The sequence below is a fragment of the Eleginops maclovinus genome, chromosome 5 (genome assembly GCF_036324505.1).
Source record: "Eleginops maclovinus isolate JMC-PN-2008 ecotype Puerto Natales chromosome 5, JC_Emac_rtc_rv5, whole genome shotgun sequence".
NCBI classification, from domain to species: Eukaryota; Metazoa; Chordata; class Actinopteri; order Perciformes; family Eleginopidae; genus Eleginops; species Eleginops maclovinus.
Genome location: NC_086353.1, coordinates 2,227,801 through 2,283,431, shown reverse-complemented (window position 1 = coordinate 2,283,431; position 55,631 = coordinate 2,227,801). Strand labels below are relative to the sequence as shown.

Here is a 55,631-nt window from a genome sequence, read left to right as displayed (position 1 = left end):
TGAGGACAATGAGCGCTGCTGCAGTCAGTTACACACACACACACACACACACACACACACACACACACACACACACACACACACACACACACACACACACACACACACACACACACACACACACACACACACACACACACACACACACACACTATTGATCTCAGAAATGTTGGATGCACTCTATGATGTTGACGATAAAAGACTAAAGCTGTCATTTGCATTCTTAAATTGGTTTTGGAATTCTAATAATATCACAAGTGACAGAAGGGAGATGAGTTATTTTATCCTGCATTTTGAGATAAACAGTCAAAAACAAGACACTGAAGAACAATACAAAGTGTATAACAGTCAAATGCAAGCACATTAAGTCGAATACAAGTCTATATAATCAAATACAAGTCACTAGGGTTAAATACAAGTCACTGCAGTCCAATACAAGTCTATAAAGTTTAATAGAAGTCACTGAGGTCTGAAACATCTCATAACACCTCAATATCAAAGTCTTGTATTCCCTATTTTGTACGAAAAGTGCAAATAAACACACCTAAAGTTTAATAACTGCAGGTCAATCTGTCAGATAAAAGACCTAAACCATGATTTACTGTATATTCCTGCAAGTTTAAAAGTACCAGGTCACCTGAAAAAGTATGTCAGCTTTCTGTCAAACCTTTGCATTGACACTAGTGAACATAGTTAAACATGTCAGCAGTAGATGTGCATATTGACAGTGTTTACTGCTGGACTGATCCGTAGTGGTGTGTTTATTTTGTCATTACTGACCAGCAGAAGTACAAACCGAGTCCTGGAGGTTGTGAAAATACAGGCAGGGTGCTGGATGAGGGGGACCCGCTGCTATCAGGACTGAAATCTACACGGTTGAATGAATGATGGCGCCAAATGTCTAAAACAGTGAGAGGGGAAGACTTCATGCAGGCTGCAGGGTCAGTCCAGCACACAGATTTGATCGAAGCCCTTAAAAACTGATCTAAATTAGGCTTACCACCAACCAAGACCTCTTACACATGATGAGACGGCCAAACAAGACTCATACATTCAAACCATTGCTTCAATCTTCAATAATGTTCTTTTAATTCATAGATTTTAATCCGAAAAAGTAACTTAAGGTGTCAGATAGATGACGTTTGGTTAAAGGGATCATTTCTGGCTCTGAATAAAGTGAATAAGAAGTAAAGAGTTGCAGAACATGGGAATATGCATGCAGAAATACCTCACATTTGTTTGTACTGTATCATTCTTTGAGTTAAATCCCTCTGGTTGTTTATGAGCACTCACACAGCTGTATCACTCCTGCCTGCTGCCTGCAGAGAGCGCTGCATGCATGAGGAATAGCTTTAAGAAAGAAGCTGCTCTCTGGGGATACAAAGGTTTGTGTCAACCAAAAGCTTACCAAAGCAAAAATGTTTCTCAAATTGAGTCCTACAGCTTAGTGACATTCCTCTGGTGGAGAACCGCTTTTATGTTTAGACTCAAACTTATTTTAACATAAAGAGGAAAGGCCCAAGCAGCTTCGCATAGACTAAAATATGATTTAGTTTGACTTTTCTTTATTAATCTAAAGGGAAATTGCTGTGCAGAAATTGCCATACACCAAATGCTTATATACACCTTTCATTGAAACAACTGTGATTGTAAAACATCAATGTGTAGAATACAACTTATTGATATATGTAGTGTAACAAGTACAAAACGCAATAACCAGCTGCAACATTAAGAAGGAAAAAAACCTTAAAATGTATAATCTAATAACCAGTATATTATTCTGCAGCATATCTTCTATAGCTTTTGCTTCTTTAAATACACTGCCCGGACAAAGAAAAGGTCACCAGCCTGTGGGGGCAGGGCTATGATCTGGGGTTGCTGCAGTTGGTCTCGTCTAGGTTCAGCAACGTGCCCAAAGAATGAGGTCAGCTGACTACCTGACAGTGTTGTGCCAGTTCACAGCTTTTCTGAACTAGTTCAAGTTCAGTTCATACATGCTCAAAGTGAACAGTTCACGTTCAAAGTTCACAATTTTAATTCTGAACTAGTTCAAAGTTCAGTTCATTTCACTTTTTTCGTGAGATATTCAAATAAATACTTTTTTTCACACTACGAGCTAGAAATCACTATACGTTCTTTGAAACTGTTCATTGTAGACATTTGCTCATAACACTGCTATTGTGGGTTTCTTAACAGGTGCTGAAACTTGTAGCAATACAGACAAGATAGACCAGTTCTATACTTAGTGCAATGAAATCTACTAGCATTCAATTAAATAAAGAATATATAATATGAAATATGAATATATTATTTGATATATATGATATTATATATACCTATGTGTGTGTATGAAATGAGCAAAACTCTTGAATTGCATTCACACTGGATGGATGTTTTAATTCAATGTGCCGTTTCAAATTCGAGAAGGACGTTGTCGATGTCCTAACTTGTTTTTGCTGCGCAGGTGGACACATCTTACACAGGAAGGAAAGAGTTTTGCCGTCGGGGTCTTGGTTTGCAAGAGTGTAAAATTGTTTTAAATGTTCGTGAGGAGAATCGGAGTCCGCCTCCGTGCCATCACTTCCACTAGCCATCTTGTTTTGTTTTGTTTTTTTAATCGCAGCGCTTTCTCTCACTCTCGTCATTGGTCTCTCTCTCTCTCTCTCTCTCTCTCTCTCTCTCTCTCTCTCCCTCCCTCTCTCTCTCTCTCTCTCTCTCTCTCTCTCTCTCTCTCTCTCTCTCTCTCTCTCTCTCTCTCTCTCTCTCTCTCTCTCTCTCTCTCTCTCTCTCTCTCTCTCGAGCCTCCAGCCCTCCGCGATCTCGGCGTTGCTATGCCTAAGCCGCTCTGCTGCAATTCATCATGGGTAACGTCGTGCGGAAGCCAGTACGTTTCAACTATTCAACTCAACTATTCTCAGCCGGACACTACGTTGCCCGCAATGCATTGCGCATACAGTGCCAAAACTATTTCTGCGTTGATACATGATTTAAGCGGCACCTACAGGAGGGAGGAACTTTCTCTCTCGTTGCACAGTTTTCAATGGAAAACAAATGCCAACGTTCATTTACAGTGATGTCTGCCGTTCATGACACATAATGTGAACTAATTCACGTTCAAGTTCTTTATTGAAAAATGTGTTGCGTTCAGTTCAACGTTCACGAAAAAATGAGCGTGTTCAATGAACGCGTTCTTTTGAACTCGTTCACGCACAACACTGCTACCTGAACATACAGAATGACCAGGTTGTTCCATCAATGGGTTTTTTCTTGCCTGATGGCACGGACATGTTCCAAGAGGACAATGCCAGGATCCATCGGGCTCAAATTGTGAAAGAGTGGTTCAGGGAGCACGAGACATCAGTTTCACACATGGATTGGCCACCACAGAGTCCAGACCTGAACCCGATTGAGAATCTTTGGGCTGTGCTGGAGAAGACTTTGCGCAGTGGTTCGAATCTCCCGTCATCAATACAAGATCTTGGTGAAAAATTAATCCAAGACAGAAATAAAGGTTGAGACGTTGCAGAAGCTCGTGGAAACGATGCCACAGCGAATGCGTGCCGTGATCAAAGCTAAAGGCGGTCCAACGGATATTAGAGAGTGTGACCTTTTTTTTGGCCAGGCAGTGTGTATTTAGATGTTAATGCTTTTGTACTCCCCCCTGCCTGAAATGCCCCTGTTTGTTTACTTCAGGAACATAGTGACATCACTACATTACACTTGAGCTTCTATTGGCTGGCGCTCCCACACATTGTACGTGATAGGCTAAGGGGCGGGACATCTATAAGCGGCTGACCGATCACAACAGAGCCGGCCAGCGAACCAATCAGAGCAGACTGGGCTCTGGTTTCAGACAGAGGGTGAAAAGAGGTGCTGCAGCACAGGCAGTATGAGAAACATAAAGAGCTTGTAGCATGGAGACATGTAGACGCTCAAAATATAAAGATGAAACTGAAAATTAGCAATAGAACAATCAAAAGTTGCTTCAAAGTAAACTCAAAAGCTCTGAAACCAGTCTTGTTGCTGGAGGACTTGATGATGGTCTGATGAAACCTGCAGGATTCCTCCAACGTAGGTGGTCTGAGCTGGAATCGAACCCTGCCATGTGACCGCGCCAGGCTGCACCACTTTAACTCCTCAGCTCTGATCAGTTAGTCGAGCACCGTGTATACAGACCTGCGAGTAAAACAAGGAGCCCCACAGCGCTCGTGACGACCGAGACGAGGTTCAGGGGAAGTGTGACTGCAGCCGCCCTGACCCTGACCGGGCGGCCTGTCGCTGCTTGAATCCCCGAGGCCCGGCGGTGACTCCCCCTGACCGTGAGGTGAAGTTTGGCATTCCTTCACGCAGTCATCACCGGCACACACAATGCATGATTAGGCAGCCCTGAGTGATTCTCACAGCAGGCCCTAACCCGCCACATAACAGCCACTCAGCCACTCGGTCAATTAGAGTCTACGCATCCTGCACCGTGGAAATCAAACACACACACACACACACACACACACACACACACACACACACACACACACACACACACACACACACACACACACACACACACACACACACACACACACACACACACACACACACACACTGTTGCACAATGTTTTTTCCTGATTTCTTTTTGTTAATAAGTATTTTCAGTTTAAGCTACTCTTTACTTTTCCTTACTACAATTTGTGAAGCCAATATTATTTCCGATACTTGTTCCCTTTTAGATTATAATCTAAATATAAATCAATTATTAAATAAATTTGACCTATCATTATAGGTTAAAATATCCAGCAGCAGGATTTATGAACTCTTCATCTATATCAATAATTATCCATCCATCCATCCATCCTTCCATCTTCTCCCGCTTTTCCGTCAGGGTCGCGGAGGTAACAGCTCCAGCAGAGAGCCCCAAACTTTCCTTTCCCTGGCCACATCAACCAGCTCTGACTGGGGGATTCCAAGGCGCTCCCAGGCCAGCGAAGAGATATAATCCCTCCACCTGGTCCTAGGTCTACCCCTCGGTCTCTTCCCAGCTGGACGTGCCTGGAACACCTCCCTAGGGAGGCGCCCAGGTGGCATCCTCACTAGGTGCCCGAACCACCTCAACTGGCTCCTTTCAACGCGAAGGAGCAGCGGTTCTACTCCGAGTCCCTCCCGGATGACTGAACTTCTCACCTTATCCCTAAGAGAGATGCCAGCCACCCTGCGGAGAAATCCCATTTCGGCCGCTTGTATCCGTGATCTCGTTCTTTAGGTCATGACCCATCCTTCATGACCATAGGTGAGGGTAGGAACGAAGATGGCCCGGTAGACTTTGCCTTCTGGCTCAGCTCTCTTTTCGTCACAACGGTGCGGTAAAGCGACTGCAGTACCGCTCCCGCTGCTCCGATTCTCCGGCCCATCTCACGCTCCATTGTTCCCGCACTCGAGAACAAGACCCTGAGATACTTGAACTCCTTCACTTGGGGTAAGGCTTCATTCCCTACCTGGAGTGGACAGTCCATCGGTTTCCTGCTGAGAACCATGGCCTCAGATTTGGAGGTGCTGATCCTCATCCCAGCCGCTTCAACCTCGGCCGCGAACCGATCCAGTGAGTGCTGAAAGTCACAGACCGATGAAGCCATTAGGACCACATCATCTGCAAAAAGCAGTGGTGCAATTAGCCCACCGAACTGCAAACCCCCTCCCCCACGACTACGCCTCGAAATCCTGTCCATGAATATCACCAACAGGATTTGTGACAAAGTGCATCCCTGGCGGAGGCCAACCCTCACCGGAAATTGGTCCGACGTGCTGCCGAGCACCGAGCAGCTGAAATGGGTTAATGAGCTTAACGAGCAGTTTTACTTTTGGTACGTGAACTTTAATCTGTGTTGATATTTGCATTTTTACTTGAGTTAGATTTTGAATGCAGGACTTTTTATTATATATATCATTTTTTGCTGTATGTTGAATTGTTGGAGGAGCTTGGAAATGACGTTTCTCTCCCACACACTCTCTCCATGCCTGAAAAGCCTCCATTGGACTCTTTATTTACTTCCTGAACATAGTGACATCACTATGTAACACTCAAGTTTCTATTGGCTAGTGCCCTGACACATTAAGGCCAAGGGGGCGGGACATGTCAGAGCTGTTTCCCATTTGATGTGTGTCTCGTACACGACGTCCTACCTCACAAATCACTCAGCTGCATGTTGGAAATATTAATCATCAGCTGGTATTAATGAGAGCCTCTTTCCACTTCAGTCCCTCTCCAGGTTTGACAGCTGACACGTAAACAAAGCCCGGGGGTGTGAAGCTGACATGTCACGTTAGCTGCACGGCGGCGGCGGTGGTGGCGGCGCGGTGAGGGAGGCATGGCCGAGCCTGCTCTCCTTACTCTGTATTGTCTGTCCTCCCTTCCCTCCGCTTTAGCTGTCACTCACTGACAAACGCCTGAGGAAGGGGATGACTGCTGCACTCACCTGCCCACACACACAAACACACATACCTGACACAAACATGTACACACACACACACACACACACACACACACACGTAGAGGAGGTTATGATTACTTCCTCCTCCGACAGACTCTCTCTAATGCAGAGACTGTAACAGGATAAGAATCTCCTCTGACAGGAAACCAAACCCAGCCTGTGTGTCTAAGTTTTGCAATTGTCTTAAGTGAGCGTCCACAATCTAAGACATGAATTTAAATTAATAAATGATATCTTAAAATGTCAAATACAGACTCTGAACAGCCCTAGAAAATTGGGGCGTCTGCCAAATACAATAGTGAGCAGGCAGTGATACATCCAGTCATACACACCTTTAATCCAGCCAATAATTACAAATGCTTCTGACTTGTTGATGTTTCCCACAATTCCTGAGTCCAAAGCCTAATTGTGATTGTAGCCAGGAGGAGTAAGGGAGTGATGAGTGAGTAGCGTTAGTTGCTAATGATAGCATTAACTGATTTCTGTTGAGGGACATTTCTTACTCAGTCTGATCACCTGAAGGTGTGCTGCAAAATAATACAAATGTACTAAACTTGATAACCACTTGTTTCTCCAACTTAGCCAACATAACTTCAGAGTTAAACAACTTGGATTACAGTTATTTTTTTCCATGCAGGCAAAAAAAAGAGACATGTTTAGCAGCTGCAGACACAGTTTACCTAAGTTGAGATGGCTGTTGTTTGTTTCTCACCAACATAACGAGTCCACAATCCTTCTAGAGTGAAGGATAACTTTCAAATCATGTCTTGTTGCATACAAGTTCTTATAAAGTTAACCTGCAGATGATTGCAAACGCATGATATCACATTTAAAAAATAAATAAAATAACTGACTTATGCAGATTTCTTTATATAATCTTTTGCACAATTTAAAACAAATTCCAAACCATTAATCATTCCTGCAATCACTCTTGCAACGGAAATGGACAAAGCAGAAAGTAAACAAATTTATAGCGAAATAATCTAAATGGTTCCAACTTTTCAAAATCATGTTGCGTTTATGTCGGACCTCTTTGCTCAGAGTAAGAAGATAATGAGGAAGAAAGGTTTTCAATCACCAAACTGTAACACACGTGGGAAATCCTGAAAGGTGGTAGCCTGTTTTACTTCTCCTAGCGCCCATGACACTTTTAAAGATTTGCTGCATGTCAAAAGGGAACAAGGACACACATATCAAATATCCCAAATCACACTCATAAATTCTCTCAGATATGACTCACACACACACGCACGCACGCACGCACGCACGCACGCACGCACGCACGCACGCACGCACGCACGCACGCACGCACACACACACACACACACACACACACACACACACACATGCTTGACAGAGAAAGGTTTGATGGTAATATTTCCCATGAGTGTGCATTGGCAGTAATTACAGCCGTCTCTCAGCAGCTCAGGTAGTTGACGGAGGAGGAATGTGGGGAATGCAGTTTCCTGACCCCTGCGCTGGATATGAGCTGCAGCTTTCATCGCTGCTCCGTTGAACTTATAGGGACAAACAAATCCATTCGCCAATATGAGCCGACTGTGACCATTGGCGCCGCAGCCCGTTGTTGTGTGTTATGACTGGCCGACCAACAATGTGGGGATTATGAATATTTTCGTTGCCTTGTTGCGCCACAACAACAACACTGGCGGAGCGAACGCGATTGCATCGAAACGTCTGTTTGTCTCGGTGGCGTGGTGTGTTCTGTGGAAACAAGGGGCATTGTGAGAGCTTCTCTTGACCTCCAGTTCAACCTGGTGTCGGTGATCTCACCTGAGATGGCCGTTTATCTCGTCCTCCTTGCGTGACTCCGATAGCATGAGGGACGTGAGGCCTGGCCTTCGCCCGTATGAACCCAACACCCACCCGCCATTTTGGTTCCTCTGCAGGCAGTTACGCTGCACCTGCGGTACCTTGACCCAGAGGGCGATTGGCTTTGTCCCTGTGCTGCACGAGGCCGCTCTGCAGGCCGCATCAGCCGATCTGTACCTCGGTGAAGGCGACATGCGCGAGGCTGCATTCCAGCGGGGATTTGCAGACTGGATCGGGGAAACTCATCCAAACCAAGGATTAAAAACTCGGAGCCTGTTCAGATGCTCTGATAGCAACCGCTGGCTACTTCGCTTTGTTTCTGTGCGTCATGGGAACGACTGTCAGATCTGCTGATGACAACAAACACAAGCGGGCTGTTTGCAGAAACACATTCGTCACCTTGGTTTCAGAACCCCTCCCAAAAAACTCATCTATGAGCTCCTGTGAAACCTTGTCAGAGTGCCAACACTTGGAAACCTTTTGGGATAATTAAGACCGGTCACACCCCCCTCCCCTGTTCACCGTACCCTCTTATCCCCCCACCCCTCTTTTCCTGGCAACACTATCCTCTCCGTCGCCGCTTCTTCCACTTCTCCTGCCAATCACACTTACTCCACCATCTGCCTGGAATGGCACTGATAGAAAACGCCCTAAAGTGCTGGTCCGGGGCCAGAGTTGTCTGTCTGTGCGCTGATTAATGGTTAGTGGTGAAGACGCAGGAGCGAGAGTCCTCCTGCGTCTGGAGGTGCTTCCTTTCCTCGGAGACATGAAAGCTGCTCGGCCTCAGAGGAACACACCATGAATGTGAGGAATTCTTCGTCTGTCACCTCAGATCACATCGCTGTGTCAGTCTGGGTCACAGCGCTGCAGCTCAACGCCTTCCCTCCAATCCGACTGATTAGAATAAAATGCACCTACGATAAGGGCTCCCTACATAAGACCGTGTAGGAGAAGTGGACATAGTCACTCTGACGGCACCCATTGGTTTGTGCTGGTTAAACTATAAGTTTGGCACTTGGTATGATGCCATGTTAGTATTTGACAGACAGGCAGGGGAGCTAAGTGTAACCAAACACTGAATTTAAGCGACCAGATTATTGCTATATATTTATTTACACGAAATAGATCAGGGAAAACTGAGGCAATAAATCAAGTGAGCAGTAGGGACATTTTCTCATAGACTTCTATGTAATTGACTTCAGTTTTCAGACGTGTACCATTTCATTCAGTACATGAAGATCACAGTACCACTCATTCTGGACACGTTGTCTTCATGAATTGTAATTAAGAAAGCCACTATCCAGATGTGGACCTTCTTTTTTTCCCAACATTTATTCAACAAGACGTTTTTCTACAAGAACGATGTGAAAGTAAAACTCCCTGTCAGTCCAAAGTATTTTTTAGATAGAGTCATATTACCTTAAATAATCTAAATCTAAATTCAGATGGCCGTTTTGTTATCAGAAATAAGACTTCAAGAGCTCTTTTAGTTTGTCATGTTGTGCCTTCTCTTCTACACAGCGACATAAACGGCTAACTTTTGACCAGACAATGGATGTCCAGGAAACTTCCCTACTCTTTGGCAGCCGTGGTTTGATGCTTTTGTTTGCATCTTCAAGGTTTCAAGGTTTCAAGGTTTTATTTGTCATATGCACAGCAGATACAGCGTATATGTTGGCAATGAAAATCTTATGTCGCGTGCTCCTCCAACAACTCAACATACATGGTGCAAAAGATAAATAAAGTAGTGCAAAAAGAGAGAAGAATATTTACAATATTAACAATACAGATTTGAGGATGTGAAATATATACATATGTGGAATACATTGAAAGTATTTAAATACTTTACACTGTTGAATGAGGAGGTATGGACAGATGCATATATTATGTATAACAGATGTATATGGCAGATATGTACAATATATAGATATGTGTACTATAAACAGATATGTATGGCAGATGTGTATAATATATATGTATGTGTGTACTATAAACAGATGTGAGTAGACACCCACACAGCTCAGGAGTTCAGTAGTCTTATAGCCTGTGGTATAAAACTGTCTCTGAGTCTGGTGGTCTTGGTCCGGATGCTGCGGTACCGTCTGCCAGACGGCAGCAGACAGAACAGATTGTTGCTGGGGTGATGGGGGTCCTTTAATATCCTACCGGCCTTCTTCCTACACCGCTGGGTGTAGAGGTCCTCCATGGATGGCAACTCCGTCCTGGTGATGTGCTGAGCAGTTTTCACCACCCTCTGTAGAGTCTTACGGTTGAGGGCGGTGCAACTGCCATACCAGGCGGTGATGCAGCCAGTCAGGATACTCTCGATGGTGTAATCTGTTTCATATTTTCTGATAGGCAGCAAACAAGGTGTACATTGGGCTTAAGACGTACACTTAAACCCTTTGTGACTTGCCTACAGCTACAAAAAGCGCTTTGTTGAATGAAAATAACCGACCACAACTTGAGCCCTGGGACAATTTCACCCCAAAAAAAAGAGAACATCTTTGGTGTACAATATGTCAACTTAAAAATCGTTCATAAACGCTGAAGACTCAGCAGCTGGAAGCGATTACTCAACCCGAATGAAACATAAACCTTCTCAGTTTACGCTGTGAAAACACTCACTTCTGTTCCGCCTATTATTTGTCCTCTGTCACTTTAGCCCGGGCTAATCCTACCCTCATCTCCCGTCCTGTCCACATGTCAGATTTTTGCATGACTGCCTCGCCCACCTTTCTTTTCTGGCGCTGATGAACTTTTACACCCTTCAACTCTGCCCTCGTCCTCGGGGACAGGAGGCCCGAAGCGCGTCTAGTCTGTCTGTGTGACCTTTTTTTTTTCGTCATCTCACATGCGTCCCGACACGCCCACGCCCGTCGTGTCACCTCTTGCCCGGCTGCGAGTCCTGCGGCCATGTTGGATTTACCTCTTGGTCCTGACGAGGGCATCGACAGATGTGCTCTCGTCCTCCGTCATCGACGAGTCTGCACACACAAGACGAAGAAGAAGCAGAGAGAGTTCAACCATCTGTCAGCTGGAAATACACATTCCAGGCACGTGCACCGACAAGACATCTGTCATCCACAACACCAGTGTGGACTGGACTGGGAGAATCAGATTTAATAAAGTCAATCAAGGAAAACCAGTTGTTTTTACATAGAGCATCACGTGGATTTTCCCCTATACATTCAGAATAAAACGCCTCATACAGATGGATCATAAACGCTGTAAACCCGAAAAAGAACTCAGAACATATATGCAACTTTCAAAATCTTAAATATTTTATTATAAACGCTAAAAATTAAGATGCAGATGTGCTTCACCTCAGCAGGCTCTGGTGGCACTGAGGGCCGAATGCTGCAACGAGCACACGCCTGGTAACATGTTATTACTGTTACTACATTTAATAGTAAATTAAAAACTCAGTTCACTCCTTTTACGAAAAACAGAGCAATATTTTTCCTTATATGATTTAATTCAGATAGCGTTATTACATTTTGATCATTGATCTGTTTACGTCAGCCAATCAAACCTCAGCACTAAAAGCTAAAACGATGAATGGAAACTCCTTGGACTGCTGCAAAAATAATAAAAGAAGGAAATCAACAGAGAGGTAGAGAGATGGAAAGACATTGATACTAAATGTTGTTTATATATATATAAAACACACTGCACTCTAACATATAAGTACTAGCATATAACTTGAAGTAAAAGTATGCCCTTTTGAGCATGAGTATGCATACAATTGGCAAATTGCAGTAGTGCAAACACATGTTAGTTAAAAAAATAATAATGTGTCTGAAGTAACAGAAACCAGGTAAAGAGTCCTAGCCACTTTCATGAACTTGACATTTGATTTTTCTCCATGAGTTCTAAAACACCCTGACAGGAAGGACTTTGAGGAGAGAATAATAAACATTGCAACATGTCCTGCAGAAGATCTTAATCAGCAGCTCTAGTCCAAAAACACAAGTCGGCCATGACACTTCAGCGTGGGTCAAATGGCGGTTACCTTCCCCAACATGTCCCAGTCAGCTCTCTGGGAATCTGAGGAAGTCTGCTGGATTGAGGCGGTGTGTGTCTGCGATGGAGACCTGGCGCCGCTTTGTCCGCCAAACGCCACGTCACCTCCTCGGGCTGCGCGCTTCTTTATGCCGCTTTTATTTTTGTCTTTCTTCTCTCTCCACCAATAATCGAGCCAAAGCCCCAAGGCGCTAAAACACAGAGGGAGAAAGAAGCGAGAGTAAAGGACTCACGAGGAGAAATAAGAGATAAGAGAGAGAGAGGGAGAGAGAGAAAGAAAGAGGTGAAACTTAAAACTTGGAATTAGTGTGACGCAAATTGGGGTTAGATGTCAGGGGAGAAACAACATGGCCGCCAGCGAGAGCATTTACAGTCCTGCTGTTTACAAAGAAGTCCTTTCAGCTCTTACTGTACAAAAACTGTGTTACATAAAGACACAGCACTGAGACAAAGGTGCACACACAAACACACACACACACACACACACACACACACACACACACACACACACACACACACACACACACACACACACACACAGCTTCAGCTTGTGAATCTGCGTGTCATCTGCTACTGAGGGTTTTGAGTTCTTTGCCTGGTGTTTATATTGACGTTCATCGCGTCAGTTTCATGACTTATGATGGGAAACACAATTCTTCATCCTTTATCTGCATTTTTGTTTAATATTTTAAATGTAAACACGTATCTCATGAGAGACATCAGGAAATGTGTGTTTGTGCAATCAATGATAATTCTCAACAGTGAAACCCAAACAAACAATGGGATATCTCGGGAGACAAACTTTCAGCAGCCTTTATTTAATAAAAAATAGCCTCTTTTAGCAAGTTTAATTCAACATACGTCACAGATGGAGTCTGTAAGGATGCAGAACTCATCCTCATCAGCATACTATAACACACAGAGAGAGTCTCACACACACTCCCTGTATCTGTTCACATATCCTCACAACCAGCACAATCACAGAGAACAGGTTACGAGCAAGAAATTAACCCTGTTTAATGGAGGCCAGATTGATAGATGAAAAGAGGAGAAGAAGAAAGGATGGAGGCCCGGGGAGGCGGGGGCAATGTATGATCTCACTGCTCATCCTAATGAATACATAGAGCCGGGGCATTATGGCGGCGGCGTCGGAGCGTCTTTGTTCTCCACCCGCAGACAGGCGACAGTGAAAGCAATCTGTCCTGTAGCGGAGCTGCCTCCAGCAGCCAGGCCCTGATAAGGAGACCCCCTGGCCTCCCCGCTAGTGTCTGGTCCAGCGGGCTAAGCTTCGCCTTTCTAATCCCCTCTGAAAAAAAAAAAGCTTTGATTATTTGCTGACCAATAAAGCCCAAACTGAGCGCGGAGGTGGTGTTTGGTTCTGGGGCCGCAGAGAAAGGTGGAGGCCTTGATTGGCACGTTCATTGGACGGCGTTTATCAGCTCAGCTATCGCTTAATAACGTCCGCAGGATCAAGTGCTTTATTGTGTCGCTGTTTCTCATTCCCTTTTCTCTTTCTTCTGTTTTATCAGCGTAAAAACAACTACTTAGTGAAAGGAGCTAATCTGGCCGTGTGGAGGGGCTCAGGTTCAAAGGGCCTACAAGGTGCCACTCTGCGGCAGGTACAATGTCGGGTCCGAATCCCCACCACAAAGGCCTAATTATGGCACATACAACCCCCCCTTCGGACGCTGTAACCACCCTAAAAACCCTCCATAATGCAAATGAACCACGTAGGTTTGGACGAGATAGCAGCCGCGCTATTAGCTATGCAAAAATATTCACAATTCCAAGCTGGAGAATGAGAACAAAAATAATACGATATGAAAAATTATTATATTTCGCTTTGCTGGCTGTATATTAAGGCTGTCTGGAGTGTGCTGAGGATTTGTTACCGTCTATCACCTTTCCCCCCCTTCTTCTTCTCCCCTGCATCATCTTCCTCTAATTAAAGTGTTTGTTGTCACCCTCAGATCTGGGGTGTGAAATCAAGTTAGCAGTTTATGTAAGAGCCGTGGTGGAAATCAAACACTTTGTTATTCAGAGAGACAGCGACTTCAATCACTCCGAGCTGGGATATATGTTCCCATTGTTGACTTTGCTATCTGCATGCTAAGCCAATTTTCTACTTAAGTCTCCCAGCTTTTAAAAAATGTTATTTGGTTCCCTATGTGGTCTTAATTCTTACCCCTCGCTGATAAGCAGAGCCGTGGCAGGCCCGGGAAAATATAGGCCCAATTATAGAGGACTTTAAATTCCAAATCATTGTTGGGAGAATGGGGAAATTATTTTAATGGAAAAGTAGAAGACAAGATGTATTTTGAGGTCCGGTAGTCCATTACACAAGCCAACCCCCCCAACCCAACAACCCCCTTAAGGGACTCCTCTAATGCTTTAACCGAAAGAGCCGAGAGAAAATTACAATCATTGATTTTCCCCAACGAGTCATCTGAATTCTGCAAATCTTTAACTCTTTAAATGACTTCAATAAATATACACCCTGCAGCTGTGTCGTTAGGGAAGTCCTACTGGAGGATGTCAGAGTTTGGTACCTGAACACAGATTCATTCACTTATTTTAACAGGTTGTATTTAGACCTGGCAAACCTTAGCTAAAGGCTCAAATTAGCATGCTATCACACACAAATGTGGATGTTTCACAGGTTCAAAGTTTACCATATTCACTGTCAAGGAATTTTTGGCTTAGGCAGTTAACATTTTTCATGATGTTCTCCTTCCTCTGTCTGCATTCCCATGGCATAGTTCTTTCGGCCTTGGGGTTGCTGTAATCTCCCTTAAGGAGGGGCAGCTTGGGCACATTGGTGATGCCAGTCTAAGACCGACCACAAGCTGCCATGAGATAGTTTATTGTTCAGGGACGTCTAGAAGCCCTTTTTATCTGGAACATAGGTTCCTTGGTGCACGTTATTTTCCATGTGTGACAGCTCTAGTTAGATTTAGGATCCATATTTGTTTAGTCTTGCTGACAGGGCCATAGCCAGCATTTTGGAATAAGTGAGGTCCATGATGCGCGCGTGGCGATTTAAAAAAAAAATATATATAAATATTTTAAATTATATTGTTTTTTAGATATACATTTATGTATATGTATAATATATATATATATTTTATGTATTTATTAAATTACAAGTCACACAAGAGTTTTATTGTTTAAATGTCTTTTAATTGTATAAACCAGCATTTTCCCCCCAAAAAATGTACTGTACTATATTTACATTTTTTTTTTATAGCAATAGTACACCACCATGTTTTTAAAGAATATAGGGGGTAACTTTGAACTTGATGAACTGAATGATGAATGATTCCAAAATAAAAATAATATTCAAGTAGAAATAAATCATTGCAAATTACAGCCCCTAAAAGTACAAATGGCATCACCTAAAATCTCAACAATCAACTTTTTAATCAAATGCAAGCTGAATCCTCCTATGACCAGAGGCATCCCACCGTCGAAGGATATTCTCCCAGTCCACTTCCACTTTCTGATGCACATGCATCATCGCCAGGCCCATCAGTCTGTCGTCGGCTGAACATTCTTATCCTCGCGTCGCACGCGCGCTTTGTGTTATTTTTTTTCTTAGTTCTGCACACGTAAACGCAAAAAGCCGAAAGTGCACACAGGAAGCCGAAAACAAAGCCCATGGATGTTAACCACAATCTGCAAAGCACGTTTCACAGAGGTTTAATGAGAGGTTTTTAATGTTTGATTCAGTTGGGCATTTTTGACGTTCAAAAAAAAAAAAAAAAAAAAAAAACCTCGGATGAAATAAGCGAGGTCCGGACCTCCCTTACCTCTAATGTGGCTACGGCCATGCTTGCTGATGAGGAATGTTGATTATACACTCTGAACTGGTTAAAACCTCAGACTACAGAAGAGATCTTCAGAATTGGTCGGTCAACCACTGTGTCAACTCGTGGCTGCAGCAAATGTCTTGTCAATCCTCCGGGCGGTATCTTCATAATAAACCTTCAGTGTTTTCCATCAAGTTCCAGCTCTCCCAGTGTCTCTCTGAGTCTCATCTCCAAGGTTCCATCACATTCACCATGTTGGTTTAGCTGGTAAGCATGCTAAGATTTGGTGAATTCTATTATTCTATAAACAATGTAGCTCACAGCTGAGGCTGAGGGGGATGTTGGCTTGACAAGAAGTTTTGTATTTGTGACCTGATGATGGCGCACAGGAAAGGCAGAAGACCACAATAGTTATTAAGATTCATACTCAGGGGGCCATGAATGTGTCAACCAACTTTCAAAGAAATGCATCCAACACTTAACTCAAAACAAAACCTTTTAACTGCACTTCATGGACATGCATCTTTTAGAAACATGAATGTCTAGAGGAAATTTAGTGCGATTCAGGATTCGTCCTTTGGGCAGCATGAATATCTTAACCACATTTCATTGAATTGTTTCCTAGATACTTAACTAAAAACCCAAAAGGTGAGGCTACTGGTATTACTACTGGCTCTAACAATCTGAAATGGCAGCCTTGTCTCACTACAATGGCGTCAAATACAGACTCTTGGGAAGTGGGCACATTTTGTAATCGAGCAAGGTGTTACAAATTAACTTAGACAAACTTTGGGCCAAACCATCTAAAAGATGTTAAGATAGTTCACCGAATATTAGAAAACTTTGACCTGCTGGTGGGACTTCAAGAAATGTCATAACGTCACGAAAACATACATCCTTTAGGTGCCATCAATGTCTGTACCAAATTTCATTCCAATCCATTGAATTGTTGCAAAGATATTTCACTAAAGGCCAAAAATGTCAAGTTGGTATATCCAGTAGATGTTGAGATATTTCCCAGAATATTAGAAAAATTTGACCTCCTGCTGGAGCCTTGATAAATGTCATGAGACCCCCAAAATTGGTTGAGATACATCCTTTAGGGGCTTTCAATATCTGCACCAAATTTCTTCCCAATCCATCGAATTGTTGTCAAGATATTTCACTAAGAGCCCAAAAATGTCAAGCTGCTCCTGACACTAAATGTCCGGCAGGGTGGTCTCATCACAAGGGCCTCAAATACAGATTGGGAAGTGGACGTCTTTGTCCTGATGCCAACGCAAAGGATTTCAAGTCATGTTAAGTTATATTACGTAACTGAGCAACTTCAAACAACGTTGACTAAACCAACTTTCATACTAAACTATCCATTCGATTTTGAAAAATTTCACAGAACTTGAGGAAACTTTGACCTACTGGTCACAAGGTCACCAAAATGACTGAGATTCTTCGTTTAGGGGCCATGAATATCCGCACCAATTTTCGTTCCAATACATCAAATAATGTTTGAGAAATTTCACTGAAATCCAAATATTTCAGGCTCCTGGTTGCACCAAATGTCAGTTCAAAAACAGACGCTTGGGAAGAGAGTGTCTTTGTCTTGATGGCAACACACAAGGATTATCATATATTATAACTGATCAACATGAAACCACATTTTGTTGTAAACAGCGCAGTAGATGTTGAGACATTTGACATCATATGAGCAAGCTTTGGCGTCCTGATGGGGCTTTAAAAAAAAGTAATGAGGTCACAGAAATGATTGAAATTCGTCCTTTTGGCACCATGAATATCTGCACCGAATTTCATTCCAATACATCGCATCATTTTCTAGATATTTCACTCAATGCCAAACATGTCAGGCTGCTGATGGCACTGAGAGTCAGCCTGGTCTCCCTCCCGTCAGATACAGACGCTTGGCATTAAGTCTCTTATTCCTGTGATCCAAAAACCAGCTGCACAAAACACCAGTCATGTAGCACTATCTCTGATTCCCTTTACCCAGGATGCATTGCACACAGCATATTATTTCCACACAGCGAGCTCCTCCGTCCGCGGTTGCTAGGAGATCTGATGAAACTGCAAAGCCTCTATTGATATCCGTCAGCAGCGTGCCCGTCCAGCTGGGTGGAGGCCCGGCCAGGTGTTGCATCCTGGGAAGAGAAATAATCCGGCGTGGCGTGGAGAAGGCCTCGGCCCGGGCCGGAGACCCCCGTCCGGCTGCAGCTGCTGCCCAGACACAGGCCTGTTTTTTAGGGGGAGGGGGGCACAGGTGTGGCCTGATGTGGGTGCGATGAGGTGCTCCGGTGACTGTGACCTGGCAGAGATCTAACCCCCCGACACCCCCACACACACACACACAACCCCAGCTCCACACACCATCCCCATACACACAACCCTTGGGGGGAAACAGGATCTGGTCCAGAGGGATAACAGAAGAGGAAGAGAATCCAATTCCTTATCCAACCTGGCAACAGACTTAATTCCAGTTTTGGCAGCCAGTGAGCAGACGACTGCTGCTGCTGCACCGCCTGCAGCCTGCGGAGCAAAATACATCACCGTCTGGAGAGAAGGAAGCAAGGAAGCAAGGGAGGAAGAGAATAAGGAAAGAAAGGAAGAAATACAAAAATAACTAATTGTCTTTCACAGGATTTCAGTTTTTATTACTAAGTTTTAAAAATGAAGGTAAAAAGGGAAAAATTCGTACAAAAATAGAAACATGATAATATTAAAATATTTACCCGGTATTGCAGTTTTAAGAAATTGCTGAAGTCATGGGAAAATAAAAACAGATCGTTGAATATGAAGAAATATTGGTTGCTAAATAATTGCTTCTATATTTCTCTCTTCTCTTCAGCTTGTGTGAATCACAAACCTTACTTCACGCATCTAACTACAAACATGTTGACATCGAGATGAGGGGAACTGGAAGTGGCAAGGTATTTTGGCCCCTCTACAATGACAGGTGTAACACAGGAAAAAAAGATGGAGGACTAAATTAAAGACGCACAGATGACAAAAAGAGTAAAGAGTGAAAGTTTGGAAAGGAGAAAGAGGGAAATGATAGGAAAGGAAAGAAGAGAAGGAGACACCTTCTTAACTCCTCTCCCATTTCACCCCCCCTCTCACCCTCGGACACATCTGAGGGAACAGCAACAGTTCCAGTCCGGTCGCCCTGTGAGAGCAGATTGAAAAGGAGGAGCCGAGGCCACGGAGCATGAAAGAGGATAGAAGAAGAAGTAGAAGAAGAAGAAGAAGACAACAGAAGAAGAAGAAAGGGGAGTGGAGGAAGAGGAGGGGGGAGACACAAGAAACTAGAGGGGAGGGTCTGTCTTCAAACGAGCCCCCCCCTCCCCATCACTTAAGAGACATTTGGGGTGGGGAGGGGGGGTCAAATTATTAACACTCCTACGGCCACTTTAAAGATGACAAAAGAGAAAGAGGGGGGGGTGCTGACGTTTCACCCAGTCGGTCACCCTCTACTTTAATTAGTCAGTAACTTAACCCCCCCTCCAACACACACACACACACACACACACACACACACACACACACACACACACACACACACACACACACACACACACACACACACACACACACACACACACACAGTGGAATTTCTAAACGCTGGTTTGTTTTTGAGCTAAAATAATATTTGTTTATATTCTATATCAAATCTAATTGCAATAATGATTTTTACGTTTGTTTCCATTGGTCAGAAATAAAAGGAGGGCTATTATCCTAAGATTATACAAGTTTTACAGAACAGTTTGGTCTGTAAAAATAGTGATACATGCCTCTACAATTACCCAGATCCCAACGTGACAACTCGACAATGTTTTTTACCCAACTAACACTCCTGAACTCATTATTATTGCTGAAATATTATAATTCTTATAACTCTTCAAATAAAAAGCCGGAAATCTTCACATTTAGGCAGTTTTAACTTCAAATTAAAAAGAGTACACCTTCCTCAAACAACACAGTGAACACTTTACCATGTTCCTGCCTTGGTTGGGCTGATTTTGAACTATTAACTAATAATTCTTTTCGTTAGAGACTTATTTTTCTCCTGTAATCCATTGATTGTTTGGTTTAGAGTTTAAATTGTAAGAAATGTGTTCAGAGTTACCTAAAGCTGTCATATCTCGGAAATGATGTTAAGTTTATTTAAGTGTTTTGGTCTTGTGACTTTTCCCTTTATTTCTGAATGAACCTTCCCTCTCGTTTCAGAATCCCTCTCCTGTGATTGTTCGCCCCGCCCCTGATTGTTTCCACCTGTTCCCCATTACCTATTTATTGTCCTCGTCGCCCTTTGTCCTGTGCCAGTTCGTGTTTGTTCATGGTGAATTTCTACCGGTGTCATTAAGCCACGAATACGCCTCAGAGCTTCCAGCCACGTCGTGATTTGTTTGCTTTTGTTTTTTTCATGCTCCCAGTGTTCCTCTTTAAGAGTGATTTTGTGTTGATGCTGTTTTTTGTCCATCATAGTGGATCTTTGGTTTGAATAACCTCTTTTTTGTTAAAACCGGTGTGAGTCGAGTAACAAAAGCCCAACGTGACAACCTCATAGTGTTTGTTTTCCCCAACCGACACTACAGAACTCACCATCATTACCGATGCATCACAATTATTCACATTGTTAAAAGGAATTATGAAAGCTGGAACCATGAAATGAATGAAGAATCACCTTCCTGAAACAGCAAGGTGCAAATCTTTTGACAACACTTGTGAATGTTGCGAGTGAATTTCTCCGATGTGGGACTAATAAAGGATATCAGATCTTCCAACCCTAAAGCTTAAGGAAACATTCGAGAAACTACCAAGGATCAGTACGGTGTTTTAAAATCAACTAACCAAAAAACCCAGCCCAATTATGTTTTTAATGAAAGCAGTCAGCAGCACTAGATCCACAAATCCCCAAATCTAGAGGAAAGTTAAACATTTTTCACCTTGATAGCTCATTTCCTCCCAGCAAAGCCACCAGTATTATGAACATAAATAAAGAACATTTCTGGGTAGCTAAATATTTATCTTAAATAGTCATGAATAGATAGATCTGTAGTGTCAAAAATAGGAAAACAAATGGGACACTTCTCTAAATTTCCCAACCAATATTTCCAAAGTTATTTAGATATTTGAGAAAAACGTGTAAAGATTTGATGATGCCTTTTCTTTCTCCGTGTGGTTATGACTAAAGATGATAAAGAAATCCTCGTATTCACTCAAGAGCTTCTAGGTTTATTCCTGACTGTGAGAAGTTATGAACACGTTTCATTTGAGGTTACTTCGTTATAGGTGCTGTGAATCTGAACAGGTCCTCACAGATATGATAAAGGTTAATGTTTATATGTTGAATAAAGAGTGATTTTACTAACTGTTCATGTAAAGATAAAGGGAGGAAAGAGAGAGTGTGTATTCATGTGTTTCCTCTCAGCATTAACATTCCCTCATTGTGAGGTTTTCCACTTTTCCAAATTGATTCAGTTTACCGGAGATCTCCTCTAGATTGGATCTCAGAACTTAATTCTTTGTTTTATAATTTGCTCTTAATCGCCTTCCCTCTCCGCTAATGATAAGGTCTCAGCTCTGCTTTAGAACTAAAGCCCCTCATTGTGAGCCTCTAAAGCTCTTAAATAAATAAGATTAGAGCACATCCCGTGTTTCATTTGTGAATAAGACGAGCGCTATCAGATCTGACGACGATCCATCATCCATCCATCCATCCATCCATCACATTCACTTCACCAAGAACTAAGTACCAGCTTTTTGGTTAGCGATGCCAATATTAGCATTACGGGCATAACTGCAATCTGTTCAGTACAAAAAGACACGACTTGGTTAAGTTAACATATGCTTTTCTAATAAGCTCCAATTAATGGAGTCTCTTGTTGTCTGTGCAAAATATGATTGTGTTGTTTGATAACACAAGATTGAAGTAAAGTGAAGAGATGCTTCTTACATCCAGAAGGTGGCAGTAATGCAAACAGCAGCTACCATAAAAAAACCAAAGAAGAAGAAAGGAAGGTCTCCGTTCTGCTGGAAGAGGTAAGAGGACCTTTCCTTTTACCCTTAATTTCTTAACCTTCTCTGTATTTTCATGTTGAGCATGATTGTGTTTTTTGTTTGTGAGACGATGCTCTATGAGTTCGAGTCCTGGACATGATGGCTAACATAGCTAGCTAATTTCACTGCATGACTCCCGACACTTGGTTAGCTAATGCGACCAACATGTTTCATCAATTGTTATCTTCTCAACTTGCTGATGATGCTTTCCAAGAATGTTATGTACAATTGGTACATTTCCCCAAATAGTCTGTCAATAAAAAGAGAATAACCAAGCACTAAAAACACCTACTAAAAATAGTCCTGTGCAGAACGACCCAAGTGTGGGCCTTCAACAACGTGATTTACTTTACTTTCCACAACTGTGATCTTTGACCTTGCAGGAATTGGAAAGTGGAAATGTTAAGTGCTTTTCAGTCAGGAAAAAAGTGGAGTCTTACCAGGAAAACCACGAAGGAGCCAAAAGTGTTGTTGTTTTATAACTGAATAAGGGCAGCAGTAGATGATGAGAAAATAGGGAATCGTGGATCTTTTCCAGCACATCTCTTAGAAGGAGAACTCCAAAACAGATGAAGGTGATAGAGGTTTAAATGCATCTGCTGAGTGTCACATGTTGTTGCTTTGACCCTCTCTTTCTGTTAAAGCTAACCTTTAGGATTTAAGGTGAGCTCAGCAGTTTTTTTACCTAAAAGTCTCCCTCGGTGCAGCAGTGAAACAACCTCCCTGGAGTCTGAAGTCGGCCAGGAGTCTCCTCGCCTGCTGCTCTTAAAATGCCAGTGTTTGTTTACGCTCGGCTAACTTTAATCCCGGGTTTCTTGAGTTGCACAGGCCTGTCAGTCAAAGCGGTGACAGCAGCACCGAAGGGCACCTCAAGCAGCCGGCACCCAAACACATGCCGCGACTCGTTACTGCAGCGCCGGGAAAACAAAGAGAACCACCACAAACAAAAAGTGTAAACTCTCCCAGCTCAAATTAGCAAAACACCTTCAGAGTGATCGGATAACGACGTTAGCATTTGTGAGCAAGACAAAAAAACTGATTGTTGGACCTTAACGTGTCGTGTTCGGATGATGTCATTTAAAATGTGAGGGAGCACGCACACACACACACACACACACACACACACACACACACACACACACACACACACACACACACACACACACACACACACAGATATGTGGTAGAAAACAGCTTCCCTAAGGCTGTAAGATTGATATAAAACAACAGAAACCCTTTAATTGTTTTTGCAGTGTTTCGTTCGTGTAACAGCAGGCTTTTTGACTTCTATTCTTTTCCTTTTTCTATGCTGTTTCTACATTATTACATAACCCTTTATAAAGGACTTTGTTAAGGTCCAAAGATGACTTTAAAATGACCAAAAAGTACCTCAAATTGAACAGCTAAATGTGTTGTTTATAACTGCTCTCCTTCCAAAACCGTTGAATAATTTACGTTGGACAACAAATCAGTTTTATCGTGTGATGATGTCAGGAAGGATTGTACATTAAGGTAAGGGGTCGTGGTATTTGTTGAGGAAACAAGTTAAATGTTGGTCTGAAAGAGGGAACAAACTGTGGTCTTTGGTAAGGGTTAAAGTGCTTGATCAGAAATAGTTCTTAAGAAGTGTTGTCTGAAGCAAAAACATCTGAAGTGAAATAGATTTAGAGATGTTCCTAATGTCCACACTGGAAGGGGGAGAAAGCTGTTTTGTGATATGTCTCTCCGAGGTAGACATTCATAGCCCACTCCCTTTCTGACCTCCAAAAGCTGACTCATCACAAAGTCAAGAGGGTCTGAATGTTGGATTGTCTGTTTTGGAAAGTTACAGAAAGACTGACTTTAGAAAAGTGTTGGCTGATGGACTCCTTCTGACAGGCATTAGTGAGTATACTGGTGCGTTAGAAGTCCTGTTTTGTTGACCAATTCATCCAACCCCATCTTCGTCCTTACAGATCCATCCTAGACCTCTGGAAGACTTGATTTGGGCAATTAGTTGAAATGACTCTGATTCTGTTCTCTTTTTTTGGTAGGGCAAGCTTTGCGTTTTCCAAACCCAGTCTCCCAACGAATCGCTTCCATACCTCAAGATTTACATCACCAATGTCCAGTCTCATTGTAAGCTAGCTTGCTAGGTAGAAACCAACAACTGGATGGACGAGTGTAATCTTGGACATATTGCAAACTATCTGGGATTTGAAGACTTGTCCGGTATGAACGTTCTGGTTCGGTGCCGTGTTTAGATTCAGACGGATCCTAATTTTGGGAAATATTGCCAATTGGAGATACATGGTTGCTTTCAGTTAGCATAAGGACTTGAATCATTCCTACGTCCTGTCTTAAACTTCTCTACAGTGCTTTTTAAAAACTCAGCAATATGTCGTAAGTAATAGGGAACGTATTTACCTCAAATCTTTAAGTAACTTTTGAAATATTGGCTGGGTAAAGTATAGATTTGGCTTGAAATGTGTAGTGAAGCGTTACATTCACACCCAATTCCTCCTTCTTGAACCGACTCTACGCTGCAGTGACGTGCAACAGTAGCAGCAGATTAATCCTCCGGTGTCTCGTCTACAGTCGGAGAGATTCCACCAGAGAGGGAATTAAACCACCAGCATGTTTCTATTGTTTTGCAAAAAGTCACAGATCAAACGTTGGAGGCCAGTTTTTCCATTAGTGCTGAAATAGACCTGGATCGCAGCTCAGCAGAAACACATTCCTCCCTGGCACTCCAAGACTCGACTTAATGGGGATTCCCTGGAAGGCACCGGCTCTCTTTTCTCTTCTTTTTTTTTTCAACTGCTGCTTCTTTAAGTGTTAATCCTTGGGAAACTTCCACCCGTAGCGGCTTGTTTGAAGCGAGCCAGTGGCTATCCGACTAAGTACGGCCCCCAGTCATCTGAATCATTAGATTAGGCTTAGGCATTGCCTCGACAAAGAGATTCCCTATCGCCGTTTGTTTCAAGGAGAGGCCCCGCTTCAGCCAGCACGGCCTCAGAAGTGAGAGGCACTTGGAAAGCAAAATACATCAAACGCAGGAAAACCCAAAAACAAGATGCACTCCAGTTCTGCGGGGTCTGGTTTATGGGATGCACTACGGAGGCATCTGCTGTTTAAATGGTACCAGAGAACTGACTGTTGTCCTGAGGGCGGTTTAGTTTGAAAGGGTGGAGAAATATTGATCTTTTGTTACCAAACATTATCAGATATCAGTTTCGTCCACCCCTGAGAGGATGAATACAATGAAAACAATTGAATATAATGCATGCAAGGAAGACATGTTTTATGATGTCAACGAATTATAAGTTGTAGGAAATTAGCATTTTGTTTATAAATAAGTATATTCTCAGATATATAGTGGTAGGAAAAGCCCCTGGATTGTTTACCGATGTAAAAGTAGAAATAATGATAATGCAATTACTTTTGAAATCGTAAAAACTTCAACTTTTACTCAAATATAAGTGGAATTTAAGTGTTAACTGCAAGGAAAAGTGCATACCATAGACGTAGTTACGTAAAAAGTATAATGTTTGACTCTCAAATGTCGTGAAGTATAATTATAATGTAGCCTAAAGTATAAATACATTAGTACAGCACAGATTTGATCGCTTTCCACCACAGCAAATAAATTACCAAACATGAACTGCAACAGGAAACTAAAGTCATTGTTAATTGTTTCTAACATAATTAAAACGTGCAGCTGTTAATTATTGTCTAAATGGCTTACCACTTTACAATAAGACTACCCTTATAAAGGGTTCATAAAGGGTTTATACTTAGGTTATTAATTAGGTTATAAATAAGGTTGTAAACACTTGATTAATCATTGAGAACCCATTTATAAACCAGTTCTAACATAGTGTCAACACAGGTTCACTATTTGGCAAAATGACTAAGCCTTATATTAGATACCAAGCTTCCTTCCTCTTCTTCATCAGCCAGCATCCTTGGTATCTGTTGTTCACTGAGTTGATTTTCCCCTTATGATGAAGAAGACGAAGTAAACTAAGCATCCAATATCAGGCTTAGCCGTCCAGATAAATGTGGGCTCACTATTTGGCAAGCAACCGGTCCCAGTGGCCCTGTTGATCTCTCGTCTTATAAAACTTGAATTTATAAAGTGTTCACAACCTAATTAATGCAAGTATTCATAAACCAAAGGTTGCATTAAGCAGGAATGTCCCTATAAAGGGTAGTTTTAATGAAAAGTGGTACCAATTACAACATGATACCATATTAGATTCACTGAGACGAGAACAGAACAAAACATCAATTCGTCACTAGCACAAATAACAAGAAGTTAGTTAGACTGTTTAACGTTTTTCACATTTTATGCAATGAATCTGCCAGATCTGCAACCCTGATTCTACAGGAAACACTACAAACTTGATTTCTGACTTAACACCGTAAAATCAAGACACCAAATGCTCTGAAAAAACTGAAAGGTTGACTTACATTTATTATGTCAGCAGGTTTCACAAGGTTAGTTGAAAGCAATTATATTAAATTTGAATCGGCTGACCTTAATATTATTGGTTTCAACTAACTAATACAGTAATGTGAAATCTGTTGACATACTTCATTTAATTAAAGGACATGTTTCAGTTTCTTTAGTGTAGAAAAAGAAGACATCAGCAAAAATCTGACTACAAATCTATCGGTATGAACTTTCACGTTGGTAAAATCCTAAAAACTACAATGTGTGTCTGCTTGTGAAACTAAAGGCCCTGGATGAGAACGAGCTAACGGGAGTCGCTCAGACGATTGTTTTGTAAAATAAAAGTCTGACAGAAGTTTCGGGAAAACGCACAAACTTCTCTTTCCCCCTACGCCCCAAAAAAGTTTCAGGAATGTGAACCGAAATCACTTCAAAGAGTCTCGTTTTGTCTCGTGCTGCATCTAATCTCCTTCCTTTGAAGACAAACGTCATTGTCTTTTCCACGACGCTGACAGCCCTGATAGGAATATTCATGTTGGAGGAGGAGATGGTGGTGGTGGTGGTGGTGGTGGTGGTGGTGGTGTGTGTGTCTCTAGATTGGCTTCTTAAACAGCCGAGGAGCCATTTTGTGCAGAAGGAGTCCCGGACATGTCAGGGCTGTTGACAGTCTGTGCTCGGGATTAGTGGGCCAGCGGCGAGGCAGTCCCTAATCCCTCACTGTATCGTAATCTATTTACCCGCCGTGCTAAAGGGATTTCCATATGAAACTATACACACAGAGATGCTGGAAGTGTACAAAATCATAAATCATCATTTGGCTTTTTACCCAGTTTTGTCGTCTTCCAGTCTTCTTCTTCTCCTTCTCCTTCTCCTTCTTCTTCTTAACTGAACCGATGCACGGACAAGGACAGATGAGGACATAGAAACCTAAAGTAAAACTAAAAACCTTCCTGTCATTCACATTTTCTGCAATGTTCAAATGTTGAATGTTGGATTCAGTTGGATTCCAATATATGTTGTCTCCTCTGCAGGGTTTAGGAATGGCATGTCAGTCATTCAGCCACTCACTGTAATGAAGTGTGTGTACATAAGCAGGCCGCAGCAAAAGTGGGTCATTATTATTATGAGTCACTTGTCTCTCGCCAGTTTGGTGTGGTTACGCTGTTTGCCAGGAGTTCAACGGCATTCGGCTCGCTTTGTTTAGTTATAAAGACGATTTTTATAAATGGGGGTAACGGAGGATTTTGTCACACACTTCCATTAGGAGAAACGCTCTGCAGCTTCAGAAACGATGCAAATATAAATGTGCCAAAACGCATGCAAATAAAGAAACATCTTCCCCAACTTGAGGAAACATGCACAGCGTTGACTAAAAGCTGCAAGGAGCTGAAAACACAATGGTACAGAGACACTTCAAAGGGACGCACACAGCTGGGACGGAGCGGTTGTTGACGTTCTGGGATTATAAAGCTGGCTAACTGTCCCTGTTGGCACCGTTAGCCTGTTTTATAACTGTAAGTGTTTTGTCTGTAAATTTGAAAAGGACTCGGTGAGCTTGCCAACAGATATAATCATGGGATCGAAGTCTTAAAATAAGCCGATAAAACGTACATTTTTATTCAACTTTATGCAAATGCATCCAACTGTTCCGGAGTTTGGAACGAAGCTGGAGCATGTGCAACCACTTGCTCGCTATGAGAGCATGATGGACGACACAAGGACCAAAGCTCGATGCCCAATAATGTAGGATGAGATAGAAACAGACACAGGAGAACATTCCTGCCTCCTGAAATAACGCTTTATAACAACTCACCTCTGGCTGACCGATAACTCTCTGCTCCATGGCTTCTCTGTGATAACTGGACTTTTCATACCTTACACACCTAATGTGTATATAATATCCTGCTTTATATTTAGTTTTTGTTTATATTTTGTGTACTTTTTTAGTCCAACATGTATGTTTTTTACTTTTTTCCGTACAATGTCTTGTCTTTATGTTGCTGCAACGCAAAAAAAATCCCAAATCGGGATCAATAAAGATCCATCTATCATCCATCCATATATCAATCCATCCATCCATCCATCCATCCATCCATCATCCATCCATCCATCCATCCATCCAACATCCATCCATCCATCCATCCATCCATCCATCCATCCATCCATCCATCCATCCATCCATATATCAATCCATCCATCCATCCATCCATCCATCCATCATCCATCCATCCATCCATCCATCCAACATCCATCCATCCATCCATCCATCCATCCATCCATCCATCCATCCATCCATCCATCCATCCATCCATATATCAATCCATCCATCCATCCATCCATCCATCATCCATCCATCCATCCATCCATCCATCCATCATCCATCCATCCATATATCAATCCATCCATCCATCCATCCATCCATCATCCATCCATCCATCCATCCATCCATCCATATCAATCCATCCATCCATCCATCCATCCATCATCCATCCATCCATCCATCCATCCATCCATCCATCCAACATCCATCCATCCATCCATCCATCCATCCATCCATCCATCCATCCATCCATCCATATATCAATCCATCCATCCATCCATCCATCCATCCATCCATCCATCCATCCATCCATCCATCCATCCATCCATCCATCCATCCATCCATGACGTCGCCAATTTACACGTCATCTGGTGACTTCAAGCGACTTGTGCTAGCAATTTCGTTAGACAACACTGCAAAGGACACACTACATTTTGGTTTCCATGCCTTTGTGAAGCAAATCCAGCCTTCATTTCCCACAATATTGTCACAGAATTGCATAATAAAGTTATGTCTCCAGGGAAACCAATCCAAACCTATCCACATGTACTTCATAATGATAAGTCTAAGCCAGAAAAGGGTATGTTGCCACTTGAATTGTTATGTTACGTACAAATCAGGTCTTGTTTTCCACCAATGATACCAAGCAGTATCCAGTAACCTTCATACAGTTGTCAGTTTTTCTGAACATGTTTACTTCAGAGGCGCTGCTTCCTCAGGAGAACTCGAGAGGATACTTTGAAGTCCTCTGAAGCGCGGACTCGTCAGGAAAAGTGAGTCGATCCCCGGAGTAGACAAAGTGTTTCTGTCAGGGGCCTTCTGGAGAAATAAGAAGCCAAAAAGCCGAGTCACTTTGTCTCTACAAAGATGGGGAATAAAGGCTCGGGCCCCCTGGGGAGAGACTGGCAGGATAATAAGACATCCAGAACAGCTGTTCGGAGAGGGGTGTCCTTTCTCCCGAATAAGCAGCAGAGATTGCCTAAACATGGCCTAAAGATTAGTTTGTCCTAACCTGGTAAATCCCTGCTTGTGTTTGCACGAGGCAGCCGTGCACGGTGCTGAAGCCCAGCAGGACGCATAGCGGGCAAACACACGTCCCGGACTCCATGTTTACCGAAAATCTGTTTGTCCAGCTGCCGGAGGGACGCCGCGAGGAAGAGGCACGGCTGTTAATTAAAATCGTGATTCGTCCCTTTTTTCCTTGGATCAAATGAGTCGTACATTACTGTCGACACGGCCAAACAAACAGCTGGGGATGCCAGCGTACATGTTTGCTAACCTGCCCGGTCGTGAGGGGGCTGGGTGTGTGTGTGTGGGGGGGGTGATTGTTGACACGCTGTTGGGATGTTCCTGAGATAACATTTATACTGGCTTCACGCTATGGGAGCAGCGGCATGCTCTCTACTGCTAATAGTTTTTCAAATACCGGGAATTAAAATCCCAAGCTGTGTTTTTATTCATACTCTCTAAACTAATATTCAATGAACACAGTGTGACTTCATCAGGGAACACTTATTAATCTGTATGATATTTACCCTCTGTTGTTAGATCTGTAACGGATTGCTTTTGCACTATAGTGTATTTGTTACTTTGGAACATTTAGATTTGAACACTTAGCTTATTGATAGAAGACTTTAGAGTAAGACTCTTTACTATTTTTGAGTCACAATACCGTTTTAAAAGATGTTCATTTATGAGTAATAAGTTATTCCAAGTCTATATTTCTGTTCTGAGTATCTTCTCCTTTTCCTGTATAAACTGTTTGTTGGCTAATCTAAAAATACCTAGCCAAAGACAATTTGCATTTTAACTGCCTTGGTTTTACATTTTTTTAGAGCAGCTACGGCTCGAAATGTTTTCTATTAGCAAGGTAACAATAGAAACTGACACGGTGTGTTTGGTTTAGTGCCTACTTATATTAATAGCTGCTGATTTAGCAGCTAGGTAACAGACAAAGCCCTTTATTTCCCTGAATGTAACCCTGTTTCCTACTTAAGGAAGTTGCCATACAACAATTCTGCATCCTCAATTTTGGTTTCAAGGTAAACTTGTTTTCCTCTGCGTTACAGTTTGCATTTTAAACAAGTTTTTGATGTTAGAAAATGGGCAAAAAAACAGCAACCGGTTAAGTTTGGTAAAAGATAATTGTCTGGTTTGAAATAAGTTACGTTTGTATGGTAGGGTTAGGGTTAGGGTTAGGGTAGAAGAGTATTTCTGTTGAATCTAAACAAACTGCATTAAATGACGTACAGATTTGTTGCATGGGGACATCATTTATTAACGCCGGGGGATGATGTTTGTTAGCTCGGTTGCTATTTATCACTGTTAACCATGCCTCTGTTGCTGTGCAGTTTGTACTGACAGACGAGACTAAATAAAAAGTAACACTCAGCTAATAAGAGACTGTAGGTTCCTTCATTTTGGACTCCCTCCTCACATAAGACACACTATAAGAACTTTTGGTCATGCATGTCAAAGTTCTCCAATTAGATTTGAGGAACCCTTTACTTTGGGTTGTGGAAGTTTCATTAAAAGGAATTAATTTGGAGTAAAATCAGAATTATAAACTGAGCATTTAATCCCTCGACTGCTCAAAATCAGACGGTGTTTATTCTGGGCAGATACCAGGTGTGATTGTGCAACTATGCATGTTAAGCCATCCTAAATGACAAATAGAACATTACATGAAGGTTAAAAATGACATTCATTTATTTACGGATCAAAGCGTAACTAATCCCCAATGGCTTCTGCAGTTACAGTGGTATGCAAAAGTTTGGGCACCCCTTAGGAAAACCACTGCATCAGTTTGTCACTTGCTGAGCTTTTGAAGCAGCAACTTCATTTTAACATATGTTATACCTTATGGTAACAGAAACATCTCAGTAGTGAAATAACTTTTATTGGTCAAACAGAAACATGTTTATGTGCATTCAAACAAAAATAGGCATGTGCATAAATTTGGGCACCCCTAAGAAATAATTCCATTAATATTTAGTATTGCCTCCTTTTGCTGCAATAACGGCCTGTAGACGCCTCCTGTAGCCACAGACAAGTCCCTTAAGCCTGGCAGGTGGTATTTTGGCCCATTCTTCCACACAAAACGTCTCCAGTTCAGTCAGGTTTCTTGGCCTCCGTGCATGGACAGCCTTCTTCAAATAAATCCATACATTTTCAATGATGTTAAGGTCTGGGGACTGGGATGGCCATTCCAGAACATTGTACCTGTGCTTCTGCATGAATTCCTTGGTGGATTTTGATCGGTGCTTAGGATCATTGTCCTGCTGAAAAATCCAACCCCGGCGTAGCTTCAACTTTGTGACTGACTCTAGAACATTCTTGTCAAGAATCTCCTGGTACTGTAAGGAATTCATGTGGCCCTCAACTTTAACAAGTTTTCCAGTACCTGTGCTAGCCACACAGCCCCATAACATGATAGATCCTCCACCAAATTTTACAGTGGGCAACAAGTTCTTTTCATTGAATGCAGTGTGTTTTTTTCGCCATGCATACCTGTTCATGTTATGACCAAATAACTCAATCTTGGTCTCATCTGACCACAGTATTTTGTTCCAAAATGCTTCTGGCTTGTCCAGATGTGCTTTTGCATACCTCATGCGACTCTTCTTGTGATTAACACTCAGGAAAGGCTTTTTGCACATCACCCTTCCAATGAGCTCTTCCTGGTGCAAAGTACGCTGGATTGTGGAACGGTGAACAACTACACCATCAGCAGCCAGATGTTGTTGTAGTTCTCTGGAGGTGGTCTGTGGCTTCTCTGTGACCATTTTCACCATCCTTCGCCTGTGCCTTTCCCCTATTTTTGTCGGCCTACCACATCTTTCCTTCACACGGACTGTTCCTGTGGCCTTCCATTTCACAACTACGTTTCTGACTGTGGAGACAGACAGTTTAAACCTGTCAGATAATTTTTTGTACCCTTCTCCTAATTTATAATGTTGGATTATCTTAACTTTCAGGTCAGTGGAGAGTTGTTTTGAGGTCCCCATCTTGCCACTCCCTAAGAAAGAACCTAGGCCAGGCACAGCCAGCTATTACCTATGTTAAATAGCCTTTTTCATGATTGGTTCCACCTGTCTTTGTAATTGAAGGTCTAATGAGCTAATCAAAGCAATTTTGTGCAGCAACCTGTCAGCTATAAATCCGTACAGGTGTTGAAATGAATGCTATTTATAAGGGTGCCCAAACTTTTGCACATCCCATTTTTTGCATTTTATTTTATTATAATAAAACTATGTAATGCTACCCTAAGAATTTTGGTCTGGAAAACACTAAAACGTCTACATCTTTGTAGGAAAACAAATGTTGTTGCTGTGATCTTCTATTATAAAGGAAAAGCAAATTGTCATGAAATCTCAGAGGGGTGCCCAAACTTTTGCATACCACTGTATGTGGTTAATGCACGGACAAACAGTCGATTCAATCCTGCAGGTCGGAGCTGCTGGTTGTGATCAATAACAATCCAGCAGTTGTTCATGTGGCTCTGTTTACACTTTAAAACCAGTTAAACCAGTTCAGTGTCATTTGTTTTAAAGCCGCAATGATTGCGTCATGATGGGAACGACTCAGTTGACGATGCCAACTCCAATCATCGTAGAAATAAGTGTGGACTGCTCATGTTTTAACAAGACTTTATTATAAAGACATGAATGTACATATTTTCAAATTTCAATGGAATACTGACTGCGTGTCTAATTTCACATTTTTCATTTCCTTTCCTCCGCAAAGAACAGATAGCAAAAATCTTTCACCTTTATAAACAAGTGCTGCAATTCAATCTCCAAAATACAACACAGGCTGGACGACGCGTGTCTGAACAAGATGAGAGTTGGAAATCAGATAGAAATGAACATCAGCCTGGAAATCATAGCAGCATCGAGCCCGCTCAAGAGTCCGATTTGTTCACGTCATTTCTCCGAAGAATAATCCCAAAGTTATTGATTGATCAGAGAGATGATCCAAGACTGCACAATCTTGCAGGTTCCACTGAAATTTTACTACGAAAGGCCTTCAAGAGTTGGTCCGTTTTTTTCTCGAGTAGAAAAATAATCCAGGACGAGTCGATCCGCCGAAGAAAACCCGAGGCTTCAGATACCTGTGCGCCTTTTCAGTTCGTTCACAAATAAACTTTCTTAAAATGTCTCTACTATTAGATCTTCAAAAATAAACCACCAACAACAAAAAGAGAACGTCTTTGTAAGCAGAGAAGAAGAAGAAGAGGAAGAGGAGGAGCGACTCAGGAGGTCACAGCACCTGGAAGCGCCATGACGCCTGGTCTTTGTAGTCCAAACAGTCGGAGGCGTTGAAGTTGAGTTTCCAGGCGGAGGCTGCCGCCGTCTGCTCTTTGTAATCCAGACAATCTGTGGAGTTGAAGGAGAGGCCGGGCGCGCTGTACGCCTGGTGGTGGTGCGACGGGTGGTGGTGGTGGTGGTGGTGCCCTGATGTTTGGCCGATATGGTGGTGCGGGTGTCCCGACATGGAGCTACCAGTCATGGGGCTGAGCTGGTGGTGTGGGTGGTGGTGGGAGTGCATGGGCGCCAGGTAGGAGCCGCACTCCACCCCGCCAAAATAAGAGCCTGACGCCGAGGTGGGGTAACCCTGGCTGTACGCCGCTGCTGTCTGGCTGTAGGACACCGGGTAGGAGGGCGTGCCCCCGCCCCCTGAGGACGATACTGAGCGCTGCATGCAGGAGGCGCTGGTGGGGGCGGCGGGGTCGGGAAGTGTAGGCGGCGCCGGGGCCGGGGAGATTGGCGCCGGGCTCCAGATGGACGACACCGGGGTGGTGACGGAGGTAGATGTGCTAATCAGGCCGGGACCAACGTGGCCGGAGGAGACGGAAGAGGAGGACGTGGAGGAGGCGGAGGAGGCGGAGCTGGACACGGCCGGCGGGGTGAACTGGCCGCTGCTCTCCGACCCGGTGCTCTCTCTGGTCGGAGACGACTTCTTCTTCATGGGTTTCACCTTGGCGCTGTTGCTGCTCTGCTGCTGCTGCCGACACTTGGCCCGCCGGTTCTTAAACCAGACCTGAGGAGGGAGGAGAGGGCGAGAGGTCAGCGTCACATGTCGGTGTCAGAAACCAAAAAACAGACGAAGCTGACGTAGCTGGCAGGAACTGAACGACTTCTGAGGGGCTGAGGCTCTGACCTTTGACCTTTACTGCTGGCTGCAGCTCATCCACAGACTGTTTTCTTTTTAATGGCTAATGGAATGTGTGTGTTTATTTTGGATGAATCACACCATCCCATACTTAACATCACAGCTTAAAGACATACTTTAAAGGGGAATTTCACTCAAATAGAAAAAACATGGCATGCAGAAACGTTTGTCTGATTTTTCCAGGTTTTGGGATTCCACTTCCACTCCCCAAGTCCCTATTATAATAAACGTGAATTGAATTTTGATTGTAGCGCTAACATCACTCCAACATAACATTTTAACAACATCTTGATCATCGTTTTCCTGAAACAAATTCCCCTGAGCTCTGGGTAAATCACAGATAAATTAATCCAAACTGCACAGCTTTCATAGGGACTACTTTTTCAGTGAAAACTAGTTCCAATTAAGGATACCCTCTGGGAGAAGACACTTTTGTTCAAACCTCCCAGAAGATCTGGACGAATCAAATGTAAACTAATTCTGTTCTTTGGTAAAACACATTGAGCCACAAATCAGTACATGTTCCCTAATTGAGGGATGTTTGCATAATAAGAAAAAGATGACGAAATATTTGTCTGACTCAATGATTAATATTATTATAAACAGTAACAGAAACTCAGAGACAACTGGTATTAATGAAAATGTGCAGCTATGCAGAGTGTAATGCTACTGTATTGTACTCAAACGGTCAAGTGGTTTTTCAAAATAAAGTAAACAGGAAGGTCATAAATAAATTACCCTTTACCTTTAAGTGTTTTTTTTTTTAAAGATTTGATGATTTTCTGCTCGGATGATTATTCAGACCTGCAGTGTTTGATCCAGTTTTGATTACTTTTAAAACCCATCAGGGACAATAATGGAACTAAATTCAGGACTTTGTGGATGTTTTGAAGTTCTTATAAAAAATATACAGTAGAATATATATTTATAAAAACTAAATACACACAAACAACTCCTCAGTGTGGCTGACTTATGCTAACAAGACAAAAAACAACGTGTGTAGTACAGTTGTGAATGATTTTTGAACTGGAGTTAAAGCCAGTGACTTCACACTGAGAGATGTACTCCTCTAACAGTGAATCAGTGGTACTTGCAGTGGGCCTATAATAGCTAAATTAAAATACTATTAATGTGTCTCCAGAAAAATAACAACAGCCACTACTGCTGTCCTGGTAATCCTGATAGCTGTCAGAGGGGAATCAGTGAAGGCTGTAGAAGCGGCCTGTCAGCAGCAGCAGAAAGCCGAGAAGCTGCAGCCATAATTGCAGCTTTAAGCCCAGCAGAGGGCCGCTAAAGCCGGGGCTGGAAAACCTCTCTCAGCCTTTTCTAAAGAAAGCTCCCCGCATCAAAAGCCAGAGCCCGGCCAAATTCTCTCCTTTGATTAAAGACTTGTCTCTACTTGATCAATAATAGCTGAACTTTTCTTTCTTTAACTCTGGAGCTAATTGTGCCGAGGCCTGAGGTGAAACGCAGAAAGTCGGTCAGGAGTTTAGAACCTGAAGTCTTTGAGGACGATTTGTTATTTAGAGAAGTAAATGAGACGTAACTGTAGAGCATGAAACTATCCGCCTCAAGGAAACTGGAGCTGTGCACGCTTTCTGCTGTGACCTCTGAATATCTGAATTAACTGCAAGTAGTTACCTTTTTCAACATCTGACTCTTTGCCAAAGTGTAACACTTATAAACAGGAAGGGAACTCAATACATTTGGTGCAATTTTGAGGTACTTTGCTTGAGTATTTCCATTTTATACCATATTGTACTTTTAATCCATGACAATTTTGTATTTATTTAATAACATTAGTTAGTTACTAATGTAGGTTCATATTATTAATAGAAAATCAACCAAGGACCTATGATGTACTATTTTAACTGCATACAAAGTCATTAATGTTAGCTCTATACATTAAGGCACCACTATATTATAATCCAAAATAATAAACAGAATTCTGAAAATGGCCAATATGGATAATGATTACTTTGCTAATTATTTTGTGCTTTTGCTTGAGTCAACGTTTGAATTCAGGACTTTTATTTGCAACACAGTATTTCTACACTTATGTATTACTCTTATTGAATAAGTGAAAGTGCTTCTTACTGCTTAATGTAAGTGGGAAGTGATTTGATAAACCTCAGCAGATTAAAGTTAAAGGAAACACTCTCCAACATTAGAACTAAGTTTAAATGTTCCCAGTTTCTTTAAAAACGTTCTCATAAATGTTCCTGACAACCCAAAGTATGTGTAGTTCTTCCTACCTGGACTCTGGACTCGGGCAGGTTGATCTTCAGCGCCACCTCCTCCCTCATGAAGATGTCCGGGTAGCGCGTCTTGGCGAACAACGACTCCAGGATGTCCAGCTGCGTCCGCGTAAAGGTGGTCCGCTCGCGGCGCTGCTTCCGCGGGTTTCCTGGAAGAAAGATAAAAGAAACATCATAAATTACTTTTTCCAGAACTCTCAACTACAACTTCAGTGTTGCTCAAAAAAGTTAGAGACTGAATCCTGTTGTAAACTCCGAGATCTGTCCTGCGTAAATGCAGTTGTTTGGATAGTCTTACTTTTTAATTCGTGTCGTGTCTTCATTCCTGTTTTTGGTTTTCATTTCTTAGCTACTTGCAGAACTTCAGTTTCTTCCGCTTATTTCGAAATCTTTCTAGTATAAAAAAGCGTTTTAAAAAGTGCTTCGATATAGGAGCGCTTTATCGTCACGATTAAAGTAAATTGTGGCCCAAAATGCAGAAGCACAGACTAAGAATCACAGTGTATTATTGATTTGTTATTACTAACAGAAACAGTTTGAGGTTGGATGTATTATCGGTGTAAAAATACACTAATCACGTAAAATGAACGTAAGAAAAACACTAAACTCGTGAGGTATCGAAATACAAATTGAAGCTTAAAATCATAACACAGCATAGTCAATAAGTAGATATCCAAAAATGTGGTTATTGCTGATATTATTTAGAGAAATGTTATTTAAACTGAAGAATTGCACACAAAAGTGAATAATTTCCTGTAGATCTAAGTCATGTTTTGCATAATCTGGTCCGTATGGGAAATAAACATAAAAGCCTCAAGTACAAATAAAAAACTGTTACACCACAGACTAAGTTTACAGATTTTACAATAAGATAAATGTAATCTAAACTGCTGACTGTTGTCAACCACTATATAATGGAGTTGTATTTTTAAGACGTTATTTTGCTCTTCATTCGTCGCGGTTCCGATCTAAACCCTTATGTTGTTCAAACCACGGTCATTCATTTCCTGTAAAGTTAAATATGCTTTCTCTGCTTTAACTGGTTTAGTTTTTCCTTATATTTGGTCCGTACCGGGGTATCCCACAGACGGGTGCAGCAGGTCCATGGAGCTCAGGCCCATCCCGTTCATCCCGTACGGGGCCTGTTTGAGGTAAGACATCATGCTGGAGCCCTGAGGGGGGACCGGGGGTCTGGACGGACGGAGAGGTGCAGGTCTCCCGGTGTGACGGTGTGAAAATCCCCGGTGTGAAGCTATACTGCGAGACAAAGAAGCACTGTGAGTTTGGGCAAGAAATAGGTCGAAATACACTTTGTAATTATGCAACGTGCAAACCCAGAGTGTGTTCATTTAAGCAGAAAAACATGTTGCTTTCCAAATGTAGGCCTCCTCTTTATTATCCAAACACTTCACCAAACACATATAAAGTTATTAAAAGTCACACTTATAATAGACTTTTGAGACCAGTCACTTTATCTTATAAATAACTCACTACTTTACAACTTATAAATACTAATTTCACTGCGTGTTTTGAACCGTGTTGAAAGCTCCTGCGAGACAAAGAAGCACGGTGAGTTTGGGCAAGAAATCACGCCTAAATTCCCTGAAATAAACTATTTAATTATCGGTTAAAGGTGTAACTGCATCCTACAAAACCGTAGCCTTCATTAAGCAAAACACACTTTACTTTCTACGAAGGCCTCCACTTTTATTATCCAACAAACTCTAAACCAAACTGATTAAAAGTCACATTTCCCCCTAACCCTAACCCTGACTTTTTAAGCGACTTTATTTATATTAACTTTATGCATATTTTAAAGGTAATAAACCCTCCGGATTGTAAACAAAAACGTGTGTATTTTACGGCTTGGACACGTTTACGATTTGATTTCACAAACTAATGAATCCAGATGGCCTCGGGAATAATCCTGGGATTTATTTACGAAATGAGGAAAGGAAACAAAATCTGAACAAAAAAGCTTCAATAAAAGTGGAACATACTTTGGTTTTAAGGAGAATTGATCTGCATTTGCACGTTACATTGTTAAATCCACATTAAAAGGGGACGTCCAGGCCACGAAGACACTTCAAGCACAAATGTGGAAACGAGGTCCAAAAAAAAAATCCCAATATTTAATAAATGTGAAATAAAAAGTGACATTATGCCAGCAGCTACTGTCAGTCTCAGTAAAGTCATATTTAAGGTGCAAAATGTCACTATAAACTGAGTCTGTCTTATTATGAAATGTAATGATAATAAGGGCCGGTAAAATGCTGCTAATCAAGACCCCAGTGATAAGCGCAGACTTCGCTCAGGATGCGTCAGAGAGGCCTGTTATCGCTCGGATCTTCATTACGTTTTAATTAATTCAATAGCTCACAATTAAATCGACCTGTGGAGACACACGTTTAAATTACAGGCCACTTGAGACTTTTCTCACCTCTGAATATCTCTGCAGGAATGTCAGACTTCTTTATTCACTTATAGACTCAGCCTTTAAGAAGTGATGATGCTTTAAATAAAACGCAGTTTATTTTTCTACATCTGGATTTTCAGACCTTAATTAGTGATTTGTTTTTTTTAGACTAAATGTAATTTGCTTTATATCCACGTGCTGACTTTAAGGCTACTTTTGCCTTTATTTTACTGTAATGTAATGCAATATTTATATTTATTTGTCCCTATGACTTATTCTTATTTTTGAAGCCATTAAAAAACCTCACCTTAAACACGATGAAAACAGGTTAAACATTCACGTTCACATTATAAATAAAACTAAATAACTAAAGCTGAACAATAGTTAGTAGGCTATAGCGTATTAAATATGGCTTAATTAAATAACAAACATGTGGTTAAAGGTAGTGACTGATGATAACAAGTATACATAATTAAATTGACACCATATATAGCCTGTAAAGAGACACATACTTTAATGTCAGGATTAATAAATATCCTGATTCACTTCTTTGTTTCCTGCAGAACTTTAGACATTAGCTTAATAAACTCCCTTAGTAATTAACTGTCAGTATTAGTGTAAGACAATGTATTTAGATAAGAATTTCCATAATCCACTGGGGTCCTTTTAGCAGGTAAATGCTCACATTTCGGACTAATAGCAGCTTTTTCTGCAGTGAAAGGATCTGAACTGAGGCGTTAACACTCCACATAAAGACTTTCTTATTTCCATAACCGCAGGAAGGAGCCCTGGCACATAATGTAAATGCATTAAAACTGTTTGCAAATGAAGTCCATTACAATTTAGATTAGATCTACAGGGCGACAATTAGCAGAATGGCTGTTATCAGGAGAGTAACCGGACCGCAGGTTAAACTGAGGGAGGAAATGCACCTTAAAAAAGATAAAGCCCACCTTTAAGTAAAAGTTACTTTAAATATGGAGGGAAATAATCTGCAAATATAAAGAAATGCTATATTTTCCTCGTTGTTATAGGAGACAAAACAAATCAATACATACAAAATATGCATTTAACAAATACGCCAATAAATGCAAAACAGTGTGTTTTTGTTGTACAAAAACTATACATTTATAGCAGTCTTGTTTTAGAGCTCCTAATAAAAATGTACTTAAACATATCTTTTAAATAAATATAATTTCAGGAGGTTAATGTTGGTGTAAGCGATGGCATTTGGTATGTTATTGTCAATACAGTGCAAATAAACAGGAGTAATACAAATCAAATCAAAGCAGGTATAGCCTCACCTTTTCTGCTCCTTCTTTCTTTTAATCCCTGTTAAATGTCAAACCAAAGAGATCCAGATTTCGAGAAATATCCACATGGAGGAAAGTTTGTTGTTTTTCTGGCAGAAGTAACGCACGTTCAGCAGTTTGGAAACTAGTAAATACACATCTCAACGCAGGGAAATTAAAAAAATAACCTTGTTTATGACTCTTGCTCCGCACTAGTTCTCTCTCCTGTCGGTGTTGACGGATAAAGAGATTGATGCTCGTCTCGGAGGCCCGACGCTCTATGAGTCAAGGAAGCGCTCGGCTCTGAGTCCTTCCAGCCAATCACTGCACACCGCACATGGACGGGGGATGCGGGCGACCAATCGGCTTGCGAGCTTGGCGCCGAAACACCCGCCCCTTTCGGATGGAACGCGTGTCACATGACGCGGATAGAAGGTTCGTGTCAGTAAAGTTGAAGGAGAGAGACGGCCGGCTGCCATTACAGCGACTCGTGTGTGATTTAGCCGCTAATGTAAGACACACTAGTTACATCAAACAGTAATTATGCAGTCTGTAATGTTTTACTTGCTTTGCTTTATCATGCTATTAGCACAGCCCTTTGACCCATACTTGGCCTAAGAAGAAAGAAGTCAAATTAAAATGGCACATTTTTTTGCTTATTTGCATCGTAAACAAAACGACAATTACGCTTTAATGTGGTTTATGGTTTACCAAGTGACCCATTACATTTGACCCATGATCTTCTAGCTGATTAAGGCTGCCTTCAGACCCACAACACTATCAGGGTTAAAGTAGTTTTCGTTGCAACAAAACACTTTAAAATTGTCCAAAGGTCAAAAATATATCGGGCTTAATCTTTTTTATTAACTCTAAATATAAAACTGTAGTGCATCCATTGAATTAAACAGGAGGTATTCTCGCCTTTAAACAACACTGATCTCAACCAGCTGATTCAGTTCAGAAATAATTAAAGAATATCTGCCAAGAAAAAAAAAGCACTACTTAAACATGATTATCTGATTAAACAGAGGTGCTGCTGTCCTGAATTAAGCTATTTAAATTGAATGACATGTGAATTAATTAACCAGGACGCATTAAAGAATCAAGCATCATAAATATGTGTTTTCTTCTGCTTTTCGTAAATGCATGTGTGACTATTGACACACATGCATAATATAGGTAACTTAAACAAATGCAGAGGCTACGTTAACAATGCTTTCTGAAAAGTATAAGTATAGGCCTTCTACAGATGAATAAGGTAACCTATTAGTGAAATGCTTAAGTTCCACGCAATATAATTCATTAAATAATGCAGGAAATGTACCCTTACGGTGGCCTCCTGCTGCAGGAACACAGGCTATAATACACTCAAAAGAAAACAGGTTGTGTGAAAATGATGTTGCATATATTTGGTGTCTCATTTCCTCTGTGGGCCCTCAAAAATTGGCTGTGGCCGACGGCAACAAAGCCAGTAATTGATCACAAGTATCAAGATATCAAATGGACGGAGTCATTGTTGTTGTGAGGGTTTTTGGGGTCTAATCCCAAATTGCAGGACTATTTTCTTAATACTAAGCCCAGCAAATCCAAGGATCAGGCAGCCTTAAGAGGTGTGTGTGTGTGTGTGTGTGTGTGTGTGTGTGTGTGTGTGTGTGTGTGTGTGTGTGTGTGTGTGTGTGTGTGTGTGTGTGTGTGTGTGTGTGTGTGTGTGTGTGTGTGTGTGTGTGAGGTGGAGGGGGTTAAGTTTGAAGAGAGGCTTCTCCTCTGTGTTGTCGGCGCTTATTAAAAGCATGATGCATAAAATCCAAGGTTGTCAGAAAGCATGCAGAGGAGGCTCCGGCCAGGCTGCTGCACACTTTACAGGAAAAAAAAACCACACGCAAAACCTGCCGTGCAGACGCAGAACAAACGGGTGGAAAAAAACCCTTTAAAATCAGCTGACAACCTTGAGTTTGGCTTCAGGCTGCAGGAGAAGTGCAGCTCAGCAGGCAGGTGAAGATGGGACAGAAGAAAACATGAACCAAAAACACTTGGATTTGGATTCAACAGGAAAACATTTGCTCTGCTGGGACGCTCAGGTAAGAAAAAGTCCAACCTGGTGTTCCCCTGTTGAGTGGTTGTAGTTTAAATGATATGTATACAACTTTTTAAAGAGGCAGCACTTTCCTCATAAGGTTTGAAATTGTAGCTGTCATGTTTGAGATGATGTAAATTGATGCTAAAAATTCAAATGCTCAAACTATTTCTTCCTCCAGGGTGTGTGTGTGTGTGTGTGTGTGTGTGTGTGTGTGTGTGTGTGTGTGTGTGTGTGTGTGTGTGTGTGTCATGTGATGACCTGTAGAAAAGCGAGCTGTGTGTGTTTGAAAGGCTTCTGATTTTCTCAGTAGGTTTTGGTGTTAAAGGTGATTTCTTGCAGAAGATAATTTGATAAACTGTGTGACTGTTTGAGGTGTTAAATAACTGGCCGATTGTTAAGATGAATACAAACGTTAGGTATAGATAGATTGTGAGAAATATTCACTGTGCATTTTAAAAGGGACATTGTTATGTTGATGGGAAAGTGTAAAACTAGAAATCAACATGTTCAAAAGTTATTCTTTAATGTGGTTTGTGGGAATTTATAGAGAAAACACAAACCAACAAAATGTATGCATGCTTTTTCAAAGGCCTACAGTGTCTCAGCAACTTTCAAAGTGAAAATAAACGGGTTGATTTTAATTCAGAAACTCTGTGTGCATGGAGACTTAACACCTTTCACTATGACATGAGACGGGACGGGGACGTATGGAAATAGGCCGGCATGTGATTATGTAACATCCAGTACATCACAGAAGCTGTAACACTTGTTCTTACAGCAGAAATAACACAACTTATTCTTGATCTTTGTTTTAAATGTAATTTTGTTAAAGGATTAACCTACAACAACCGTGGGGCATACTTATTTATATATTTTTGTTGGTTAGAAAAAGGTTCTTGCAGTGAATACATTTGATCTTTCATATTTTTAAACATTGTTTTCCTCTTAATACTTTAAAATTGCTGTTTGGATTACAAAATAAATGTAAACATGACTACTTGGAAATGTGAAATTGCTTTAAAGGGAGCTGACACTTTAAGAAACAGTAGATGTTGTACCTTCATGCAATGTGCAATATCAATACAGGAAATGCTTTGGATCAGCTGCAGACCTGCAGGTGTGAGGAGTGCTCTCAACATTTGGAGAATGAGAGTGATAGTGAGGCGTCTCTCTGACATTTATGGACTCGCTTGACCCAGCTGACACTTTGTTTTCTGCGTCCGACATCTCAGAAATGAAAGAGTTGTGTCTGTGGAGATGATGGAGTAGAAAACTGCAGCTCACCACAGGAGAAATAAGTTCAACACAAATATACTCAATGAAATAATGTATTTAGGGGTGGAGTAACATAATTAAATTCAAGGAAAAACAGGAAGAGAGAGAGGTGAAAGCATTCCTCAAAGCAACAGTTATAGGCCAGGAAATACAGTTTCTGACGGTCCTGTTTAAGCAAATAATAGATCATGAGGTTGGATCAGTCACTCAATCCAGATTTAATGAACATCACAATTTCCCTAAAAGTGGCTGTATGTGTGTGGTTTGAAAGGAGAATAGACACTTCATCAACAACAGCTTTATTTTCAGACTCAAAGTCCAGTAGAAAGACACACTTCAAATTAAAAGCATGACCACTTTCATTAAGACAGTTATATCAGTGTTTCAACAGGGGAGACGTCATTAGTGGAAAATACATTTATAGATCTGGTTTCTAAATCGAGCCTGGAAAGTGTTAGATATATACTTCCTAGTTGAAAACATAAAGTAGCTAATGCAGGCTCAGCTTTTGTTTTAATTAGTTTGTTTTTACACATTTAAAGAAGGTCTCCCACGTATGTACCTGGATTTAAAACAATCTATCTCCTCCTAAAGTCCTGTTTTCACTTCAGGAAAATAACATCTCTAATTGTTCTTCAAATTTAAAACAGTGGATTAACAAATGTGAACCTTTAATTGATATAAGGTGTAGTACATGTTTGATGAATGATTCCCTTGCGAATCCATTGCTATGATTAAGAAGTGATGTTTAATCGGTGGATTTCTGACCATTTCATGCATCGTTTGAATAATCTGAGATCAGATCGGTTCATAAATCCATCCAACACAATATTTTTGCCTCACTGATTTAGTTATCATATCCAATTGCGATATTACATCCAATGTTACAGTGTGCAGTTGTTTGTGTTGACTTTACAATTGACATGGTGCAACAGAGTTCAGTCTTTCACTTCATAATCTAAATTAATTTGCAAAGATAACCCTTTCCAAAGAATCAAAACTCTTTTACAACGGTACAGTTTATTCTGTCGTTTCTGATGTTACATTACATTTGGAGATCATTTGAATGACTGTGTGTACTGCTGCTGCATATTTTAACCAATCATTTTATGTAAATGTTTGATTATTAGCTGATTTATATATATTTTTTAGCTAATAATCTGGCTATGTAAAGTAATGTGATGTAATGGAGCATACAATAAAATATTGGCCTCCAAAGTGTAGTGGAGCTGCATAAAAGGAAGATACTCAGGTAAAGTGAAGTGCAATACCTGAGTAAATGTACTACTCTTTCTCAGCTGCTGTTTTCTTTTTTTACAGAGCTGTTATGAAACCTGCTCTGACTGACAGACACCTGAGGAGCTGCTGCAGAAACAGGAAATGAGAAACATCTCGTCATTCAGTGTCAAGTACAGTACAGAGCACTCAGAGACAGAGGAGCATGTAGCTGTCAATCACCTGCTGTGGTCCCGCCCCCCTCATTAAGAAGGCAAACAATGAAGAAGAGGAGGGGAGGGAGAAATCAGACACCAGAAACCAACTGACCCCATCCAGTACCCATCACCCCCTGAAACACTGAGGTGTGTGTGTGTGTGTGTGTGTGTGTGTGTGGAGGAAATTACTTGGATGTGTGTGTGTGTGTGTGTGTGTGTGTGTGTGTGTGTGTGTGTGTGTGTGTGTGTGTGTGTGTGTGTGTGTGTGTGTGGTTGCAGGGGGGGGGTTTAACTTCCAATCCTTTTAGGATTATGCCCCCCTCTCTCTGTCTCTCTCTGGCTCTGTTCTTCACTCTTTCACTCTGCTGCCCCTCGGGCAATCACGTTAAAACTTGCATGGCCAGCGCTCATTCAGATATCTCCAACAATGCGTAGCAGCGGTAACCATGTGAGCGCTGGCGAGGCACGCAGGAATGCACCGATTCCCCATCAACCCTCCCTGCTCTGACACACAAAAAAAGAGAAAGGGAAATATTGAAGGCGATAAAAAGCATTTCCCAGAAGTCTTAAAGCAAAATGGCTGCTTTTTGAAGAACAATTAGGAAAGTGTTTTTTTTGGGAAGATAAAGTCACATGATCATTCAACACATGTCAGTGCTTTCACAGGACAGAGTTACATTTACCTTTTAGACATGAGGAGAGGCGATCGCACACACTAAATATACACTGAGAAGCATTAAAAAACATCCTGTTGAGACGCTTATTTCCCTTGATTGGAAAAATATATATTCAGGATGATCCCTTCACGACAAATAAAACATTACACAAAATAACGAACAAAAACAGAGCAACAGTATATCTTCCGAAAGCTCCGTTAGCATCCATTAGCAGAGGAACTTAACGGCACATAAAAGTGACAGAGAAGTTGATTTCACCCAAATGAAAAGCAGCAACTCTGGAACTGTTGTTGGTCAGGTTGAGGTGTGTGTGCATAAATAGCTCTGCAGATGTAAAACGATGCATCTGTGCTCAACAAAATCAATCACAACACTCTACCCTAACTCTCAGGATGGTCTGAGTGTTTGACACTTTGGTTTGGAACACTTTCGTATTCATAGACGATGAATCGCAATGACTCTGGGGATCCTCTGAGTTCTTATTGAGCACTACTACTATCTCACAATTTCCACTTCTGCTACACCTCAATGCCCTCAATTCAAACACTAACAAAGCAGAAATGGCTTGGCCTAAGGGTGGTTTAATGATGACCAAAGACATTCGATCAATTCTGGGTCCCAACACTGGCCCAAGTACTTTTAAAAGGAGGACATTTTCCATCTAAACTTATCCAAGTGTGCACCCAATATGTCCTTTCATTCCATGCCATTATTGGGACTGATGTTGAGTTCCTTCTGTCTGTAACTGCTGGCTGTTATTGGTCTTAAACAATCAGTAGCTAGTAACACATTTGTCCCCCAAACATCATTCAAACAACGTAAAACGGCAGTATTAGTTGCACAAAATAGGTCTCACCAGAAGTCCAATTAACGTGTTGATTCAAGAGTTAATTCAACCTGCACACTGCAGTCACAACAAAGATGGCGTCCCTGCTAATCTCAGACTGAACTGGTAGTTTTCTTTAAATCCGTCAATGATTACACCACCAGGTCTATCCAAATTAGTAAAGACTTCAGAGTTATGGACATTAAATGAATCTGAAACCTGTGCCTCATTACCAAACGTGTTAAATCTGACTTCTCGTACGCTAGGTGCCGCGGTATTCAGCTGAAATCAGCTCAACTGCCACGTCAAACTCCATGGACAGCTGATTCTGAGATGAACGATGCACCAAAATGAAAATGTTTTGCATGCTTTACCCTGAAGTAGTGGATAGAAAACATTACTGCACATAAAAGTGGAAGGAAGTGTTCAGAAACAGACAATCAAAGAGAGGAAGTAGTATGTATCTTTCACAACATGCAAGAAAGTAAGAGAGTAAATTCAGATTCATTTAGAATATGTTTTTGTAAATAAAGTATTAAATGTCATTCACAACGAGGCAATTTATTCTATCACATTTAATTTAGATTTTTATTTACAATAAGTGCAATCGAGCATAGGGATGTAAAATTCAGACCAGGAAGAATCCCGCTTCGAACCCAGTACATAGTGAAGATCATTTACACCAGCAGCTGGAGTTGGTGCTGCTGTAGGTGTAGCTCTCTCTCATAGGGTATGTTGCTCTGGATAAATCTCGACTAAATGTCCTAAAATGTGAACGCAGACCCACCAGAAAGCTCCTGATCCTGTTTCTGAGCCTGAGAGCAGCAGAGGGCAGAGACCTCTCTAACCCTCAGTGTGCAGGAGGGAGGGAATCTCCACCGGGCCTTATCTCTAGGTCCAGTCAACGAGAGGCGGTGAGAGAGTTCGCTCCATCATCAGAGCCGGCCATTTGATAGGATTCTGGCACTGCAGCTAATCAATCTGCGCACAGAGCTGCCAGAAGACCTGTAACAAAGCTCAAAGAGCCCCACAAATGGCCTAGTCCCGGGGATAAGCCCCTGCACAGGATTACATATTGATTTTGAACGTCTAAAAAAGCTTATCGTATGAAACCGCCACGGACTACAAAAGTAGCGCAGTCTATGCATGAATCCGTCTTTCAGAGAGGAGCGTCAACTTTCAAATACAGAGAGCCTGAGCATGAACCAAAACAGGAATAAATGCAGGGCAGATCAATGGTGGGGATGAGGTGTGGTGGCACATTGTTCACTGGGGAATCACTGGGGGAGGCTGCGTGTTTGCCTCTCTGTATTGTGTTGATTTATTTATTTTTATTCTTAAAATTCCTCTCACAGAGCTCTTTCTTTGTTATGAAGATTAGGTGTTTTTCCAGACATCAGTTTTAAATGCAGTTGAATTTTACCTACCTTCAGAGTCTGTGTTGATTTAAGGCTGCAGGCCAATCCAGTTAGTCTCCCACATAGGAACTTTAAAACGGTTTGTGCTTTTTTTTGCAAACAGATTCGATCAGATTTATGCATCCAGACATCCCGGACCTATCTGCATGGGTTGCTGTGATACTCTTCTAAGTGTCAGTAGATATGTCGCTACTTGTTCCTTGTCCTTTCACCCGCTGTGACCCTTTATGAAGGCCAATCCTTCTGGCAATAAAGTGCATTAAAGCCCATCAACAGAACATGCAAACAACCAACTTCTAGAAGCACAATTGTGTGACATCGAGAGAGGGAAAGATGAGGTGAAAGGATAACTTTTGCACACCATTTTCTGTGAGTCATTAATGACATGCTTTCCACTTCTGTCCACAGACTGTTGTCCTCTCCTCTGCTGGTAAAGACTAGATGTTGTGTAAAGTTGCTATGCAATGAGCAACAACACAATGAATGATTAGACATTTTTGTTGTGTCTTGTTCTTGTTTGTGCTGCCCAGATATGCAAAACCTGATTTGGGCTGGCAGTCTGAATCAGCCTAAGTGACAAAAGGGCATTTCCATTTACTTGCACAGGCCTCAAAAATAAGAATAACATACTATCATGCTATCCTGGTTAAATAAAGGTCCAAAAAAGCAAACAATAGTCAAACCTTTTGGCCATGATAATGATTGTAGAGTCAGTCAGTCAGTGTTACCAGACTTCGGTCCAGACTGAACTTTTGAATGGATTAGTGTAACATTTATTTATTTTTAAGGATGATGAAATTTGCTTTGGTCACTTTCATCTCGTAGAACACATTTCAAAGAATACATTATTTTAAACTGGAATACTTTGCTCTGACTAAATACCATGAAAGGTCTCCATCACAAGACTACTTAGTTTAATAGTTTAATGCTGGAAGGTCAAAAATGTGTCTAAAACTTCAGAAGAAAAACCTAAGGCAACGTCTTAATGGAAACATGCAGCGGCTGAAAGTGCCACGACTGCTGCAGGAACCAAAAATGTTGACCTTTCCGATGTTATATAACATGTTTTACTGCTTACTCACCTTATCTTTCCTCAAATATTGTGCATAAAGACAGTTGTTGGCTCCTGAGACCGCACCCATCACTGTTATACTTTAGCCTGGCAGGAAACCTTTATCAGGAGAGGTTTGAGGACATGTTTGACCCCCTCACACACACACAAATCACCCTAAAACAAACAAAAACCTTGTCCTTGATTCAAGAGGCGGCGTCCAACACAGCCGCTTCCCTCACATCAATAATCCGCACTTAATAATCAGGAGATTAACTGATTTCAGGTGTGCAGATGACTGGCGGGGGAGAGTCCCCCTCCTCCCTTCACACATAAAACTAATTAGAATTGATTTATTATGGATCAGGTAGCTTATCAGGTGAGAGGGAGAATTACCATGGTGAGCCAAAGGGCTGCGGCGGGTCGCTGCTGAATGGTAAAATCAATCTGAGCCGACTGCGCTGCATCACAACGAGAAGCACACAGAAACACAGCTCCTTGTTTAGAGATCATTTAATGACTCCAGTGGTGAAAGAAGTATTCAGATCCTCGTACGAGTTCTAATACTGCGCTGTAAAAAGTACTGTTTTGAGTGTGGTGCTTATCAAGTATTTAAGTATGATAAGGAAAGTGTATTTAGGAATAAAAGTAATCATTGCTGAAAAAATATGAAAAAGGTTATTTTAAATAATTAAAGGGGACAGATTCTGCTCATTCTCAGGTTAGTATGTGCATTTAGTGTCTCTCCTGGGACATGTCTCCAAGCTTTAATGTTCAAAAACCTCTTTATATTTCTCATACTGCCTGTGCTGCAGCACCTCTTTTCACCCTCTGTCTGAAACCAGAGCCCAGTCTACTCTGATTGGTTGGCTGGCCGGCTCTGTTGTGATGGGTCAACCTCTTAGAGATGTCCCGCCCCTTAGCCTATCACGTACAATGTGTTGGAGAGCTGCCCAATAGGAGAGTGAGTGTTACGTAGTGTTGTCACTGTGTTCCAGAAGTAAACAGAGGAGTCCAATGGAGGCGATTCAGACAGGAATTTTAGTCTTTGAAGACCATTTACATACACAGAAACAAACACATTACAGCAAAGGAAACACCCACCAAAACATAACAAGGCCTCAGTAAAATTGCTGCTAATCAACTGTCAGTGTTTTCACAGTTTTCAGTTTTTGGTTAGTTTAATTTAATGACATTTAAAAAAGTTCTTCCTCATGTGTGTGTTTAAAAATATGAATCTGTGAAGTAAGTTAAAGTATATTTTGTAAAGTAAAAAGTAGAATATTTTCCTTTTAATTGTAATGGAATAGAAGTATAAATTAGCATAGAAATAAAAATACTCTAAAGTCCAAGTACCTCACATTTGTATTTAATATACTACTTGAGTAAATGTACTGAATAGTTCACATTTGTACATGTATATTCAATATTTATTCAAACCAGATGTAGCTGAGGAGTGAATCCAGTTCTTGCAGCGTGTCGTATTTTAATAAACCTAGCTTCAGTGAGTGCCTGATGCCTTCCTCTCAGGAAACCCTCAGCTCCTCTTCTTCTTCTTCAGCCTCTTGTTTTCCGGCGACTGGCATCAGTTCAGCAGCTCGTCAAACCCTCTCCAGCTCCAGCTCCCTTTTTCTCTCCCTGGGCAACTTCGAAAACTTCATCAATATGTTAATGACTTAATCTTTAAACACTTAAAGAAACCATTAATAAACATTGATTTGAACACTTGCCACCAGTGACTCACATTAATCCAGTGCAAATAGCTGATACACAAACTGCAAACGAAGGGCAATTTGTGGAGGATTACCAATGGTAAAATGGACACGAGAGACATTGATCATGCTTTCAGCGGCCGGGGATGAAACGAGGCTGATTCACGCCTCTGTTGTTGGGGTCAACAAGCTTCTTCAAAGGGAAACGACGCGGTAAAATCATATGATTTAAGAATCCAGTGACACTGCCAACCTTTAATTCTCCGTGAGCCCACCCACTGTCAACACACAGTTGTATGGGCTTGGCTCTACAAGCGACAGGGAATTAAACAGCAATTAAATGTCATTTTATCCCCGTAATTCACACAAACATGAACACAACACAGCTGTGTCACTACCCAACAAACCCCCAAATTGATGCTCCAAAGATGAAATGTATTTTATTTCCCAGATTGAAGAGCAAAGGTCAAAATCAGATAAATCGTGAAAATGTGCAACAACATTTGAGGACGTTCTGAGCTGAGTTTTCCCAATTTATAACTATTTTGTGTATTATTCAGACGCCACATGAATGCAGCTCAAATGCTATATCCTGCAATATTAACAAAATGAAAGTGAGCTACCCCGTTATTCCAATCCCCTCCAAAATGTAATGGTTACATCTTGACCAACGGTACATCGTCCACCATGTTTCATGACGATTAGGCCAGTAGGTTCTCCGTGATTCTGCTGATAAAAAACAGACAAACCTAGCCGAAAACAAAACCTCCTTTGTGAAGGAAACAGAAATAAATAATAGGATAAAATCTCCAAGATGTTTTTGATGAAATTCGCAATGTGGACCACCAGACCTTGAACGTGCAACAGGGTATAATATCCTACTCCAACGAGCAACATCTCCTCAAAACTCGCGTGCTATTTATGAGATCCTGCATGTGCTAAATAGTTAAATTGATATATAACTGTCAGAAATGTTAACTTTCATAACCGTCTTTACGCAAAGTATGAGGAAAAGCCTTGACTAAATCCCTCCGTGTTGCCTTGCAGAAAGATGTCTCGTCAATCCCCAGAAGCGAAGAATCAGTTTTTGTATAGAGTGGGTGGCTTTCTTAAGTTTAGGCTAGATAGTTGTTTACAAATCATCATGAAACCTGCAGTCTAAACTGTGGTCCCTTTCCCAAATTCACAACACAGACTGCTGCTAGACAATTGGTTAATATCTCGAATCAGACCCACATTGTTAAAGGTAAAATTAAACTTCCAACGCCCGATCTTTGTCAGTTCCTGGAGCCAAAAGAACGAGATTTGCCTAAAGGTGGAGGATGGGTGAAGCAGAGCAGTGACGAAACCAGCAGCAGGATAACAAACACCCCCCAGACACACCACTCTTTAAGCTTCAAGGCAGCATCTGCCTGCTGGAACAAAGATCCTCAGAGTGTCGGTTGTTACAATGCTTTTATGGGAAAGACATTTCTGAGTCTGAGAAGACAAATAAATGAGATGATTAATATGTGATGTATGCAGGTGTTAAATAAAACACATTTAAATCCCATATTTTGAGTATTTGTGTTTGTTCTCAAGTTTGCTCCAATAAATGGGAGACTAGCGTAGATTTTCAGACTGTTCCAACACTGTTTGCATATTAAATCAATGTGGAAAAGGTGTTAAGCTTTAAAACCTACATTACAAATTTCTACACACATACTTAGTGCAATAAAACAGGTCCAATAAAGCTTTCTTTATCCCTCTTTGATGGTCAGCGTGCAACCATTTCTTCGATAGTAACCTTTAAATCAATAACATCCAGTCTCCTGTAAGCATTTTTCTAACATACGGTTTAATCACAATCATGTATTTGTAATTTGTGGTTCAGGAACAACCCTTTGAGACTCAGAAAAGGTTGCTAAAGAAGTGCAAGTGCGAAACAAAGACTGCAGTTTTATGGAGTAAAACAGAAACGGGCTCCAGGCCAAGAGATTGAGGCCGCTCGGTCAACTCGGCTCCTTGAACCGCGACCCCCGAGGAACAATCCCGAAAGCCTTTTGCGGAAAACAAGGAGGTGATATTTCGTGGAGGCTCTCTGGATTTGTTCCCCTCAGGTCTTTGTGTTTGTCGGAGTGAACGAAGCCTCCATAACCAAATCAGATTAAGATCACAATCTGAGCTGGAGCTACATCAAAAAGATAAGGCTAATGAGAATGGCCTGCTCTCTGCTACCTCTCATCATCCGCTGATTAAAAGACAGGACATTTTTCTTATAAAAGAGGCAAAGTGTGTTCCTCTTTTTGTAATGCTCCATTTTGGTTTATCAAGATTACAGATACCTTGATTTATTGGACACCTTTTGCATGTTTAAGGATTTATTTTGAGTTCTTTCAATCAGTTTTTATTAGGAGAAGCTCAGTATTTGCAAAGATTTAGTGCAAATATTTTATTAACCCACTTCCGGATTGTCCTAAGAGGGGTTTCCTTTCCTGCTCAAATAAATATCTCAGGGATAACACCTTTCGTTCAAAGCTAAAATCTCCCCGAAGCTCCACAGACTTGGGTTTAAAGCCCTCGTTGTGTTGTTATAGTACATTTTTTCCTGTTTGCTTTAGATAACACATCTTTGGTTGACCCCGAGGGTTAGGGGAGCATTACAAATTAATCCCAGTTTTAATAAGTCTGTCTTAAGCCTGGGATCTCTACTCGGAAAGAAAGAAAGAAAAAGGGGGGGAGAGAGAGAAGAAAGGGATCGGAGAGGAAAAGAAATATATTAAACCCTGTGATCACAGGCAGCTTTTCTTGTTTGTTATCCCTCCGTTTTACCTTTAATCCAATTCTTGCTAATCCAATTTGTCTTTCGGGCTCCCACCCTAACTTCTCCTCGTCTTACAGCTTGAGTCGGTGACCGCTCCTCATCTCACCCAGAAACCATGGATTCTGGGATGTAAATAAACACATAAAAAGTTTATAAGGAAATCAAGGAGGGCAGCTCATGACGCGAGGATAAAAAAGTAAGAGCACAAGTTGTAGCTTCAGCCTGAATATGCATGAATCAGATCTCGGGCAGTCGCCCACTGAAGGGGAATATTGGGGAGCACAAAGGGATTGATTTAATTACTTGGAGTGGGCCTGTGCTTTGGAGTCGCCTTGTTAGGAGGGAGTGAAAAGGCTGGCAGTATCCTTGTGCTGAGGGGTGGTGGGGGGGTAGCAGGTTGCAGATGGTGGGGGTACGGAGGTAGTCTAGCTTCTTAAGTCACCAAAACTAATCCCGAGTATAAAGCTCTCCTGATTGAAAGGACCTGCATTGATTGCAAAAAAATGGACAAAGTGCATTCTCTGTTTAACGTCAATCTGGCTAACGTTCGTCTTCTGTGAGGAAAAACTGTGGCGATCGCAGGACACGCAATCTTTCTTTTATTTAGGATGGAAAAGGAGCTCATTTGATGCCTTTTCATTGATATGGGGATCGTGCTGAAACCTGCGTTCGATTAACTGTTGAGATTTGCTTGGGAAAAAGACACCACTTTGAAGCGAGAATAATCATTTTAACTTCATTTAGTCCGTCTTTAAACTAAGAATCAAATGTAACATACTTCCCTTTCCCTTTCAGAGTCAGTATCTATAAAACCAAACTGTATCCCAAAGATCAGAGGTGGAAAATACATGTAGTCAAGGACTGCTTGAGTATAATTTGGGGGTTCAAGTACTTAAATATGTAAATGTTTGGCTCCCTTGTACTTCTACATTTGATATGCTTGTTATTTAATTAGTAATACACAAAGTACATGAATTCTGCTCCATATTACAGGATACAATAATGTTCTCAAATGATACAACACTTTTAAAAAGAGGCATTTTTCATTAGCACTACCTTCACTTTTGATGCAAGTTCATTTCTCTGATAATGATTCTGTGTTAGAGTAACAATCTTAACCCTGACTCATTTTTAGACTGTGGTATGACTCATTTTATTTGAGTAAAGGATCTGAGTTATTTCTCCTGAAAGATTACAGCTTTATTCAGAAGATAAAACAAGTTGATTTGCATTGGTCATTTTTTTTTA

At 41.5% G+C, this 55,631-nt stretch overlaps 1 protein-coding gene across 2 annotated transcripts; it reads right to left on the bottom strand.

Annotated features, from left to right (window-relative positions):
- Positions 1-33,761: 33,761 nt before the first annotated feature.
- On the bottom strand, positions 33,762-41,350 carry LOC134864905 (homeobox protein OTX1 B-like). Of its 2 annotated transcripts, none has more exons than XM_063884235.1 (4): positions 41,124-41,350; positions 38,476-38,660; positions 37,401-37,552; positions 33,762-35,013 (listed from the first exon to the last, which is right to left on the bottom strand). In XM_063884235.1, exons 2-4 carry the CDS (start codon positions 38,564-38,566, stop codon positions 34,234-34,236), a joined length of 1,023 nt encoding a protein of 340 aa, XP_063740305.1. In that variant the 5' UTR covers positions 38,567-38,660; positions 41,124-41,350; the 3' UTR covers positions 33,762-34,233. The 2 variants fall into 2 exon arrangements, with proteins under 2 accessions (XP_063740305.1, XP_063740306.1); XM_063884236.1 differs by having other exon boundaries at positions 38,476-38,655; positions 41,124-41,339.
- Positions 41,351-55,631: the final 14,281 nt, after the last annotated feature.

What these genes read in the sequence shown, in the direction of transcription:
- LOC134864905 (XM_063884235.1), bottom strand. Translation starts at nt 38,566, where the DNA reads ATGATGTCTTACCTCAAACAGGCCCCGTACGGGATGAACGGGATGGGC. An exon ending in CCCGTCTGTGGGATACCCCG is followed by an intron (nt 37,553 to 38,475) that starts GTACGGACCAAA and finishes TCTTTCTTCCAG; the next exon opens with GAAACCCGCGGAAGCAGCGC. An exon ending in TGCCCGAGTCCAGAGTCCAG is followed by an intron (nt 35,014 to 37,400) that starts GTAGGAAGAACT and finishes CTCCCTCCTCAG; the next exon opens with GTCTGGTTTAAGAACCGGCG.